This window comes from Arachis hypogaea, chromosome 11 (genome assembly GCF_003086295.3).
Source record: "Arachis hypogaea cultivar Tifrunner chromosome 11, arahy.Tifrunner.gnm2.J5K5, whole genome shotgun sequence".
Classification (NCBI taxonomy): Eukaryota; Viridiplantae; Streptophyta; class Magnoliopsida; order Fabales; family Fabaceae; genus Arachis; species Arachis hypogaea.
Genome location: NC_092046.1, coordinates 76,165,321 through 76,237,409, shown reverse-complemented (window position 1 = coordinate 76,237,409; position 72,089 = coordinate 76,165,321). Strand labels below are relative to the sequence as shown.

Sequence of the window (72,089 nt, the reverse complement as noted above, 5' to 3'; positions counted from 1 at the left end):
TTATTGGCGGCCATTTCTGAGATCCGGAATGTCTAAACCTTGTCTGTGGTATTCTGAGTAGGATCTGGGAAGGGATGACTGTGACGAGCTTCAAACTCGCGATTGTGGGGCGTGTGACAGACGCAAAAGGATCAATGGATCCTATTCCGACATGATCGAGAACCGACAGATGATTAGTCGTGCGGTGACAGCGTATTTGGAACGTTTTCACTGAGAGGACGGGAAGTAGCCATTGACAACGGTGATGCCCAACATAAAGCTTGCCATGGAAAGGAGTATGAATGATTGGAAGAAGGCAATAGGAAATCAGAGGTTCAGGAGGAACAAAGCATCTTCATACGCTTATCTGAAATTCCAACCAAAGAATTACATAAGTATCTCTATCTTTATTTTATGTTTTATTCATCTTTTAATTATCAATTCTTCATCATCATCTGAATTCACCTGACTGAGATTTACAAGGTGACCATAGCTTGCTTCAAGCCGACAGTCTCCATGGGATCGACCCTTACTAACGTAAGGTTTATTACTTGGACGACCCAGTGCACTTGCTAGTTAGTTGTGCAAAATTGTGATAAAGTGTGATTCATGTTTAAGAGCTCCAAGTCCTTTGGCGCCATTGTTGATGATCACAATTTCGCGCACCACATACACTACATGCTAATTAAATCTTTCTTTTCTCAAATGTATATGAAGCACCCTTTTATTATTGATTACTTAAGACATAAAAATAAAAGACTCATGTGCACGGGTTGCCTCCCATGAAGTGCTTGTTTATTGTCCTTAGCTTGACAATGCAGCTTCCTTGCTCATGCTAACCATAGTACAGTCTCTTCTTTGCTCCAGGGGCCACCAAGATAAAGTTTTACCCTATGCCCATTGACTGTGAAGGTCTCTTTTGAATTCTCATCAAGTAATTCTACATAACCATGAGGTGATACTTTTGTGATGGTGTATGGACCAGTCTATCTAGATCTCAGCTTCCCAGGGAAGATCTTCAGTCTCGAGTTGAATAGCAACACCTTTTGGCCTGGTTCGAATGTTCTTGGCGAGATTCTCTTGTCGTGCCACCTTTTTACTCTTTCCTTGTATATTCTGGCATTCTCATATGCCTCCAGTCTGAATTCTTCCAATTCATTGAGTTGTAGTAACCTCTTTTCTCCTGCTGCTTGAGCATCTAAATTCAAGAGTTTGGTGGCCCAAAAGGCCTTGTGTTCAAGCTCAACAGGCAGATGGCATGCTTTCCCATATACTAGCTGAAATGGAGATTTCCCTAAGGGTGTTTTGAATGCTGTCCTGTATGCCTAAAGTGCATCATCCAACTTCCTTACCCAATCTTTTCTTGTTGCTCCCACAGTTTTCTCCAGGATTCTCTTTAGCTCTCTATTGGCAAGTTCAGCTTGTCCATTTGTCTGGGGGTGATAAGGTGTTGCCACTTTATGTGTTACTCCATATTTATGGAGGAGAGAGTTCAATTGCTTGTTGCAGAAGTGGCTTCCCCCATCGCTTACAAGTCCTTTCGCCACTCCAAATCTGGTGAAGATGTTTCTCTTTAGGAATTTGCAGTACAACATTCGTGTCACATGTAGTGGTGGCTATTGCTTCCACCCATTTGGAAACATATTCCACTGCTACTAGGATATATTTGAATGAGTAGGATGGAGGAAAAGGTCCCATGAAGTCTATTCCCCACAAATCAAAGAGTTCCACCTCCAAGATGAACTTCTGGGGCATCTCATTCTTCCTTGTCAAGCCTCCTGCTCTTTGGCACTCATTGCAGTGGTTCACAAAATTCCTAGCATCCTTAAAGATAGAAGACCAGTAGAATCCACTTTGAAGCACCTTTGCTGCAGTTCTTTCAGCTCCAAAGTGGCCACCATAGCTTGAGTTGTGACAATGCCATAGTATATCCTTTATCTCACCCTCGGGTACACATCTTCTTATCATCCCATCTGGGCACCTTTTGAATAGAAATGGTTCATCCCAAAAGAATAACTTAGCCTCATGTAACAGCTTCTTAACTTGTTGCTTTGTATACTCTTGTGGGATGCTCCTTCCTGCTTTGTAGTTGGCCATGTCTGCGAACCAAGGAGTGTGTTGAATTTGCAAGAGGTACTCATCTGGAAAGTCTTCATTTACTGATTGAAAAGTGTCTTGACATGCATCTTGTGGCAGCCTTGATAGATGGTCAGCAACTTGATTTTCACTACCCTTTCTGTCCTTTATCTCAATGTCAAACTCTTGTAGGAGTAATACCCATCTGATTAGCCTTGGTTTGGCATCCTGTTTTGACATAAGATACTTAAGAGCAGCATGGTCAGTGTAGACTAAAGTTTTAGATCCAATCAAATATTGCCTAAACTTATCAAAAGTATATACCACAGCTAGTAACTCATTCTCTGTTGTGGTGTAATTTCTTTGAGCTTCATTCAATACCTTACTTGCATAGTAGATAACATGAAGCTTCTTTTCCTTCCTCTGCCCCAACACAGCACCAATTGCAAGGTCACTTGCATCACACATGAGTTCAAAAGGCAGTCCCCAGCTTGGGGGTGTGATGATTGGTGCTGTGGTGAGCTTAGCTTTTAGAGTCTCAAAGGCATGTTTACACTCATCATCAAAGGAAAAAAAGTTGCTTACCACCAGCAAATCGCTTAGTGGTTTTGCTATTTTAGAAAAATCTTTGATGAATCGTCTATAGAATCCAGCATGGCCCAAAAAACTTCTAACAGCTTTTACATTTGTTGGCAGTGGGAGTTTTTCTATAATCTCTACTTTTGCCTTGTCTACTTCTATACCCTCTCTTGAAATTTTGTGACCAAGATAGGGTACCATAAAATGACATTTCTCCCAGTTCAAAACCAAATTGGTTTCTTGGCACCTTTTCAAGACTAGGGTAAGATGATGCAAGCAAGCATTGAAAGAATCACCAAAAACGGAGAAGTCATCCATAAAGACTTCAATAAATTTTTCTACCATGTCTGAGAAGATTGATAGCATGCATCTCTGAAAGGTAGCTGGGGCATTACACAATCCGAATGGCATTCTCCTGTACGCAAAAACTCTAAAAGGGCAGGTGAAGGAGGTCTTCTCTTGATCCATGGGGTCAACCACTATTTGATTATACCCAGAATATCCATCAAGAAAACAGTAATAAGCATGGCCAGCCAGCCTTTCCAGCATCTGTTCAATGAAAGGGAGAGGGAAATGATCCTTTCGTGTGGCATCATTCAGCCTTCTATAATCAATGCACATCCTCCATCCTGTCACTGTTCTTGTTAGAATAAGCTCATTCTTCTCATTGACAATGATAGTCATCCCACCTTTCTTGGGTACTACTTACACTGGGCTAACCCATGGACTATCAGAGATAGGTAAATGATCCCAGCTTTACATAGCTTCAGCACTTCTTTTTGAACAACCTCCTTCATTGTGGGATTTAGTCTTCTTTGAGGTTGTACCACTGCTTTAGAATTTTTCTCCAAGAGTATTTTGTGCATGCATATGGCAGGGCTTATGCCCTTCAAGTCATCAATGGTCCACCCCAATGCATCTTTGTGAGCTTTCAATACCTCAAGAAGTTTTTCTTCTTCCTCTGCATTCAATGTAGAGTTGATGATCACTGGGAAGTTGTCCTTTTCACCAAGGAATGCATATTTAAGATGAGGGGGTAATGGTTTCAACTCTTGTTGTGGCGCCTCTTCTTTCTTGGCTTCACTTGGTTCCTCTGGTGCTTCCAATTTGTTCTCTTCTTGTTCTTAGATGTCCTGGACTTCCTCCTATTTCACTTGATGGTTTGTTTCAAATACTTCTTCAACCAAAGAATCCACCACATCAACCCTCATGCAACTCTCTTTCTCAACGGGGTACTACATTGCTTTGAAGACATTTATGGTCATTTTCTCATCATGTACTCTAAAGATCATCTCTCCCTTTTTCACATCAATGATTGTTCTAGCTGTGGCCAAAAAGGGTCTACCAAGGATAACTGAGTTGTTCCCTTCTTCATCCATATCTAGGACCACAAAATTGGCTGGGAATATAAAATTTCCCACTTTTACTAAGAGGTTCTCAACTACACCATTTGGTATTTTGATAGATCTGTCAGCAAGCTGGAGTGACATCCTTGTGGGTTTCAGCTCTTCTATCATCATTTTCTTCATCATGGTAAGAGGCATTGAGTTAATGCTTGCTCCCAGGTCACAGAGTGATTTATCAATGGCTATGCTCCCAATCGTGCAAGGTATGAGGAAGCTGCCTGGATCTTTAAGTTTTGGTGGCAGCCCCTTTTGGATGATGGCGCTGCACTCTTGAGTGAGAATCACTGTTTCTTTCTCTTGCCAACTTCTCTTCTTGGTGATTAATTCTTTAAGAAACTTTGCATATAATGGCATTTGTTCTAAAGCTTCTGCCAATGGAATGTTGATTTCAAGTTTCTTAAAGATTTCCAAGAACCTTGGAAATTGTTGGTCCTTCGATCCTTTGTGTATCCTGGTTGGGTATGGAAGCTTGGGTACATAGGCTTTCACTTCTTCATTCTTGTTCTCCTGTTGTGGCTTCACATTCTCCTTGTTATTGTGGTGGCTGTCTTGAGTGGGTATCTTACTTTGTGGCTTTTCATCTTCTTTGCCTTTTTGAGGTGTTGATGCCTTTTCTTCATTTTGCTTGTCTACTGTGTCTTGCTCCTTGAGTTTTGTTGCTTCCTTGTTAGAACTTTCTCTGATTACTTTGCCACTTTTCAACTGCAGAGCTTTACATTCTTCCCTTGGGTTGGGTATTGTATCACTTGGGAGGACGTTGGTCGGCCATTCAGCTTGTTTGGCCAATTGTCCCACTTGCTGTTCAAGGTTCTTCATGGTAGCTTCATATCCCTCTTGCCCTTTGATCAAGGTTTGAGTGGACTGAGCAATTGTTTGTAGGGCTGCCTCAAGACTTGAAATCCTATTTTCATGATGGTCAATTGGTGATATGATGGGGGCTGATTGTTATTGCTGGAAATTGTTTGAAGGGCTGGTGTGGTAATTTTGTGGGTTGGATGTTGGTGTGGGAAAGTTATTTTGATGAGTTTGTTGATTGTTGTGGGGTGGTTGATATGTGTTTTGTGGTTTCTTGTATTGGTTAGTGTTGTTAGATGAGTGATTTTGGCTGTGTGTGTTGCGGGAGTGGTTGGAGTTGTTGTTCTTCTGCCAATGGTTTTGATTATCACCCCATCTCAGGTTGGGGTGATTCCTCCAGGATGAGTTGTATGTGTCACCATGGAAGTCATTTTGAGAAGAATTTGAGGCATTTTGCATATATTGAACCTGTTCTTGTTGCTGCTCAACATTGCTCGCTTCATTTTGACTCCATTCAATTGAAGGTTGATTTGTTGTGCTCACTGAAGCTAGTTGGAGGCCATCTATTCTCTTAGCCATCATTTCCATTTGTTTCTGGATTTGTTGGTGCATCAACTTGTTCTGTGCCAAGATCGTGTCCACTCCTTCTAGTTCCAACATACCCTTCTTTTGAATGGGTTGGCGCTGCCTCTGATGAGCATAGAAGTATTGGTTATTTGCTACCATGTCTATGAGATTCTGGGCTTCCTCGGCTATCTTCATCAATTGTAGCGAGCCTCCTGCAGAGTAATCCAGGGAATCTTGAGACTTTAGAGTTAACCCTTCATAGAAATTTTGAATTCTATCCCATTCACTGAACATCTCAGGTGGACATTTTCTAATCAGAGTTTTGTATCTTTCCCATGCCTCATACAATGATTCCCCATCCATTTGAGTGAATGTTTGCACCTCTGTCTTCAACCTGATGATCCTTTGAGGTGGATAGAACTTAGATAGGAATTTATTCACCAAATCATCCCAAGTGTTAATGCTTTCTTTGGGAAATGTCTCCAGCCATTGAGATGCCTTGTCCCTCAAAGAAAATGAGAACAACAGCAGCTTGTAAATATCTGGATGCACACTATTTGTCTTGACAGTTTCACATATTCTTAGGAAGACAGATAGGTGTTGATTTGGATCCTCAAGGGGACCTCCTCCATAGGAATAATTATTTTGCACCAGAGTGATAAGCTGAGGCTTCAATTCAAAGTTATTTGCATGAACATTGGGAGTGAGTATACTGCTCCCACAGTGTCTTGGATTGGGGAAAGTGTAAGAGGCTAGAACTCTCCTTGGATGTGGGCCGTTATTGTTGGCACCTCCCTCAGGAGGATTATGCAGATTGCCCTCCATGGCTTGATCCTCTCCTTCTGAATCCTCTTTACCAATTACCCCTTTTCCTCTTGCTTTTCTTCTTAACCTTCGGAGGGTTCTCTCGTCCTCAGGATCAAATGAAGTGGATACTCCTCTCCTTGCCTCTGACATAAAACACACGCAAATCAATCAACACAAATAAAGCACTCTATTGCTAGAGTGAAGTAAAAGTTAGTGAAACAAAAAATCAAACAGTTAGTGGGCTTTAATAAAGAAAAGAAAAATGCTTAATCTAAACTACCATTCACTTAATCATTGTTAATCTTTGCCTATCCCCGGCAACGGCGCCAAAAACTTGATAAGCAAAAATTTGAATATTAACGCGCACCCGGCAAGTATACCGGGTCGTATCAAGTAATAAAACTCACGAAGAGTGAGGTCGATCCCATGGAGATTGGTAGATTAAGAAACTTTAGTTAAATGGTAAATTTAGTCAAGCAAACATTTTTTGATTCCTGAGATTTGAACACTTGAAAGAGATTGCAAGGACTTAAATGACAAGAAATTTAAAGAACTAAAATAAGAGAAGCAAATTAAATGACTAAAAGTAAATGACGGAAACTTAAATTTCAAGAAACTTAAATGACATTAAAGATAAATTGCAAGAAAGTAAAGATTGCAGAATTTTAAAGAGCAGAAGAGTAAATAGCAAGAAATAGAGAAACAGAATGTAAATGGTAAGAATGATAAATTGCAAGAATGTAGAAGGGAATTGGGTAGTGGGTATTCAAAGAACTAAAGAACAAAAGAGATGAGAATTAATGATGGAGAGATCATTAGGGATCAGAGATGTAAATTGTCATGAATTGATGTTACTCAATTCCTTCTCAATCATGGGTATAGATCCATGGCGGATTGTGAATAATTGGATCCTAATCTCTTGGCAATTCAATTTCTCTTCAACACAATCAATTTCCACTCTCGTGATCTAATTGGTCATGAGAAGAGGTGAAGTTCAATTTCTAATCCAAGGCCACACAACTTCCAGAATCTCAACTAAGGGAGGTTACATCTCACATACCAACCCAAAGTGTATTGATCGAAGAAATCATGAAAGGATGACTCTAAACTGAGTTACATGGCTCCTTTCTCAAGTTCACCATATAATTCATGTAGATTCAACCCTTCTCTCGAATGTAGTTGAATCTTTGACGAACAAGAGTTTCCTCTCGGATGAACCACTTGAATTGAGAAGGAAAAGAAGAATTATCAACCCATTCAAATAAACAGAGCTCCTCCCCCTAATGAAGGTGGGGTTTAATGAATCATAGCTCTAAACTCAACAATAAATGCAAAGATCAAAATTAAACTAAGTGTAGAGAAGAATAAAGAAGAAGAAGAAGAAGTATTCCTTTAAAACTAAAATTCAAAGTTGCCAAAAAAAAAACAAAATAGAAGACGGGTGAGATGTAGTAAAAATGCTAGTGTAATAGTAAAAGTGTCTAAAAGTAAAAGTCCCTTAAATTAAAAACTCCTTGTCTATTTAAACTACTCCTAAAACTCATTTGGAGATCTTCAATTGGGTTAGCAATGTGGGCTTTATCCTTGTTGAATATTGGCTCAATGTAGGAAGTGTTGCCAAACAGAGGAAACAGAGCTCATTCTTCTCACTTCTGACCCAATGGTCTGGCGTTACTGGCAAACACGCTAGCTTTATGCACATTGGCAACGTGCCCAAGAACTTCTTAGGCTAGGAACTTGGTGCTTGGGCGTTGCCAGCCCAAGTTGTTGCCAAACACTTGGACTTTTCTGCCTTTTTGAACTCAGTTTTGATGTCCAAAGTTGCCTCTGGTTTGAGCTTCAATTTTTTTGCTCCACTATATACTATGATATATGGTTGAAAAGCTCTTGATGTCTACTTTCCAACGCAACTAGAAGCACCTCAATTGGATCTTTGTAGCTCAAGTTATGTTCCATTGAGGAGAGTAAGGTCAGGCTGCCTGGCGTTGTTACCCAAGTTGTTGGCAAAACACGCCAGCAACAACGCCTATCCTTCTTCTCTGGTGGCTTCCTGGCGTTGTTGCTCAAGTTGTTGGCAAAACACGCCAGCAACAATGTCCATCCTTCTTCTTTGGTGGCTTTCTGGCGTTGTTGCCCAAGTTATTGGCAAAACACGCCAGGAACAACGTGCATCCTTCTTCCTTGGTGGCTTTCTGGCGTTGTTGCCCAAGTTATTGGCAAAACACGCCAGGAACAACGTGCATCCTTCTTCCTTGGTGGCTTCCTGGCGTTGTTGCCCAAGTTATTGGCAAAACACGCCAGGAACAACGCCCAAGCCTCTTCTTTGGTGGCTTCCTGGCGTTGTTGCCCAAGTTATTGGCAAAGCACGCCAGGAACAATGCCCAAGCCTTCTTCTCCCTGGCAGCTTGATTTGTTGGTTGTTGTTGCTGGAGTTGTTGCTGAACACACAGCCAACAACGCCTCTTCTTCCTCCTTGTTGCGCACACGTTTTGGCATTGCCAATTTGGTTTCCAAATCACCAACATGCTTGTTCCTCCTTGCTCCATCACCTACCATAAACCAAAGAATTTTCCTCAAAGTTTTGCCATCTTATGCAATAATTTTCAAGGGAATCATTCACATCAACTTATATATAAACTCCTTGAGTCATTTGCATGAATTATGCCAAATTTCAGTTAGTTCTTGGTTCATGGATGCATGGAGGAAAAAACTCACAAAATTTCCCATTTATTTCAAAGAAAGTGAATGAAACTAAGCTAAAACTAACTAAACTAACTAGTTAAAATGGTAAATATGCGAATGCATCACAACACCAAACTTAAAATGTTGCTTGTCCTCAAGCAAGAGATAAAAAGATTTGATAACAGACTTTAAGATGCAAAAATATCTTAACAGAAAGGAACTTCTTTCAAGAACTCTATCATCCTAAATTGTGTAGTCATTTGTTCAATGCAAATGATCAAAGCTAATTCACTTCTTTATCAAAATGCTTGCTTTAGTGCTAACTAGCTTTATTAGACTCCTTTTTCACACCTTAGCACATGATCCTTAAAAAATTTTGCTTTTCTTTTCAGTTTTCTTTGCTTCAATTGAGCTAAAAATCTTGTCTTAAGGCAGCTCTTTAGCATAAGCTTTCAATCAACAATCCCAAACCAGTTGGTTTAAGTTGTTAAGTGTTGAAACACTCTTAAAGATTTACTAGCTCAAGCCTCTCTCCTTAACACATTCAATCACATGCATATAACTTTGAGATTTTATTTGGATAGTGGTGTCCAGCACCTCTTTGGATTGCTGAATGTTCTGTTATGGAGCTACTCTTGAACGGGGGTTTTCAATCGATAATCCCGAGTTAGTTAACTCAAGTTATCAGGTGATGAAGCACCCCTCGGATTTACTAGCCCAAGTATATCCCCTAACATCAATCACCACAGACACATATCCAAATTTGGTCATTGATGCCTAGCTTTTCATTTTTTTTTTTTAGTCTTGTAACCTTCGACCAACTAGTCTTGTATAAGCAGGCATTTCTTGATTTCTTGAGCCTTGATTTATTTACAAGGAAGGCATGTATACTAGCACTTTTTATAGGATAACTTTATTCTTTCTAGGCTATATTTCTCTCTGTTCTTGTTCAAATCTCATCTTTTATTCAATTATCAAACAAAAGGACTTAGGACAAACATACATTTCAAACATGATGTAAGTATGAAAATGCATAACATAAACATGAAAATGCATAAAAGAGAAATCTTAGAAGGTATATCAGGTCTCAGACATACATCTTCTTTATTTATTGTAATACTAAAAGAAACTTCACCACCTTTAAGCTTTGGGTTCCTTTCCTTTGCCTTTTGGATCTTGCCTTTTCTTGCTTCTTATTTCTCCTTGTTGTTTTGTTGTTTATCCCTCTTCCATCTTTCTCCATATCCCTGAGCTCACCATCTTATCTTTTAGCCTTTCAATGTTGAACTTCACTCTTGAGATTTCTTGTTCTTCCAACACTTTGTGTGCTTCATTGAAGGTTTGGATTTTTGAGTTGAGCACTGGGAGTGTTCCACAAATGTAGCTGAGTTTTTCTTGAGTGTACATATCATACTCAATTCTATCTCTATGTCTAGCCTCTTTGAACATTCTGTTTTTATTGAATTCTCTGTAAAGCTTGTCTTGTCTGTCATCCATTTTTTGAAGAAGCTCCCTTTGTTGAGCTTGCTCTTTCCTCAACTAAAACTGTTCTTGTATTACTTTATTCATGGATCTTTCATATTCAGCAGTTGAGTTGTTGATGGCTTCATACATCTTGGTATATTGCTCTTGTTGTAGTTCTATCATGTGCGTTTGATATTCCCTCTGCTAATCCATCCATTGAGCTTAGGTTCCTCTTTATTGATCCATCAATTGCCAAAGATCCCTTTGTTGTTGAGCTTGTTCATCTTGGCTTCTTTGAATTTGTGAGTATTGCCCAGAGATTCCTTCTAATGCGGCTTGGAGTTGGTTCACGCTCAATGCACTTGGTTCTTCTCTATCTTCTTGTTGTTCCCTTTCTTCTTGCTCCTCCCTTTGTCTTGCTTCTTTCCTTCTCTTTCTTCTTGCTAAAGGTTGCCTCTCTAATTAGACCGTGGTGACATACTCCATCAATCTTTTGGTGATAGGCTTCCCAGGGGAGATTATTTCTGTGTCATCAAATTCTTTAAGTGGTACTCCAGCCTCTTCACACAAACGCAAGATAGTGCTAGGATATCCTAGCCAGCTGTCTTTTTGAACACCTTCAGCTATGTTAATAATGTTCTTGGCTATGGTTTCTCCCACATCTATCTCTCCTCCTTTCATTATGCAGTTGATCATTATAGCTCTGTTTAGTGTCACCTCTGAGTTGTTTGAGGTGCAGATTAATGATCTTCTCACTATGTCATGCCATCCTTTTGCTTGAGGTATGAGATCACTCCTTCGGAGTTTGAGTGGTTGTTTGTGTGAGTCCAACACCCAGTCCGTGCCCACTTTGCATAGATCACTTAAAACGTCTACACATTTTGGGTCATATTGAACCCTCTCTTCATAGCTAGGTTGCTTAAACCGTTTTGGCTTGGTTTTTAGCACTCTATTGATGGTGTCTGGGCCAAAGGGTACTACCACCCCTCGTACATAACTCAAGTATGGTTCTTCCTCATCATCTTTCTTTATGACATTGGCATAAAACTCATGGATGAGGAGCACACTTATAACTTGGGGTTGATCACAGAGAAGCTCCCATCCCATTTTTCTAACCACTTCTTGTATGTCAGGGTATTCTTCATCTTCTAGCTTAAAAGGCACCTCCGGAACAATGTCTCTACTTATCATCCAATTAAAGATTTGTTCATGGTTTTTGGATTTGAACATTATTAACAAAATATCAAATAGTTAGTGGGCTGTAATAAGGAAAAGAAAAATGCTTAATCTAAACTACCATTCACTTAATCATTGTTAATCTTTGCCTATCCCCGGCAACGGCGCCAAAAACTTGATAAGCGAAAATTTGAATATTAACGCGCAATCGGCAAGTATACCGGGTCGTATCAAGTAATAAAACTCACGAAGAGTGAGGTCGATCCCACGGAGATTGGTAGATTAAGCAACTTTAGTTAAATGGTAAATTTAGTCAAGAAAACATTGTTTTGATTCCTGAGATTTGAACACTTGAAAGAGATTGCAAGGAATTAAATGACAAGAAATTTAAAGAACTAAAATAAGGAAAGCAAATTAAATGACTAAAAGTAAATGACGGAAACTTAAATTTCAAGAAACTTAAATGACATTAAAGATAAATTGCAAGAAAGTAAAGATTGCAGAATTTTAAAGAGCAGAAGAGTAAATAGCAAGAAATAGAGAAACAGAATGTAAATGGTAAGAATGATAAATTGCAAGAATGTAGAAGGGAATTGGGTAGTGGGTATTCAAAGAACTAAAGAACAAAAGAGATGAGAATTAATGATGGAGAGATCATTAGGGATCAGAGATGTAAATTGTCATGAATTGATGTTACTCAATTCCTTCTCAATCATGGGTATAGATCCATGGCAGATTGTGAATAATTGGATCCCAATCTCTTGGCAATTCAATTTCTCTTCAACACAATCAATTGCCACTCTCGTGATCTAATTGGTCATGAGAAGAGGTGAAGTTCAATTTCTAATCCAAGGCCACACAACTTCCAGAATCTCAACTAAGGGAGGTTACATCTCACATACCAACCCAAAGTGTATTGATCGAAGAAATCATGAAAGGATGACTCTAAACTTAGTTACATGGCTCCTTTCTCAAGTTCACCATATAATTCATGTAGATTCAACCCTTCTCTCGAATGTAGTTGAATCTTTGACGAACAAGAGTTTCCTCTTGGATGAACCACTTGAATTGAGAAGGAAAAGAAGAATTATCAACCCATTCAAATAAACAGAGCTCCTCCCCCTAATGAAGGTGGGCTTTAGTGAATCATAGCTCTAAACTCAACAATAAATGCAAAGATCAAAATTAAACTAAGTGTAGAGAAGAATAAAGAAGAAGAAGAAGAAGTATTCCTTTAAAACTGAAATTCAAAGTTGCCAAAAAAAATAAAATAGAAGACGGGTGAGATGTAGTAAAAATGCTAGTGTAATAGTAAAAGTGTCTAAAAGTAAAAGTCCCTTAAAGTACGAACTCCTTCTCTATTTATACTACTCCTAAAACTCATTTGGAGATCTTCAATTGGGTTAGCAATGTGGGCTTTATCCTTGTTGAATATTGGCTCAATGTAGGAAGTGTTGCCAAACAGAGGAAACAGAGCTCATTCTTCTCGCTTCTGGCCCAATGGTCTGGCGTTACTGGCAAACACGCCAGCTTTATACACGTTGGCAACGTGCCCAAGAACTTCCTGGGCTAGGAACTTGGTGCTTGGGCATTGCCAGCCCAAGTTGTTGCCAAACACTTGGCCCTTTCTGCCTTTTTGAACTTAGTTTTGATGCCCAAAGTTGCCTCTGGTTTGAGCTTTAATTTGTTTGCTCCACTATAGACTATGATATATGGTTAGAAAGCTCTTGATGTCTACTTTCCAACGCAACTTGAAGCACATCAATTGGATCTCTGTAGCTCAAGTTATGTTCCATTGAAGAGGGCAAGGTCAGGCTACCTGGCATTGTTGCCCAAGTTGTTGGCAAAACACGCCAGCAACAACGCCTATCCTTCTTCTCTGGTGGCTTCCTGGTGTTGTTGCTCAAGTTGTTGGCAAAACACGCCAGCAACAATGCCCATCCTTCTTCTTTGGTGGCTTTCTGGCGTTGCTGCCCAAGTTATTGGCAAAACACGCCAAGAACAACGTGCATCCTTATTCCTTGGTGGCTTCCTGGCGTTGTTGCCCAAGTTATTGGCAAAACACGCCAGGAACAACGTGCATCCTTCTTCCATGGTGGCTTCCTGGCGTTGTTGCCCAAGTTATTGGCAAAACACGCCAGGAACAACACCCAAGCCTCTTCTTTGGTGGCTTCCTGGCGTTGTTGCCCAAGTTATTGGCAAAGCACGCCAGGAACAACGCCCAAGCCTTCTTCTCCCTGGCTGCTTGATTTGTTGGGCGTTGTTGCTGGAGTTGTTGCTGAACACGTATCCAACAACGCCCCTTCTTCCTCCTTGCTGCGCACATGTTTTGGCGTTGCCAATTTGGTTTCCAAGTCACCAACGTGCTTGTTCCTCCTTGCTCCATCACCTACCATAAACCAAAGAATTATCCTCAAAGTTTTGCCATCTTATGCAATAATTTTCAAGGGAATCATTCACATCAACTTATATATAAACTCTTTGAGTCATTTGCTTGAATTATGCCAAATTTCACTTAGTTCTTGGTTCATGGATGCATGGAGGAAAAAACTCACAAAATTGCCCATTTATTTCAAAGAAAGTGAATGAAACTATGCTAAAACTAACTAAACTAACTAGTTAAAATGGTAAATATACGAATGCATCAAGGGGGTAATAATTCTAACACTAGTTCACATCTAGGTATGGGAGGCCACTTCGAGGGAGGGTCACACGCAAGAAATTCTTGGCAACAAGGACCCTATGATTCCAATGTTTATCAACCTCTCACTCCAAGTGGAACACCCCATCATTACAATTTTTCCCATCCATATGCTCATGCCCCATACCCTCTATATGAGACACAACCATTGTACTCTCAAGCCCCTTTACCATTCCCACCACCAGCTTTTTCTCAACCAACCTACCCATCGCCATATATGGGACAACCTTGCTTCCATCACCATCCCACTCCCATCAACCTCTCTCACGAGGAGCATAACTTTCAAGCCCTCATCCAAGAACAGCGAGAATTTCAAAGAAAACAAGATGATTGCATGGTAACTCTTGCCGAAGTCTTGTCCCATCTGACACCTCCTCATTCCACCCCTAGCAACCTTGCTCCTCCACAACTTGGGATGCCTAGTGATCCACACTTACCACCTCCATCAATTCTAAAGTCTAGCATTGATGCTATAACCCCACAAGGAGGTAAGCCACTCGAAGAGATAAACTTTCAGCCCACTCTACCTATGGAAGAATCCATTGATGAGGGTGAGAACCTTATTGAGAATGGAAGAGAGGATAAGCTCAAGATAGGTAACCACCATGAGCCCAAAAAAGGTCTTATTGATGAAGAAAGCTCAAAAGAGGGAGAACTTGAGGATAAAGAAGATGAAATTACTTCACAAGTTCCCATGACCGAGAGGGTAAGCTACCACTCCAAGAAGCAAGGGAAGATTTGAAACCGCTTCCACCCCCATTATGTTAAATATGCATTCCTTGACAAGGAGCGCAAATTCCCAGTGATAGTGGCAACCGATCTTTCCAACAAGAGGAGCAACAACTCCTTGAGGTTATCTAGAAGTATAAGAAAGCGATTAGATGGAGCCTAAGTGACATTGTGGGAATAAGCCCTCAAGTGTGCCTTCATCGAATTTTCTTGGAGGAAGGTGCTAAGCCGGTCTGGCAACCGCAAAGACGGCTAAACTCTACAATCTTTGATGTAGTCAAGAAGAAAGTAACTTGCCTCTTGGAAGCGGACATCATCTATCCCATTTCAGACAGCAAGTTGGTAAGTCCGGTCCAAGTAGTGCCGAAGAAATCCAGAGTAACCATGGTAAAAACAGAAAGTGGAGAGCTCGTTGCAACCTGGATTCAAAATACTTGGCGAGTGTACATAGATTACCACTGGCTGAATCAAGCAACGTGGAAAGACCATTACCCGTTGCCATTCATAGACCAAATGTTGGATCGCTTGGCAGGTAAATCCCATTATTACTTTTTAGATGGATATACGGGGTACTTCCAGATTCATATAGCTCTTGAGGATCAGGAGAAAACCACTTTAACTTGCCTCTTTAGAACGTTTGCATATAAGAGAATGCCGTTTGGCTTATGCAATGCACCGACAACATTCCAAAGGTGCATGACAAGTGTTTTCTCAGATCTTTTGGAGAATTGCATGGAAATTTTCATGGATGATTTTAGTGTTTATGGTAGCTCCTTTGATGCATGTTTAGAGAACTTAGCTCGGGTACTAGAACGATGCACCAATACTAACCTTGTATTGAACTTTGAAAAATGCCACTTTATGATGAAACAGGGTATAGTGTTAGGTCATATTGTATCTAAAGACAGAATTTTCGTAAACCTGGCTAAGATCGATGTCATTTCAAGTTTACCTTACCCCTCCTCGGTGAGGGAGATTCGTTCCTTTCTTGGCCACGCAGGTTTTTACCGCCGGTTCATCAAGAATTTCAGCCAAGTCGCCTTACCCTTTTTCCACTTACTTCAAAAGGATGTGGAATTCAATTTTGATAAGGATTACAAAAAGGCTTTTGACATTTTGAAGGAAGCATTGATCACAGCTCCTATTGTGCGAGGCCCAAATTGGGATCAACCTTTCGAGATCATGTGCGATGCATCGAATCACGCCATAGTTTCCGCGCTAGCACAGCGTGATGGTAAAGCTCCTTAAACTATAGCCTATGCTTCAAAGACCTTAGATTCGGCCCAGTCAAATTACACTACTACCAAAAAAGAGCTCTTAGCTATTGTTTTTGCGCTAGATAAGTTTTGACCCTATTTTCTAGGCTCTAAGGTAGTGGTGTATTCGGACCATGCCACCTTGAAATATTTGCTAAAGAAGAAAGAGTCAAAGCCTAGGCTCATTATGTGGATATTACTCTTGCAAGAATTTGACTTGGAGATCAAAGATAGAAATGGGTCCCAAAATTTGGTAGCGGACTATTTGAGTCGGCTTGAACATTTAGCTTCGGATCCCACTCCTATCAATGACTTATTTCCCTTCGATATCTTGCAAGCAATAACCCAAAGTACCCCTTGGTTTGCCCCGATTGCTAATTACTTGGTCGCCCGTATTTTTCCCCCACAATTTTCAAGGCATCAAAAAGATAAATTGAGAAGCGATGCTAAATATTATCTTTGAGATGATCCACATCTGTGGAGGTGTGGAGCTGACCAAGTGATTAGAAAGTGTGTACTGGAATATGAGTTTCAATCTATCCTTCAATTTTGCCACTCATCTGAGAGTGGGGGTCATTTCGGTCCACAGAGAACAGCAAGGAAGGTTTTAGACTGTGGATTCTGGTGGCCTACTTTATTTAGGGATGTCAACCAATTTTGCAAATCTTGTCATCAATGCCAGAAATCTGGAAATACCTCACAGAGGGATGAGATGCCCTAACAACCGATGATTTTTTGTGAGATTTTTTATGGTTGGGGCATATATTTCATGGGGCCACTTCCAAATCCCAATGGGTTTGTTTATATCCTGTTAGCAATGGATTACGTCTCTAAATGGGTGAAAGGAACTCCTACCCGTTGTGATGACGCCAATACCGTTGCTTCTTTCTTGAGAAATAACATTATTTGTAGATTTGGGTCACCACGAGCAATTGTGAGTGGTGCACGAAATTGTGATTCCTGGGCGAAATTGTCACTTGAACAATCCCTGGTGATGGCTCCAAAAACTTGGTGCTCTAATCTTAATTCATAATTTGTCACAACTTCGATACAACTAACCAGCAAGTGCATTGGGTCGTCCAAGTAATAAAACATTACGTGAGTAAGGGTCGATCCCACGGAGATTGTTGGTATGAAGCAAGCTATGGTCACCTTATAAATCTCAGTCAGGCGGATATCAAATAGTTATGGAGTTTTTGAAAATAAATAATAAATAAATAGAAAATAAAGATAGAAATACTTATGTAATTCATTGGTGAGAATTTCAGATAAGCGTATAGAGATGCCTTCGTTCTTCTGAACTTCTGCTTTCCTGCTGTCTTCATCCAATCAGTCCTACTCCTTTCCATGACAAACTTTATGTAAGGGCATCACCGTTGTCAATGGCTACATCCCATCCTCTTGTGAAAAAGGTCCAAATGCTCTATCACAGCCCGGCTAATCATCTGAGGTTCTCGATCATACTGGAATAGGGTTCACCCTCCTTTTGCATCTGTCACTACGCCCAGCACTCGCGAGTTTGAAGTTCGTCACAGTCATTCAATCCCTGAATCCTACTCGGAATACCACAGACAAGGTTTAGACTATCCGAATTCTCATGAATGCTGCCATCAATCTAGCTTATACCACGAAGATTCTGATTAAGAGATCCAAGAGATAATCATCCAATCTAAGGTGGAACGGAAGTGGTTGTCAGGCACGCGTTCGTGGGGGAATGATGATGATTGTCACATTTATCACATTCATATTGGAGTACGAATGAATATCTTAGAAGTGGAATAAGTTGAATTGAATAAAAAATAGTAGTACTTTGCATTAATTTATGAGGAACAGCAAAGCTCCACACCTTAATCTATGGAGTGTAGAAAACTCTACCGTTGAAAATACATAAGTGATGAAGGTTCAGGCATGGCTGAGAGGCCAGCCCCCAAACGTGATCAATATGACCTAAAGATGAACTTAAAATCATAAGATGTCTAAAAGACTAATAAAAAGTTCTATTTATACTAAACTAGTTACTAGGTTTTACAGAAATAAGTAATTGATGCATAAATCCACTTCCGAGGCCCACTTGGTGTGTGCTTGGGCTGAGCTTGAAGTTTACACGTGCAGAGGCTTCTTCTGAAGTGGAACACCAAGTTGTAACGTGTTTTTGGTGTTCAACTCTGGTACGTGACGTGTTTCTGGCGTTTAACTCCAGACTGCAGCATAGAACTGGTCAACGCCCTTTTGCGTCATCTAAACTCAGCCAAAGTATGGACTATTATATATTTCTGGAAAGCCCTAGATGTCTACTTTCCAATGCAATTAGAAGCGCACCATTTTGAGTTCTGTAGCTCCAGAAAATCCACTTTGAGTGCAGGGAGGTTAGAATCCAATAGCATCAGCAGTCCTTCTTCAACCTCTGAATCTGATTTTTGCTCAAGTCCCTCAATTTCAGCCAGAAAATACCTGAAATCACAGAAAAACACACAAACTCATAGTAAAGTCCAGAAATGTGAATTTAACATAAAAACTAAAGAAAACATCCCTAAAAGTAACTAGATTCTACTAAAAACATACTAAAAATAATGCTAAAAAGCGTATAAATTATCCGCTCATCACAACACCAAACTTAAATTGTTGCTTGTCCCCAAGCAACTGAAAATCAAATAGGATAAAAAGAAGAGAATATACTATAAATTCCAAACTATCAATGAAACATAGCTCCAATCAGATGAGCGGGACTTGTAGCTTTTTGCCTCTTGAATAGTTTTGGCATCTCACTTTATCCATTGAGGTTCAGAATGATTGGCATCTATAGGAACTCAGATTTCAGATAGTATTATTGATTCTCCTAGCTCAGTATGTTGATTCTTGAACACAGCTACTTTATGAGTCTTGGCCGTGGCCCTAAGCATTTTGTTTTCCAGTATTACCACCGGATACATAAATGCCACAGACACATAATTGGGTGAACCTTTTCAGATTGTGACTCAGCTTTGCTAAAGTCCCCAATTAGAGGTGTCCAGGGTTCTTAAGCACACTCTGTTTTTGCTTTGGACCTTGACTTTAACCGCTCAGTTTCAAGTTTTCACTTGACACCTTCACGCCACAAGCACATGGTTAGGGACAGCTTGGTTTAGCCGCTTAGGCCAGGATTTTATTCCTTTAGGCCCTCCTATCCACTGATGCTCAAAGTCTTGGGATCCTTTTTCTTTACCCATGCCTTTTGGTTTTAAGGGTTACTAGCTTTTTGCTCTTGCCTCTTGATTTTAAGAGCTTTAGCTTTTTCTGCTTGCTTTTGCTCTCTTTTTTTTCGCTATTTTTTTTTCTTTTTTTTTTTCTGCAAGCTTTGTTCTTTGCTGCTTTTTCTTGCTTCAAGAATCATTTTTATGATTTTTCAGATTATCAAATAACATGTCTCCTTGTCATCATTCTTTCAAGAGCCAACATATTTAACATTCTAAAACGACTACTTCAAAAGACATATGCACTGTTCAAGCATTCATTCAGAAAACAAAAAGTATTGTCACCACATCAATATAATTAAACTAAGTTCAAGGATAAATTCAAAATTCATGTACTTCTTGTTCTTTTGAATTAAAACATTTTTATTTAAGAGAGGTGATGGATTCATAGGACATTCATAACTTTAAGACAAAGTTACTAAATACTAATGATCATATAATAAGACACAAACATGGATAAGCACTTAACATAAAGAAAACGAAAAACAGAAGATTTAAGAACAAGGAATGAGTCCACCTTAGTGATGGTGGCGCTTCCTTCTTGAGGAACCAATGATGTCCTTGAGCTCTTCTATGTCTCTTCCTTGTCTTTGTTGCTCCTCCCTCATTGCTTTTTGATCTTCTCTAATTTCATGAAGGATGATGGAGTGCTCTTGATGTTCCACCCTTAATTTTCCCATGTTGGAAATTAATTCTCCTAGGGAGGTGTTGATTTGCTCCCAAAAATTCTGTGGAGGAAAGTGCATCCCTTGAGGTATCTCAGGGATTTCTTGATGGTGAGCTTCCTCATGCGTTTCTTGAGCTCCACAAGTGGGCTCTCTTGTTTACTCCATCCTTTTCTTAGTGATGGGCTTCTCTTCCTCAATGGGAATGTCTCCTTCTATGAAAGCTCCAGCTAAGTAACATAGATGGCAAATAAGATGAGGGAAAGCTAGCCTTGCCAAGGGGGAGGGCTTTTTGGCTATTTTGTAGAGTTTAAGGGAGATGACTTCATGAACTTCTACTTCCTCTCCAATCATGATGCTATGGATCATGATGGCCCGATCCACAGTAACTTCAGATCGGTTGCTAGTGGGGATGATGGAGCGTTGGATGAACTCCAACCAACCTCTAGCTACAGACTTAAGGTCCAGTCTTCTAAGTTGAACCGGTTTGCCTTTTGAGTCAATCTTCCATTGAGCTCCTTCCACACATATGTCCATGAGGACTTGGTCCAACCTTTGATCAAAGTTGACCCTTCTAGTGTAGGGGCGTGCATCTCCTTGCATCATAGGCAAGTTGAACGCCAACCTCACATTTTCCGGACTAAAATCTAAGTATTTCCCCCGAACCATTGTAATATAATTCTTTGGATTCGGGTTCTTACTTTGATCATGGTTCTTAGTGATCCATGCATTGGCATAGAACTCTTGAACCATTAGGATGCCGACTTGTTGGATGGGGTTTGTTAGAACTTCCCAACCTCTTCTTTGGATTTCATGTCGGATCTCCAGATACTCATTTCTCTTGAGCTTGAAAGGGACCTCGGGGATCACCTTCTTCTTGGCCACAACATCATAGAAGTGGTCTTGATGAGCTTTGGAGATGAATCTTTCCATCTCCCATGACTCGGAGGTGGAAGCTTTTGTCTTCTCTTTCCCTTTTCTAGAGGATTCTCCGGTCTTGGGTGCCATCAATGGTAATGAAAAAACAAAAAGCTTATGCTTTTACCACACCAAACTTAGAATATTGCTCACCCTCGAGCAAGAGAAGAAAGAATAGATGAAGAAGAAGAAGAAATGGAGAAGAGGGAGGGAGAGGTGTATTCGGCCAAGAAGGGGAAGAGAGGGTTGTGTTGTGTGAAAATGAAGAAGAATGGGGGGCTTTATATAGTGGAGGCAGAGGGGTGGGGTTCGGCCATTTGGGATGGGTTTGGGTGGGAAATTGATTTTGAATTTTGAAGGTAGGTGGAGTTTATGAGGTAGGTTTATGGGGAAGAGTGGATGGATGTGAGCGGTGAAGAGGTAATAGGGAAGAGAGATTGAGTTGATTGGTGAAGGATTTTGGGAAAGGGTGTTTATTGGGAAGAGAGGATGAATGAGAAGAGGGAAGAGAATGAGTGGTGGTAGGTGAGGATCCTGTGGGGTCCACAGATCCTGAGATGATCCTGTGAGGTCCACAGATCTTGAGGTGTCAAGGATTTACATCCCTGCACCAATTAGGCATGTAAAATGCCTTTGCATGCAATTCTGGCGTTTAAACGCCGAATTGATGCTTGTTTTGGGCGTTCAGCGCCCAGATGCAGCATGTTTCTGGCGTTGAACGCCAGCCAGATGCTTGTTTCTGGCGTTCAGCGCCAGCTCTTCCTCAGTGTGCATTTCTGGCGTCTGAACGCCAGGATGCTGCTTGTTTCTAGCGTTCAACGCCAGATCTATGCTCTGTTCTGGCGTTGAACGCCAGACAGATGCTCCTTACTGGCGTTTAAATGCCAGTAAGATCCTCCTCCAGGGTGTGATTTTTCTTCTGCTGTTTTTTTATTCTGTTTTCAATTTTTATGTTTATTTTGTGACTCCACATGATCATGAACCTAATAAAACATGAAAGAACAATAAAAATAAAATTAGATAAATAAAAATTGGGTTGCCTCCCAACAAGCGCTTCTTTAATGTCAATAGCTTGACAGTGGGCTCTCATGGAGCCTCACAGATGTTCAGAGCATTGTTGAGACTTCCCAACACCAAACTTAGAGTTTGGATATGGGAGTTCAACACCAAACTTAGAGTTTGACTGTGGGGTCTCTGGTTGACTCTGTAGTGAGAGAAGCTTTTCATGCTTCCTCTCCATGGTTGTAGAGAGAGATCCTTGAGTTTTAAATACAAGGTTGTCCTCATTTAGTTGAAGGATCAATTCTCCTCTGTCCACATCAATCACAGCTCTTACTGTGGCTAGGAAGGGTCTTCCAAGGATGATGGATTCATCCTCATCCTTCCCAGTATCTAGGATTATGAAATCAGCAGGGATGTAAAGGCCTTCAACCTTTACTAACATGTCCTCTACTTGTCCATAAGCCTCTTTTCTTGAGTTGTCTGCCATCTCTAGTGAGATTTTAGCAGCTTGTACCTCAAATATTCCCAGCTTCTCCATTACAGAGAGTGGCATGAGGTTTATCCCTGACCCAAGGTCACATAGAGCCTTCTCAAAGGTTATGGTGCCTATGGTACAAGGTATTAGGAACTTTCTAGGATCCTGTTTCTTCTGAGGCAATCTCAGTTGATCCAATGCATTTAGTTCATTGGTGAACAGGGGAGGTTCATCTCCCCAGGTTTCATTACCAAATAAATTGGCATTCAGCTTCATGATTGCACCAAGGTACTTGGCAACTTGCTCTTCAGTAACATCCTCATTCTCTTCAGAAGAAGAATACTCATCAGAGCTCATGAATGGCATAAGGAGGTTCAATGGAATCTCTATGGTCTCTAGATGAGTCTCAGATTCCTTTGGTTCCTTAGAGGGAAACTCCTTGTTGATCACAAGACGTCCCAGGAGGTCTTCCTCCTTGGAATTCACGTCCTCCCCTTCCTCCTTGGATTCGGCCATGATGGTTATATCAATGGCCTTGCACTCTCTCTTTGGATTTTCTTCTGTATTGCTTGGGAGAGTGCTAGGAGGGGTTTCAGTGACCTTCTTACTCAGCTGGCCTACTTGTGCCTCCAAATTTCTAATGGAGGACCTTGTTTCATTCATGAAACTCACAGTGACCTTAGATAGATCAGAGACTAAATTTGCTAAGCTAGATGGATTCTGCTCAGAATTCTCTGTCTGTTGCTGAGTGGATGATGGAAAAGGCTTGCTATTGCTAAACCTGTTTCTTCTACCATTATTAAAGCCTTGTTGAGGCTTTTGTTGATCCTTCCATGAGAAATTTGGGTGATTTCTCCATGAGGGATTATAGGTGTTTCCATATGGTTCACCCATGTAATTCACCTCTGCTATTGCAGGGTTTTTAGGATTATAAGCTTCTTCTTCAGAAGATGCCTCTTGAGTACTGTTAGATGCAGCTTGCATTCTATTCAGACTCTGAGAAATCATATTGACTTGCTGAGTCAATATTTTATTCTGGGCCAATATGGCATTCAAAGTATCAATTTCAAGAACTTCCTTCTTCTGAGGCGTCCCATTACTCACAGGATTCCTCTCAGAAGTGTACATGAACTGGTTGTTAGCAACCATGTCAATGAGTTCTTGAGCTTCTGCAGGCATTTTCTTTAGGTGAATGGATCCACCTGCAGAAGTATCCAATGACATCTTAGCTAATTCAGACAGACCATCATAGAATATATCCAGGATGGTCCATTCTAAAAGCATGTCAGAAGGACACTTTTTGGTCAGTTGCTTGTATCTCTCCCAAGCTTCATAGAGGGATTCACCTTCTTTCTGTCTGAAGGTTTGAACATCCACTCTAAGCTTGCTCAGCTTTTGAGGAGAAAAGAACTTGGCTAAGAAAGCCGTGACCAGCTTATCCCAAGAGTTCAGGCTATCTTTGGGTTGAGAGTCCAACCACACTCTAGCTCTGTCTCTTACAGCAAAAGGGAAAAGCATGAGCCTGTAGACTTCAGGGTCTACTCCATTAGTCTTAACAGTATCACAGATCTGCAAGAATTCAGTTAAGAACTGAAAGGGATCTTCAGATGGAAGTCCATAAAACTTGCAGTTTTGTTGCATCAGAGAAACTAATTGAGGTTTAAGCTCAAAATTGTTTGCTCCAATGGTAGGGATGGAGATGCTTCTTCCATGTAAATTGGAATTAGGTACAGTAAAGTCACCAAGCATGCTCCTTGCATTATTATTATTTTCGGCTGCCATCTCCTTTTCCTGTTCAAAAATTTCTGTAAGGTTATATCTGGATTGTTGTATTTTAGCTTCTCTTAGTTTCCTCTTCAGAGTCCTTTCAGGTTCAGGGTCTGCTTCAACAAGAATGTTCTTGTCCTTGCTCCTGCTCATATGAAAAAGAGGGAACAGAAAAATAATAATAATAGGGATCCTTTTTACCCAGGTATAGAGGTTCCCCTGTGTGAGTAGAAGAAGAAAAGAATGTAATGTAAAGAAGGGAAGAAGAGAAAATTCGAACACAGATGGAAGAGGGGGTTCGAATTTAGGTGAGATGAAGTGTTAGTAGATGAATAAATAAATAGAAGGAGATAAGAGAGAAAGAGGATTTTCGAAAATAAAATTTTGAAAAAGGGTTAGTGATTTTCGAAAATTAGGAATGAAATCAAATTAAAATTAAAAATTGAAACAATTAGTTAATTAAAAAGAATTTTTGAAAAAGAGGGAAGAGATTTTCGAAAATTAGAGAGAGAGAGTTAGTTAGGTAGTTTTGAAAAAGATAAGAAACAAACAAAAAGTCAATTAGTTAGTTGAAAAAGATTTGAAAATCAATTTTGAAAAGATAAGAAGATAAGAAGTTAGAAAAGATATTTTAAAATCAAATTTTTGAAAAAGATATGATATGAAAAGATATGATGGAAAGATATGATTTGGAAAAGATAAGATAAAAGATAAAAGATATTTTTGAAAAGATATGATTGAAATTAGTTTTGAAAAGGATTTGATTTTTAAAATCAAAATTAATGACTTGACTCACAAGAAATCATAAGATATGATTATAGAACTTAAAGTTTGAATCTTTCTTAACAAGTAAGTAACAAACTTGAAATTTTTGAATCAAAACATTAATTTTTGGTGATATTTTCGAAAATTATGAAATAAAGATAAGAAAAATATTTTGAAAATATTTTGAAAAAGGTTTTTGAAATTTTTGAAAATAAAAAAATGGAAAAGATATGATTTTTGAAAAAGATTTTAAAAAGATATTTTTTATTTTTGAATTTTTTTATGAAGAAAGAGAAAAACATGAAAAAGACTCATAATATAGAAATTATGAATCAAAACACACAATGCATGCAAGAACACTATGAATGTCAAGATGAACACCAAGAACACTTTGAATGTCAAGATGAACACCAAGAACTTATTTTTGAAAATTTTTGATGCAGAGAAAACATGCGAGACACCAAACTTAGAAATCTTTAATACTTGGACTCTAACAAACGAAAAATGCATATGAAAAACAACAAAAGACACAAAACAAGAAAACATCAAGATCAAACAAGAAGATTTACCAAGAACAACTTGAAGATCATGAAGAACACTATGAATGCATGAATTTTTGAAAAATGCATAAATTTTTAGAAAAATGCAATTGACACCAAACTTAAAAATTGACACAAGACTCAAACAAGAAACAAAAAATTATTTTTGATTTTATGATTTTCAAATTTTTTTTTGGTATTTTTCGAAAATTATTTGAAAAAGAGAAAATAAGGATTCCAAAATTTTTAATATAAATTCCAGGAATCTTGTATTTTTAGTCTAAAGCTTCAGTCCAGGAATTAGACATGGCTCACTAGCCAGCCAGGCTTTCATTGAAAGTTCCGGTCCAAAACACTAGACATGGCCAATGGCCAGCAAAGCTTCAGCATGTATCTCAAGCAAACAGTAGCAGGTGGATCAGGAACAGCTAGCTTGCTCTTGTGATGATGGTTTGGAAGCCTCAGTCCAAAAGAATTTAGACATGGCTTTACAGCCAGCCAGGCTTCAACATGCTTCATGAAACACTAGAATTCATTCTTAAAAATTTTGAAATAATTTTCGAAAACAAAGGGAAAATTTTTTTTTTTGAAAGATTTTTGAAATTTTTTTTTTTTGAAAATAAAACAAAAAAAAATTACCTAATCTGAGCAACAAGATGAACCGTCAGTTGTCCAAACTCAAAACAATCCCCGGCAACGGCGCCAAAAACTTGGTGCACGAAATTGTGATCCCTGGGCGAAATTGTCACTCGAACAATCCCTGGTGATGGCTCCAAAAACTTGGTACTCTAATCTTAATTCATAATTTGTCACAACTTCGATACAACTAACCAGCAAGTGCACTGGGTCGTCCAAGTAATAAAACCTTACATGAGTAAGGGTCGATCCCACGGAGATTGTTGGTATGAAGCAAGCTATGGTCACCTTGTAAATCTCAGTCAGGCGGATATCAAATAGTTATGGAGTTTTTGAAAATAAATAATAAATAAATAGAAAATAAAGATAGAAATACTTATGTAATTCATTGGTGAGAATTTCAGATAAGCGTATAGAGATGCCTTTGTTCTTCTGAACTTCTGCTTTCCTGCTGTCTTCATCCAATCAGTCCTACTCCTTTCCATGGTAAACTTTATGTAAGGGCATCACCGTTGTCAATGGCTACATCCCATCCTCTTGTGAAAAAGGTCCAAATGCTCTGTCACAGCATGGCTAATCATCTGAGGTTCTCGATCATATTGGAATAGGGTTCACCCTCCTTTTGCGTCTGTCACTATGCCCAGCACTCGCGAGTTTGAAGTTTGTCACAGTCATTCAATCCCTGAATCCTACTCGGAATACCACAGACAAGGTTTAGACTTTCCAGATTCTCATGAATGCCGCCATCATTCTAGCTTATACCACAAAGATTCTGATTAAGAGATCCAAGAGATAATCATCCAATCTAAGGTGGAACGGAAGTGGTTGTCAGGCACGCGTTTGTGGGGGAATGATGATGATTGTCACGTTCATCACATTCATGTTGGAGTATGAATGAATATCTTAGAAGCGGAATAAGTTGAATTGAATAAAAAACCGTAGTACTTTGCATTAATTCATGAGGAACAACAGAGCTCCACACCTTAATCTATGGAGTGTAGAAAACTCTACCGTTGAAAATACATAAGTGATGAAGGTTCAGGCATGGCCCAGAGGCCAGCCCCAAATGTGATCAATATGATCTAAAGATGAACTAAAAATCATAAGATGTCTAAAAGACTAGTAAAAAGTTCTATTTATACTAAACTAGTTACTAGGGTTTGCAGAAATAAGTAATTGATGCATAAATCCACTTCCGGGGCCCACTTGGTGTGTGATTGGGATGAGCTTGAAGTTTACACGTGTAGAGGCTTCTTCTGGAGTGGAACGCCAAGTTGTAACGTGTTTTTGGCGTTCAACTATGGTACGTGACGTGTTTCTGGCGTTTAACTCCAGACTGCAGCGTAGAACTGGTGTTCAACGCCCTTTTGCATCGTCTAAACTCGGCCAAAGTATGGACTATTATATATTTCTGGAAAGCCCTGGATGTCTACTTTCCGATTCAATTGGAAACGCTCCATTTTGAGTTCTGTAGCTCCAGAAAATCCACTTTGAGTGCAGGGAGGTCAGAATCCAACAGCATCAGCAGTCCTTCTTCAACCTCTGAATCTGATTTTTGCTCAAGTCCCTGAATTTCAGCCAGAAAATACCTGAAATCATAGAAAAACACACAAACTCATAGTAAAGTCTAGAAATGTGAATTTAACATAAAAACTAATGAAAACATCCCTAAAAATAACTAGATTCTACTAAAAACATACTAAAAACAATGCCAAAAAGCGTATAAATTATCCGCTCATCAGTGAGCGACCAAGGAACTCATATTTGCAACAGGAAAATTGAGGTGTTGATGAAAAAGTATGGGGTCATCCACAAAGTCTCCACAGCCTATCATCCTCAAACTAATGGGCAAGCAGAAGTGTCCAACAGGGAGTTCAAGTGGATCTTGGAGAAAGGGGTTAACCCACAGCAGAAGGATTGGAGTTCCAGATTGGGAGATGCACTATGGGCATATAGGACCGCTTACAAAACCCCAATCGGAATGAGTCCCTTTCGTATTATTTTTGGGAAGCCTTGTCATCTTCCTGTTGAAATCAAACATAGAGCCTATTGGGCGGTGAAGAATTGCAATCCGGATTTGAAGGGAGCAAGGATGGAACATAAGCTCCAATTGGAGGAATTAGAGTGTCTTAGGATAGAAGCATATGAGAATTCCCAGTTTTACAAGGAGAAAGCCAAGACATTCCATGACCAAAATATTAGGAGTAAAAGTTTTAAGATAGGTGATGAAGTGCTTGTGTACAATTCGAGGTTGCAATTGATGCCCGGGAAGTTGAGATCTAGATGGGATGGTCCATTCAAGGTGGTGGATGTCAAGCCTTATGGAGTGGTGGAAGTGATTCCCCCTATCAATGGGATCAAGTTTAAAATCAATGGTCATAGGGTGAAACTCTATCACACTCGACCTAAGAATGCCAAGGAGTTGGATATTTTCCTCCTTGGAGAAGTTTCAAGTGACCAATGAGGCCATGCATAGTCCAACTTAGGACTATAAACCAAAGTGCTTGGTGGGAGACATCCCACCATGGTAACATTGTATCAACTTTATCTTTTTGTTTATAGCTTTTTGAATTGGTTGCTTTCTTGTGGTATGATGATTGGCTTAGTTTTGATTTAGTATTTTTGAATTGAATAAGTTGAATTGCTTGTGGATCATAAATTTATGCTTGTTTGTATGATTTGGGGTTGGTATATTGCTATGCTATAGGAGGGAACCTTAGTTTTGAAAAGAAAAATTTTTGTGAAACAGGGCACCTGTGCGTGCGCACAAAATTGCATTTTCCACCATCTGTGCGAGCGCATGCCTCTATGCACCCGCACACTTGTTGCAGCACCCTCTGGTCGCAGCGCCAGCACTGCCTGTGCATGGGCGCTGCCCTGTTTTCTGAGTCCCGTGCATGCGCACCCCTCTGTGCATACGCACGTATTCCGCTTATCGCGCTTCTTGTGCGGCCACGCAGAGGTGTGTGTCCGCACACCAATTGACAACCCCTCTGGTGGGAGCGTCATCATGAGTTGTGCGTGTGAACAACCTCCCCCTATCTTTGTCCTTGTGCGTGCGCACGGAGCTGTGTGCGCACACACGAATGACTATGTACCTCAAGCAATTCCTTTAAAAAAAAGAGAGAGAAAGAGAGAGCGAGAGAAGCTTTCTGTGCGAGCGCACGCCCTTATGCACCCGCACGCGTTGTTGCAACCCCTCTGGTGGGAGCAACCGCATGCTCTGTGCGCCTGCATCCCCCTCCTTTTTGCGTTTTGTGCGTACACACACACCCCTCTATCTTGCAACCTCTGTGCGCGCGCTCCCTGCTGTGCGTCCGCACACTCTTATACAACCTCTCTGGTCGCAGTGATCGCATGCTGTGTGCGTTCGCAAGTCCTCTAATTTTTGCTTTTTGTGCGCGCACACGACTCGTTTTGGGCGTTAACAGAGCACCCTGCCCTGTTGAGCAGCAGTTTCATTTTCTTCTTCTTCTCACTACTATTGCTCTCTCTCAACCTCTGCCTAGCTCTATGTGACCCTGCCGCCGGCCACCGCCGCCTTCAAGCCGCCACCACCTCTCTCTCATACCCTCTCTCTCTTACTTCTCTTTTCTTTTCCTTCTTTCTTTCCTTTCTCTCTTCTCTCTTCACCACCGGTGATTTTTTTTCTCCTCCGATGTTTTTCCGGCGAACCCAACCGCCGCAAGTCGCAGTGGCTATAAGAAGTGCCATTGTTTCTTCCTCATTTCTCGCTTGTTTCAACCTTCAATTTTCAGGTTGTTATTTTTCCTTTTCCTTTTTTGTTGATTTTTGCAATTGTCATGATTTTCTTTTCATATTGCTTAGATTAACTTTATTGCTTCCTCTGATCCTTTGTGTATTGCAAGTGTTGATATTTGATTATGGGTTGATTATGATTGCATTTGAGCATTAATTATGATAAGCTTGCACATTGCATACCACATGTTTGATGAAATGCCTCTATGAACACTTTGTTTAATTCATATGACATGGCCATCATATGTGTTCAATTTATCTCTTGTTAGGCATATTGTATGAATTGTGCAACTTCAATTATGACTTTGATGGTAGTTAAGTGAATTCACCAATGCATTTCCTTGTTTGTTGATGTGCGCTCTCGGTTACAAATGCATTGTGTTGTGTGAAACTCAATTATCATTATTCATCTCTGAATTTGGATTCGGTAATCACTTTACAAATGTTCAACTTTAGATGATGTCTTGATCAAACATCTTTTGGCCTCAACTTAAGAACATTGCACATGTACTTACCACTTCTTGAGGATGAGCAATTGACACTTCACTTTGAGTGAATGGTTATTGTTGTTGTACACTCTTTTGCTGATGAAATTTCTTGCCAACAACCTCAATGACTATTACATTCAAAGCGTGTTAATGAATCAATTGGTGCGAGCTTGAACTTGCTTTTATGTCCATGCTTTAGCCTTGCAACTTAAGCACTTATTTGAGAAGCAGTGAGATTTGACCGATAAACAGTGTGGTTGCCGTGGTATCTCGCCGGTGTGTGTTCCAACTGCGCGCATCATTGGAATATACACACTGTGTTTTTGTAAATCACACTATTTTAAAAGCTTCTTTTAACCTTGTTAGTGCTTCCTCAGTGATTTTATATTATTGTTGCCCTATGATCTCGAAAATCTTTTATTTTATTTTCAGGATGCGAAAGAAGGGTAAGGCCCCGGTTACTTCGCCGGTTGTGCAAACTACCGATCGCTCTCCTGATATTTGGTGGAATCGCCAAGGTGATAAACCGAGTATCTTGGTTAACCAAAGATCCGACTCTCAATACGAGGCTATTGAGAAGTGCACAATCCATTGGAAGCGGACATTGAAGGTTCCAAGCCAGTACAAGGCGACTATTCATCAAAGAATTGCCTCGCTTCATTGGGGATTTCTCGAGCGAGAACCCATTGAAGTAAATAAAACTATGGTGCGGGAATTCTATGCGAACTACCAAGCTTGGGAACCGAAGTCAGTATTCCTCTGGGAAAGGATGTTGGATACGTCCAATCAAGCTCTAGAAGCTATTCTGAGCATCCCCCACATTCTGCTTGAGAAAGATGATTATTTCAAGATAAAAGTGGATGTATCCAAAGGAAGAATATCTCTGGCTCCCATTCTTGAGAGAATAGGCTGTCTTGATGCATCTTGGGAGTATAGCAAAGGGAGAAATTTTGTTCCCACTAGTATTGCATACTCTGATTTGAATGTCGAAGCTCGTATATGGCATCAGATTGTGGCGGACTACATCATCCCGAGCACCCACACTACCCATGTCAGATTTAGAACTGCTTTGTTACTTTGGGCTATTATGGAAGGGAAGCATATAGCCATTGTACCTTTGTTGCACAAATCAATTTGGAAATTGGTTGAGAAGAAAAATATCAACATTCTATTTCCGTCGATGGTGATGCGCTTAGCAAACACAGTGGGGGTAGAGAGGCAACCAATGGACATCATGTTCGAGTTTCTAAGAGGCAACAAGTTCATTCTGAGGGGAGAATTGGATGGATCATCAGAGAAGACACCCTCGAAGAGGAAGGCACCCGTAGCACCACCGTCAAGTCTACCAACTTCATCGACTCCTTTACCGATTCTCCGGTCTCTTCCGGATTTATTTCGAGACATCTTGCACGATATCCACCGCATGGAGCAATTGGAGCACAAGCGTTTTGAGTGGATAGCGGCAAAGCTAGAAGGAAGAGACCCCCGGCCCAACTTTTGAGGCTTCATCCAAGCTAGTTGGGGAGGAGCGTGATGAAGGTGACCAACCCATTCCCGATACCACCAGTTGAAAGTGGCCCCGAAATTCTCATTCTCCCGGATCCTAAGCAAGCACGGAGGACCGTGCACAAACTAAGTGTGGGAGAGGATCAATGACTTTGTGGGGGTAAAAAAATTTCTTTTCACAAAACACTTTGCAATACTCTTTTAGTTCTTTTTACTCAATTTTAGTAGATTTATCTTTATTGCATTTTAATTGGTTTGTCTTTATATATCCCTTTAGTGTTCATAGTTATATGGTAGTTAATGTTTGCATGTTGCATGATAGAATGAATAAGTTTGGTGAAACACCAAGTAATTTTCATGAAATCTTTCTTAGGGCATACCATCAGTTGAATTGAAGAAAAATTTTATGTTTTCCAACTTGCTTGAAGTATTCTGTTTGTGGAACATAGAAAAGAGCTAGGACAACATACCTTGTAAGATTTGAGCTTTGATAGATGGTTGCATTTTTCAACCATAATGTTTGTTCTGGTGTGATTTTACTCCCTTTTGATTGTGATCATTGATTTGCATGATTCTTTATATCCTGTATTTGTTGTTTGGATGCATTTAGCATGATTGAGGCCATCTTTGATGTTGAACTCACCAACCTATATGGCCAACCCTTGTACTCACCATTGTGAACCCCTATTGAGCCTGTAATTCCCTTTTGTTCTGATTTTAGCACATTATTTCCCCTTAAGCAAAAAACCATTGATGTCCTTGAATTACTCTTTGATTAGCTTGGGTGGATTACTGTGTATATTCTAAGTGTGGGGGAGAATTATTGGGAAGCATTAGCGATAAAGACATGGAACTCATTGTGAAAAATTGGCAATTGAAAAATACTCATGTGTTCTTTGTTTTAGGTTATATGCATCTCTTGTGCTAACAAAGAAAAGAAATTAAAAAAAAAACTTTTGCATAATAGAATGTGAAATAAAAAGTTAAAATAAAGGATGCATATGTCCATGTTTTGAAAAGAAAGTGCATGAGTAAGGTGAGATAGGAGAAAAATTGGGTAGCTAGGTTGCATTGTTATGGGTATATAGGTAATATAGGATTAGGTGGACACTTAAGCTAATCAAAGAACTAATTCTTTAAGTCCACTTAACCATATTTATCCTACCTAAACCCTGGCCCCATTACAACCCTCCAAAGACCTCATGATATGTGTCTTTCATGCATCAAATACTAGTTGATTGTTAGATGAAGTGAAAATCTTTGAAAAGCATGATAAAAGGAGAATTGAGTGACTAAGCCCTAAACCCTGAGCGAATTGAGTGAATACACATCCGGTGAGGGGTTCGATCGCTCAATTCTATGTTCTTGCATCTCATGTTGTATCTTCTTGCAAGTTGTTTGTTGATTAGTTTTGGAAAGCTCAATTCAATTCCTTGGACATTGGTTTTAGTGCATAAACTCTTTGCATTTGCCCCAAAGCGTTCTTGTGATGGATTGAAATTTCATGGTTTTTTTTACCAACTCTTTGCATAGTACATATTGGTAGTAACCTTTAGGATAGTTGCATGCATTTAGGTAGTACATAGAATAAATCGTTTTTCTTTCATCTATCTCCTTTGAGTGTGTTTAGCATGAGGACATGCTAGTGTTTAAGTGTAGGGGAATTGATGAATCCATATTTGATGATGATTTTTGGTTGAAATTGAATGCATTTCATCATATAAACTTGCACTTATTCTACTAAATAGCATGCATTTGAACTTCCTCCTAATTTGTGCTTGATTATGAAAACATGTTCTTTTGTGCCTAATTTGATTAATTTTATTCCATTTACCTTCTATTCGATGCCTTGATGTTATTTGTGAGTGATTTCAGAGGTATAAGGCAGGAATGGCTTGGAGAGAATGGAAGAAGAGCATTCAAAGTGGAGGAAGCATGGAGAATCAAAGGAGAAGAGCTCAGCCTAGTATGCGTACGCACAGACCTGCGTGTGTACGCACAGCCATCGGATCAGAGCCATGCGTGCACGTAAGCCGCATCGTGCGCGTCGTGCATCCATTCAAGCATCGCCTAGTGTGCGTGCGCACAACCTCCCGTGTGTATGCACGGGTAGAGATTTTTGGCAGAGTGTGCGTGCGCACACGTTTGTGCGTCCGCACAGGTGGCCGCACATGCCTTCATTAAAATCTCACGTGACTCGTGATTTTGGTGGTTTTGAGGCCCATTTCTGAAGCCATTTAGCTCATAAGGAAGGGAAAATGAAGAGAAGATCATAGCATAACATTAGGGTAACTTAGGAGTAGTAGTAGATAGCTTTAGTATAGTTTTTCTTTAAGTTTTTCATCATCTCTACTAGGGTTTATACTAGGGTTTTTACATTCAAGTGCCATTTCTATTTTGATCTTGGATTTTGCTAATTTCCATTGTAAGTATCTGTTTGTTACTACTCTTTATAGTTATATTGTTCTTACTCTTTCTTATATTTCAAGTTATAGTTCAATTTACTTCTCTTTTGCAATTTCTATTTCTTATTGATAAATTTGATTATTGATGATTGTTACATGCTTTCTTGAGTCTTTATTGTTGATTGAGGTCATTTGTTGCTTTTGGTTTCAAGCTTTGCCTCATTTTTCCCATGTTTAGAGTTCTTGCCCACCAAGTGTTCGACAAAACGTCAATTATGATTTTGGGCTAGTTTTCTATTTCTTGGCTTGGGAAAAGTGAGCAATTGGGTTCCTAGAGTTGGAATGCCCAACATTTAGTGTCAATTTTTTGGATTGTTAATTGCACTTGTTCCCACTAATGCTAGGTTGTTGCTAAGGCAATTAGCAAGCAATTTAGGATTTGTGGGTTAAGAACACTTATGCTCCTTTAACTTACTCTCCAATGTGAGGGTTAATCAAGTGATATTGATCCATTCTAGTTGTCATAGTTGTGGTTCCAACAAGGAAAGGACCCTTAGCTCACTCCAAGCCAAGATACCTTTTATGCTTCAATTCCTTCGTACATATTTACATTAGTTCCTTTTACACTTTACTTGTCTATATTGCATAGTTACTTTGTTAATTCCTTTATTAGTTCATTTATTACAATTTTGCATGTTCTTTTATTGCTTTATATGTTTATCCCTTTTATTGAAAACCCCATGATCCTCACAACCAAGATTGCACACTCATTGGTCTCAAGTGTCCTTGGGAGACGACCCGGGAATTGAAACTCCTGGAATTGAATTGGTTTTAAATTGTGACATTGTTTGAATTCAAACTTTGACTGTGAGCATTATCCGTTGGCTTGGACTATACTTGCAACGGAACTCAATTTGTGAAAAATTCGAAGCTGACGGTTTGCACTACGTCATTGACCCTCTGTCGTAATATGTGACCGGGCACTTTAACTCTCCCAGTTCTCCCATGGGCAATCCCATATATATATAAATTTGAGTTTGGGGTGTCTCCCTCATGTATAAAGTTTATCTTGGGATTTTTTCTCTCCCATGGATGAGCTTGGGATTATTTCCATGGATATCGCTAAGCTTGGGGATGCGCGTACAGAGGGACTGTCCACGGTTAGCTACCAGGACATGTCGGGTTGGCTATATAATTGACAGATAATATCATCAGCCACAGGACAGGCATACATCATATGCATTTGAATGTTTTGCTTTAGTGTGCATTTGTTTTGGATTTGCCTAACTGTTTTGACATGTTTAGCTGCTACTTGTTTACTTGCAGTATTTGAATTCTATCTGTACTTTCTTTGTTTGGCTTGTTTGTGTATGTATTTGATAGACCCCTCATACGGCGGAGGAGTGATGAAGGTTGTTCCACCGGTATTTAGGAAGTTTGTAGGAGATTAAGGTGAAGAATTTGCTTAGAGGTAGGAATCCCGTAGTTAGGGTACCAACCCTTCTGGTTTAGAATTAATTCTAAGTTTAATTTCTGAGTGTCGAAGTTCTTGGAATGCCTCTGGCTTTCCCATGACCTTTTATATTAACTATGCAGACACATTTACTATACTGAGAACCCCCGGTTCTCATTCCATGCATATTTCTGCTATTTTTTAGATACAGGTCGAGAGGCACCTCACTGAGAATTTTGGAGGCCTTCAGGAAGTAAAGAACTATATGTTGGGCTTAGAATTTTGTTTCTACTTGTATATTTTACATTTTGTCCCTCTTATAAGATGTTATGGAGAAACAGGTGTTCACTTTATGGTTTGAGTACATATTTTGGGTTGTGTTTGTGTGTGTGTGTGTGTGTGTGTGTGTGTGTGTGTATACATACATACTTTAGCCAGTTTTAGCTTCGCAGATCGAGTCTGGAACTTGATATCTGTATTTTTAGAACTCTGATCTGTATATATGTTTTAGCTTTCTTACGATCTTGCTTATCCAGTTATGCTTATTCTTACGAGAATGATGCGACTTCAGTTTTGATTTTGTTTAGCTTCTTCTTCAAGGCTCCTAGTTACTATTCTTTCAACTATATATATATATATACACATTTTCTTTTCTGCTTTACGACTTAAGCATAAGGCTCTGTTTGGTAGGGTGTTACATTATGGTATTAGAGCAGTTCGTTCCTATAGAGCCTAAGGGATGGACTGATTATGCTTCTGGGCATGCTCTGGGTGTGTGTATATGCTAATTAGGATATCTAACTTATATATGTGACATATTTGTTCATGAGCATGCATTTGAGACTTTGAAGCACTAGGCTTGAGATATTGAGATTGATCACCTTGATATCACTTGTTTAGTGTGAACAGGAACCAAATGACGACTTATGGACACAGACGCAGTCGAGGCAGAGGCCGTAATGGTAATGTGAAGCCTAAAACAATTGCGAATAATCCCGTAAATTTCATGAATGCTCTGGAAAATATGGCAGCTGCTATGCAGGCAACAGCTGAGGTCCTTGGTCAGCAGATTAACAACGAAAATGGGGGTAACGGCAGAAATGGGCCGATGACCTTTATGAAGATAAACTCACGGATTTTTCGAGGAATAACAAATCCTACAGAGGCTGATAATTAGTTTCAGGCGATGGAATGAGCTTTGTAAGCATAGCAAGTGCCTGAGGACTAGTGTGTTGAGTTCGCCACTTATCAGTTGGGAGGTGAAACTCAGCATTGGTGGCAGGGAACCTGACGCCTGCTGCAATGACCTAACACTACAATACCCTGAAATGCTTTTCAATCTAAGTTTTATAAGAAATATTTTCCCAATTTAGTTAGACAGCCAAGGAGCTCGAGTTACTATAGTTGAAGCAGGGTCCTATGTCAGTGGCAGAGTACACCAATCAATTTGAAGAATTGTGTCAATTTTCTAGGATCTGTCAGCGTGTTTCGAGGGAATTAAAAGAGTAGAAGTGCATCAAGTACGAAGGTGGACTTCAGAGTGACATTTTAAGTACAGTAGGCTCAATGGAGATCAGAACTTTCTCTGAACTGGTAAACAAAAGCTGAGTTACTGAGGATTGTGCAAAAAAGGTCACGTCAAACAAGGGCGATCACTAAGCTTTTGTTAGGAGAGATCAAGGGAGAAATTTGGCGTCGAGAGGTCTAAATTTCAAGCGAGGTGGCTATGTTCCACAACAACCTCAAGGTTAGAATAACTTCTCAAGATTCAATAATAACAACAATTAGGGAAGAGGCAAAGGAAAGCAAGCTCAGATTCCACCGAATGACTTGACTTGTAGGAGGTGTGGCAGATACCACCCGAATACTCTATGCAGAGCTAGCTTGGGTATATGCTACTACTATGGAGGAACCGGGCATTTGTCATGGAATTATCCAGAAAAGAAGAGTCAGGAAGTTGGGAGAGCTCAATAGCAGGGATGCATGTTCACCATGACAGCGAACGGTGCTGACAGACTAGACACTCTGATCAGAGATAATCGTGAACTAGTAACTGCATTGATTTAACTGCCTTGCATAACATGAGATCATAGTATTCATTCATAGCACATGGTTGAGTTGTGGGATCCGTGATTTTTCCAAATGAATTAGCAGTTGATGATATTTGATTATTGAGATAAAGCGATTTTTTGTTAACGTAGAGGAGTGGCTAGGTTCTTGGAGGTTAACAGATTAGAGTAACGTAGCGAAAGTGGATTGAACTAATTCGAGCATTCAATTTAAGATATATCTAAAGGATCAGGAGTGCTAATAATTGTACAGATTTGTTATTAGAAATCAATGACGGTGAAATGCTGTGGGGAGGAATGACAAGGGTTTATCTTTTAACTGTTAAATGGTTAAGTAGCGGGTGAAGTGTTGATTGAATCCTTACTATGAGGAGTTTCCTAGAATGTTTTCTGAGGATGTTCCAGAATTTCTACCGCAAGGAGAAATGGAATTTGTAATAAACTTAGGATTAAGTTAGAATCGGCAGACTTAGGATCTTATTGAAGGGAGTACTGGATGAGAAATCTATTCGACCAAGTGTTTCCCTTTGGGGAGTGCCAATTATGTCAGGGAGAAGAGAAAAGACGACAACAGGAGGCTTTATGCGAGAAAGAAAATACCAACGAATCTCCGCGACTCAATCTAGTCTTTCTTTTGTAACTTGCGTTAGAGTTTATCTCAAATTTCTTCTTGAAAAAAAAAAGAAAAAAATTGATCATTCTCCCGATTCTACCCCTTATAGGCATGTATCCATATATGAATTTGTCCCTTTCGAGATGAGCCTAAGCTTGTTTTGATACAACCAAGCGATCCTTGAATCTTTGAAAAAATTGCATTCGAAATGCCTTCCTTCCTGAACCTGTGTCCCTTAAAATCGACCGAGACTTAATTGATTTGATATGCCTTGTTCTTTCTATCATAGATTCTTGACTTAGATTCCTTTTTGGAGGTGCACTTTAAATTCTCTTTCTGGTGCATTCCATTGTTTCTCTACGACTTTGTTTAATCGTAATATAAGATATCCTTTCTAACTCTTGCAACTATCGTGAAATTTGTTTGTTTTTCTTTGAGCTTTGTACCCTCTGAAATCACTTGGAGCTTATTTTTTGGCTCTGCATACAATTTTTAGATGTAACCACTAAGATATTAGTTCCTTAGAGCAAGACTTTTGAATACAGAAATAAGTAAGTGACATCAAGAGGAGTTTTGGAGCTTTAATTCTTGCCGACTGTATTGCCTGTGATAAAGTTGATGCGCTAGGATGCACCGTTTATTTGGATGTCTAAATGCGAAAAATTTTTTGAACCTTGAGAAAAGAGAGTAACTTCAGTGCCAGTATTTGTGACATCCGAACCTAATGAACTATTCGGAAATTCTGCGATGCACTATCGAAGGCCTTAGGATGTGAGCGGATGCAACATCATGATGTGGTGCAGGAAAACTCCAAGTATTGATTGAAAGATTTGACGTTGTTGGGTAATCGTGAATCAAGTGACCAAGTCCACTTACTTTCCGCCTATCAGAGCGAACTATTCATCGAAGAAATTAACGAAACTATACATCGGAAAAATAGTAAGGTTGCATGGTCCGTTAATCGCCTTTGTGTTTAAATGAACCCAGAGGATTAAGCATCGTAGGTCCCGAATTTGATAGCCGAGACAACAGAGAAAAGATTATGCAAATTTGAGTTAAGATTCTAACTGCGCAAAGCCAACAGAAGAGTTACACGAATAAGAGTGGAAAAAACATGGATAGTTTGAAGGAGAAAGTTACGCATTCTTAAAAGTTACTTCAACAGACTAGAATCGGTGAGCAATCAAAACTAAGGGATTAAGACCGAGATGTATTAAACCGTTTGAAGTATTAAAATGGATTAGGGGCGGGTGACATATCAAATAGTTTTACCCTGTATCTCTTGAACCCGCACAACTTACTCTACATTCCACAGCCCCAGTAGTATACTCCTGAGGTAAACCATGTTTTAGAACATGAGTTTGTTCAATCAGAAAGGGGATTTGACGTTTCACATAATTCCAGTTAGAATTAACGATACCATTATTAAGCGACTACGTGGAAGAGTAGTGTCGTTAGTAAAGATTTCTTGGAGTCGAGCTAATATTGACAAACACACCTAGGAACTTGAAATCCAAAATGAGAAGAGACTAACTACACCTATCTTCAGATAATTGAATCTGAATTTTGGGGACAAAATTCTTAATTAGGTGGTAGGATGTAAATCCCACAAAATTAATAAATAATTAGTTAATAAATTAATTATTATTCAAATAAATTAGGAAATTAATTTTTTATAGTTTAGGGAAGTAGAAATATTTAAAATATGAATTTTGACACTAATTTTAAAGAATTTGACCCAAAACCAGGCCAACAGGTTATACCGATTCGACCGGGCCCGTATTGGGCCCAAAGCCCAACCAATGTAATGCCCATCAGCCACTCTTTTCCCCCATTCTTCAAGGAACCCACTGAGAACAGAGAAAAGGAATAGAACCCTAAATCCCAAATTTAATCACAACTTCAATCTACCATATCTCTCAATTCGGAGCTCCGATTGAGGAGCCGTTTGTGGCCACACGTTCGTCTCGTCGAGCTCATCAATTTTATCTTCAAAAAGTGCTAAGAATATTAGAATTCTGTTCCCATTTCTCACTTCCTTAAATTTTTTCAAATTTGGGTTAGTATATTGGGAGATTTTGTGATTTTAATGGTTTAGGGTACTCAAGCATTGGAGAATTGTTGGGTTTTATTCCAGTCATCAATGGATAAGGTAAGAAAACTCTAAACTCTTATGGTTTGTCCAATTATGTGAACCCTAGTTTTAATTTGGTGAATTTTATGGAATTAAATTGAATTTATGTTGAATTGGAGATTGAATCGTTGAATTGAAGAGCTTGAAATCAAGCTTTGGTGGCTGGTTCAACTTGGAGACATAAGAGCAAATGGGTTTTTGAGGTATTTTTGGCTTAGGGAGGAATCGGCCAACGTATGGTTTTGGTTTCTCATAGTTAATGTTTAATGTTACGTGAAAATTTAGGCTAGTTGACTGTAGGATAAGTTGAACTATGTGAATTGTTGATGATTAGTGATCTTTGATGGAAAATATTGTATATATTGCATGAATTGTATGTTGATATGCTGTGGTATATGAATTGTGTATGAGGATTGAGTGAGTTATATGTGTGGTAATATGAAATGATGATAATTGTTAAGGATGATGAGGATTGGTGATAATTATAAATGGTGATTTGTGAATTAAATTGAGTAATTAGGTGTGGAATGAGTGAGGAAGGATGGACAGGTGATTGGTATTTATTTTGGTTATAATTGAATTGATTTTTGGATTGAGAAATTTGAAAAGTTAGAGATTGATCAACTTTGGCGGGACATAACATGACTTTCAGTCCCCCAAATTTTGTAAAACTTATTTTAAATGAAAATTTGGTTCGTGAAGTTTATAACTTTTGAAGAACGGACTAAAGATAATTTTTAACGAAAAAGTTATACGTGATCGAAGTTGGGTGTGTAAAACTGATTTTTTGGAACTTAGCAGTTTTTTTGCAAATTTTGTTAGGCATGTGTACGCAGACCCTAGGCTCTGCTTAGACGTCCCGCATACGTGGACATGTGCATGTGTACGCAGAATGGGCAAAATTACAGGCCCGCGTACGCGGGCAGGACCACGCAACGCGGGGATGATTCCCTGCCCAAGGGGCTTTGAAGAACTGAAGATTGATGGTTTAGAGGTTATAGAAACTCTCGTTGTAAGTATAGTTACTAAACCAAGCAATCAACCTTTCTTACAAAAGTTTTGGTTGTCACAAGTAACAAACCCCTTAAAATTGATAACCGAGTATTTAAACCTCGGGTCGTCTTCTCAAGGAATTGCAGGGAGGTGTTCTTATTATTGGTTATGAGTTTTGTAAATTGGGGTTTTGGAAGTAAGGTGGGAATATGTTATATGACAAGTAAAATAAAATAATAATAATAAAATAGACTCTTGGCAAGGTATGAGAAATTGGAAGTCCAGATTTAGTTATCCTTATCAACAATAATGAAAGTTGAATCTTAATTCCACTTAGTTAACCTTTGCTATAACAAGGGAAGGTCAAGTGACTAATTAGTTAGATCTTTGAATCCTAGTTAATTCCTAAGAAAAGATTGGGATTATTGAAGATCAATTCAATTAGCAAGGATAACAATTATCAATTATGCTGTTGAATTGGATAACTCCTGAGTTACTCATTTCTTAACCAAGACCAAAAGGGAAAATATCTAAATTAAATTAAAAGCATTCATATAAATAAAGCAAAGCAAAATTAAGTCTGAAAATACCTCGAATTGCATTCACAAAAGAACTTAAATCTGACATACAAATTAAATTGGAGAAATAAATAAAAAAAGAACATTGAATCTGGGATCGAGAGTCACTCCTAAAACTAAGAGAAGTCCTAAATCCTAATCCTAAGAGAGAGGAGAGAACCTCTCTCTCTAAAAACTACATCTACTCCTAAAATTGTGAATGTGAAAGCCTCTCTATGAATGGATGTAATCCCCCACTTTATAGCCTCTAATCTGTGTTTTCTGGGCCGCGAACTGGGTCGAAAACAGCCCGGAAATCGCTGGAGAAGAATTCAAACACGCTGATTTCCGTCATTGCGATGCGGCCGCATGGAGCACGCGGTCGTGTCGCCTAGCATCAAGGAAACTATGGAATATTATATATCAAATCGAAGCCCGGGACGTTAGCTTTCCAACGCAACTGAAACTGCATCATTTGAACCTCTATAGCTAAAGTTATAGCCGTTTGAGTGCAACGAGGTCAGGCTGGACAGCTTAGCAATTTCTCCAACTTCTTGTATTCCTTCCATTTTTGTATGCTTCCTTTCCATCCTCTGAGCCATTCCTGTCCTGTAATCTCTGAAATCATTTAACACACATATCAAGGCATCTAATGGTAATAAGAGAGGATTAATAATAAGCAAATATAAGATCAAAGAAGCATGTTTTCAATCATAGCACAAAATCAGGAAGGAAATATAAAACCATGCAAATATTATGAATAAGTGGGTAAAGAGTTGATGAAATTCACTCAATTGAGCACAAGATAAACCATAAAATAGTGGTTTATCAACCTCCCCACACTTAAACACTAGCATGTCCTCATGCTAAGCTCAAGAGAAGCTATAAAGATGAAGAGGAATGGTAGAAAGTATGAAATGCAACCTATCTATATGAATGCAACTACATGCAAAATGTTTCTACCTACTTGGTTAAAAATAAATAAATTCTCTAAGACAAATATAAATCAGATTCCACTAATTCAAATCATATAAAATAAGGCACAAGTAAACTTGTAAGAAGATAGCTCATGAAAGCAGGGAACATAGAATTTAGCACTGAACCCTTACTGGTAGTGTATATCACTCTAACTCTCAAGTGTCTAGGGTCAATCACTCTACTCTTCTCTAATCATGCTTTCTAAACTTTGTTCTTCACCTAACCAATCAACAATATTTAATATACCAATGCAAACATCATGAGGTCTTTTCAAGGTTGTAATGGGGCTAAGGTAAGGGTAAGGGTATATGTATATGGCTAAGTGAGCTTTATAAATTGAATCTTTAATTAACCTAAGCTTTCACCTAACATACATATACTCTATATAACTCTAGAATCATGCCTAGCTACCCATAATTCCCACTTTTGTATGATTCCCATACTCATGTACCAAATTTTTCTTTTTAATTTATCACATGTGCATTGATTTTTTTATTAACTTAACATTGGGGTAATTTTGTCTCCTTATTTATTTATTTATATTATATTTTTTTTTTCTTTTTCTCTCTTTTTTTTTAACTGAATCATAAAAGCAAACATAACTTATCAATGCACATGGATTCTCCATTATTTTTCTATTTTGGTTTTTTTCATGAGTAGGTTCTCAAATTCCCAATATTCAAATAAATTATAAACATGACACATTCCCTTATTAACCTAAGTTCCCACAATTTTCCCACACTTAGTTGATGCACAATCCCTATCTTAAGCTAACCAAAGATTCAATTGGGATATTTAATTATTTTTCTGCTTTAAGGCTAGCGATGTGGTAAAATACAGATCAAGAGGGGGTTAAAAGGCTCAAAGTGGCTGACAAGGGTGAATTAAAGGGTAGGCTTATTTGGGATAAGTGAGATAAAATCAAATAATGGCCTCAATCATATGCAAGCATGTAAATACACTAAATTATGGACATATAGGTTGGAACAAAATATAGATTACAATCATAGAGAAGGGAACACACAGGAATAAAATATTTATGGTTAAATAATGTAACCATGTAAATAAGCTCAAAATCTCACAGGTCGTGTGTTCTTTGGCTCAAAAACCATGTTCCAAATACAACTTCCAAACAAGTTTTACATAAAAATTTTGATTTTAAATTAGTGAAATTTTTTTCAAAAATAAGATCTTAAAAAGAAACTTATTATTTTAACCAAGCAGTAACTAAATGTATAAAATCAAATAAACATGCAATTAAACATGCAAATGCAACAACTTATTTAATAAAGAAAATTTAAACATTGGTGTTGATAAGAAAATACTAACCCATGGAGATCGGTATCGACCTCCCCACACTTAAAGGTTGCACCGTCCTCGGTGCATGCTAAGATGTACAAGTGGACGGGCTGTTCCAACTGATGCTTTTCTTCAAGGATTGTACAGATGGACTTGTTTGTCTCCCCTTTTAAGCGTCTTCCGGTTCTCTTCCTGGTGGCCATCCTGAAAGAAAAAGGGAAGAAAGGTAACCCAATAATAGAGATAAGAAAATAAATGAAGTATGGTTGGGTTAATGCCAAATGATAAGGGTCTCATTTATATGGAAGCTTCAACATGTACGTGAGAAAACAAATAAAAGCACATGGCAATTCAAGAGTGCAAAAATTTGCAACAATAAGGAAGAGAGTGTGGGTAAGGAGAGGTAATGTAAATTCATGTCAATGCAAAAAGTAATACATGTATAAAAGATTGGCATTGATATAAATAATATAACCTATCCAGAATAAAACAAGTCACTAAGCACCCAAAAATAATTCAAGGGAAGATGCAACAGTTAAATATGAAAATTTTAACACCAAAGGAAAAATAATTAATTTAGAAAAGAAAGCAAAAATATGCACAAAATTGAGATGCAATGAATGAAATATGCAAATAAATTAAGTAAAATAAAATGGAGGTGAAAGAAAATAAGAAAGGAAGAAGAAAGAAATAAGAAAAGATAAGAAAAATAAGGATTAGAGAAGAAAAGATAGGAGAATTGGCTGATTTGGATATTCTGTGCGCCGCTTGTGATGCGGACGCGTGAGTGACGCGGTCGCGTGGTGCGCAAGAAGGTCAGGTGACGCGGACGCGTGGGTCACGCAATCGCGTGGCCTGTTTTGTGCGATTGGTGCGAGTGCAGCCTCACGGTCGCACAACTCTCTGTTCGAAACTCTTTTTGCCAAAATTCTGGGTGACGCGATCACGTGGTCGACGCGATCGCGTGAGTGGCCTTTCTTTTAAAAATGACGCAGACGCGTGGGGCACGCATTCGCGTGGTAGGGCTTGGGCTTCCAGCACGAGTCCAGTCCAACTCCAGCTCAACTTTCGGCCAGGCACCTGGTTGACGTCGATTTTCAGGTCACGCGGTCGCGTGGGTGACGCGGTCGCGTGGGAGGCATGTTTCTCATGTGACGCGGACGCGTCAGCGACGCGGTCGCGTGGATCAATTTGTGCCATTAGCGCGCCTCCAGCCACGCTTTCGCGTGACTCTCTGTTCAACCTTATTTTCTTCCAAATGCACATACGATGCGGACACGTCGGCGATGCTGTCGCGTCAGCGACGCTGTCGCGTCGCGTGCGAAAATCCTTTTTTTTTATAATCTGAAAAATGAAGAATGCAGTGTTAATATGAATGTGATGCAAACTTCCAGGTTCAATATTATAAAATAAAATAAAACTAGAAAACAAATAAAACTAAATAAAATTGAAAAAGGAACAATCATACCATGGTGGGTTGTCTCCCACCTAGCACTTTTAGTTAAAGTCCTTAAGTTGGACATTTGATGAGCTTCCTGTTATGGTGGCTTATGCTTGAACTCATCCAGGAATCTCCACCAATGTTTATGATTCCAGTAACCTCCGGGGTCCCAAACTAGGCGCAGAAAGCCTTCAAGTAAGTTAAAGCAAGTGACCAGGCCCCAAGAGTGGTGATTGATAGAATGGATTCCGGGGTCCCAGACCTTGCCTTTGCACCCGTCTTTTGGTTGAGCAATATTGTTCCCTCCGGGTGGCAAGCAGTCTGAATTCTCACGTAAGCGGCCAAACAACTTCCTAGACCCATTCAGTTGAGCTTTACACCAACCTTTGCATTTAAACTTTGAGCACACAACCATGTGGAACCTTGCTTGACAAATCTTATCACTGGCCATCTTCCTCTTACTCTTAATGCCACAAAGAGCTCTAAGTTGACCATCCGTCTCTAGTAGCCTATATTCAAGTGGGATTAGAAAGCTATAGGATATGAATTTTACCCACTTGAATGTTGTGAAGGATGATGGCAACTTAGGGGGAGGGGTTTCCAACAACTTTGGCAAGGTAATTTCAAGCTCCACTCCCTTGTGCTCTTCTTTGACATCTTCTACCTCTTGATCAACCTCTACAAAATCTTCAACCATGATCTGCCTTGGAGGTTGTACGCTCTTCTCAACATCAACATCAAACACCGTGGAAGGAGGCTCTGTGACTGGACTTTCCAATAGAGGTACAACATCTCTTAAGTTCGCAACCACTTCTTCCTTTTTAATAATTGCTGCTTTGTCCAGTTGTTTAAGTATAAAATCGTACTCATCCTCGATGTTTTTCTTTTTATGACAACTCCTTTCAACTATTCTTTCATCTTCAAGGGTCTCTCCTACCCTTACCCATAGGGCCTCCTCTAGCTCTTTATGAAGTATGGATTCGCGAAGATGATTCCTTCTTTCCTATTCCATATCAATAGCATAATTGAGATCATCTTGCTCTTGGATTGATGGATGTGGGTGCTCTTCCATGGATGGTGGTGATGGGATGGAGAGATTATTCTGTGGTTGACAAGGAAGTGCACTAGAGCTTGAGGGTTGATTGTTGAAGGTATTCGGTGGTCTGATTTAGGTAAAGAGAGCTTGTATAGTAGAGTTTAGATCGGCAAGTGCTTTCTCCATGGAGGTTTGAGGTAGATAGGAGGGTTCATTTGGTTCATAAGGTGGTTGGTATGGTGGATGAGGGTTAAGGTTAGGGTCATATGGAGGTGAGTGGTGGAAAAGGGCTTGTGAGTATGGTGGTCCCAAGTTGTGTTGAGGAGGTTCATAGGCATATGATGGTGGTTGTTGATAGTCCATTGGAGGTGGTTGTTGCCATGAGGGTTGATTAAATCCTTATGGCTCCTCCCATCTTTAATTGTTCCAACCTTGATGCCTGTTCTCATTGTAATTTCTTTTTTCTGCAACATAATTGTAACCAGACTCATAGCCAAAGGGGTGAGAGTTCATAGTAGCAATTAAAAATGAAAATAAAAATAAATTTAATTTAAAGGTTATTTAAATTTTGAATTTGAAAATTAAATTTTGAAATTTGAAATTTTGAAATTTGAATTTTGAAATTTGAATTTTAAATTTTTGAAATTTGAAAATTTTTAAATTTAAATTTTGAAAATTTTTAAATTTGAATTTTGAAATTTGATTTTTGAAATAAGATAAGATAAGAATAAAATTTTAAAAATAAAAATCTGAAAATATTTTTTTTCCAAAAAAAAATTAATAAAAAATATTTTTGAATTTAATGTGGAAAGAGAAAAACAATAAAATGACACCAAATTTCAAATTTTTAGATCAAAACAAAGAAAACTACTAAGAACAGCTTGAAGGTCAAGATGAACGCGAAGAACAACTTGAAGATCAAGATGAATACTAAGAACAAATTTTTGAAAATTTTTTTTTAATAACTAAATAAAAACCAATAACCTCTTAATTTACGAAAAAGCAAAAATAAAAACAAAAATAAAAACAAATAAACAAGTAAAAAGCAAATATTTACAATAACCAATAATAAGGCACACGTTTGCAATTCCCCGGCAACGGCGCCATTTTGAAAGAACTGAAGATTGATGGTTTAGAGGTTATAGAAACTCTCGTTGTAAGTATAGTTACTAAACCAAGCAATCAACCTTTCTTACAAAAGTTTTGGTTGTCACAAGTAACAAACCCCTTAAAATTGATAACCGAGTATTTAAACCTCGGGTCGTCTTCTCAAGGAATTGTAGGGAGGTGTTCTTATTATTGGTTATGAGTTTTATAAATTGGGGTTTTGGAAGTAAGGTGGGAATATGTTATATGACAAGTAAAATAAAATAATAATAATAAAATAGACTCTTGGCAAGGTATGAGAAATTGGAAGTCCAGATTTAGTTATCCTTATCAACAATAATGAAAGTTGAATCTTAATTCCACTTAGTTAACCTTTGCTATAACAAGGAAAGGTCAAGTGACTAATTAGTTAGATCTTTGAATCCTAGTTAATTCCTAAGAAAAGATTGGGATTATTGAAGATCAATTTAATTAGCAAGGATAACAATTATCAATTATGCTGTTGAATTGGATAACTCCTGAGTTACTGATTTCTTAACCAAGACCAAAAGGAAAAATATCTAAATTAAATTAAAAGCATTCATATAAATAAAGCAAAGTAAAATTAAGTCTGAAAATACCTCGAATTGCATCCATAAAAGAACTTAAATCTTACATACAAATTAAATTGGAGAAATAAATAAAAAGAACATTGAACCTGAGATCGAGAGTCACTCCTAAAACTAAGAGAAGTCCTAAATCCTAATCCTAAGAGAGAGGAGAGAACCTCTCTCTAAAAACTACATCTACTCCTAAAATTGTGAATGTGAAAGCCTCTCTATGAATGGATGCAATCCCCCACTTTATAGCGTTAGAGAAACTATAACATATTATATATCAAATCGAAGCCCCGAACGTTAGCTTTCCAACGCAACTAAAACCGCGTCATCTGGATCTCTGTAGCTAAAGTTATAGCCATTTGAGTGCGAAGAGGTCAGGCTGGACAGCTTAGCAATTTCTCCAACTTCTTGTATTCCTTCCATTTTTGCATGCTTCCTTTCCATCCTCTGAGCCATTCCTGCCCTGTAATCTCTGAAATCACTTAACACACATATCAAATCATCTAATGGTAATAAGAGAGGATTAATAATAAGCAAATATAAGATCAAAGAAGCATGTTTTCAATCATAGCACAAAATCAGGAAGGAAATATAAAACCATGCAAATATTATGAATAAGTGGGTAAAGAGTTGATGAAATCCACTCAATTGAGTACAAGATAAATCATAAAATAGTGGTTTATCAGGCTTGCATACACAAAACAAGGATCGCATACGCGAGATGGGAAATTTACATTTCCACGTACGCGAAACATGGCATGCGTACGTGGAACCCCTGTTTTCTGAAAATGATGTTTTCAAGTTTTAAACCATCCCTTTAGCTTTCCAAACCTCTTTAACACCTGTTTAGGGTCCGTTAGCAAGTCTTTAAGACTTAGAGCAAGGGTGAGCCTGTTGAATAAGTTAGGCAGGGAATTGAGCAAGAAGTTGAGAAGTGAGTGGTTGAATTTTTAATACAACGAAGTGATGAATGATACTTGATATGTGATTAATAATGATGACAATGGTAACGATGAAATTGAGATGAAATGAGGTATGAATTGATGATGATAATGACATTAATAAACGGTAAATTAAAAAGTTTACTTGGCATATATAATTAAGACAAATTTTTCACTTTCTATCGTAAGATGTAATCGAGCACTTTATCTCCTCACACACACACAGAGACAGACAGATAGGGATATTGGAATTTTGTCTCCCCCATGGATGAGCTTGGGATTATTCTCATGGATATTGTTAAGCTTGGGGATGTGCGTACAGAGGGACTATCCATGGTTAGCTTCTAGGACATGTCGAGTTAGCTATATAACCGACAGATGATATCATCAGCAATAGGATAGGGATACATCATATGCATTTGAATGTTTTACTTGAGTGTGTATTTGTTTTGGATTTGCCTAACTATTTTGCCATATTTAGCTACTACTTATTTACTTGCAGTATCTAAATTCTATATGTGCTTTCTTTGTTTGGCTTGTTTGTGTATGTATCTAATAGACCCTGCATATGGCGGAGGAGTGATGAGGATTGTTCCACCGGTGTTTAGGAGGTTTGAAGAAGATTAAGACGAAGAATTAGCTTAAAGGTAGGAATCCCGTAGTTAGAGTACCAACCCTTCTAGTTTAGAATTAATTCTAAGTTTAATTTCTGAATGTTGAAGTTCTTGGAATGCCTCTGGTTTTTTCAGGACCTTTTATATTAACTATACGGGCACCTTTACCATACTGAGAATGTCCGGTTCTCATTCTATACATATTTCTCTGCTATTTTTCATATGCAGGTTGAGAGGCATCTCTAAGGATTTTAGAGGCCTTCGGGAAGCGAAGAATTATATGTTGGGCTTAGCATTTTATTTCTGCTTGTATATTTATGTATAAAGTTGTTCTCCACCTTATATATTTTATATTTTGTCCCTCTTAGAGGATGATATGGAAAAATAGGTGTTTACTTTGTGGTTTGAGTACATATTATATATATATATATATATATATATATATATATATATATATATATATATATATGTTTTAGCTTTCTTACGATCTTGCTTATCCATTTACACTTATCCTTACGAGAGTGATATGACTTCAGTTTCGATTTTGTTTAGCTTCTTCTTCAAGGCTCCTAGTTACTATTCTTTTCAACTATATATGTGTACGTTTTCTTCTTTAGATGTCGTAATACCTCGTCACCTCTGCTTTACGACTTAAGGGTAAGGCTCTAGGTGGTAGGGTGTTACAAACTCTACCTGCGGGTTGAGACTTTTATATAAACTCAACCCTACCCTACCCACGAGTTAAGAATATCCCAACCCTAACCCTATCCATTCTTAACTCGCGGGTGTCTGACCTTACCCGTGGGTTACTAAAAAGATACAACATTATTATATAACTTGATAATAATTTAAAATAGAACTAGCTTTTATATAAAAAAAAATGTGTTATTCAATTAATGATCTTGTCTTAGTGGCTAAAGATCATTTACATTTAGTGAAAGATCTTTGGTTCAACTTACACTTGAAACATATTTTTTAATTTTTATATAAGTATATAACATATACATATATAGGGTGCGAGTTCGTTGGGTATGGTTGAGGCTCAACCCGCACCCTACCCGACCCGCACAAGAACCCTACCCGCACCCTACCCTATCCGCTGCAGATCGGGTTGGTAACCCTACTCGACCGGATTGGGTCGGGTTGGATGCTCGCGCATAGGGTGCATGTTGTCACCCCTAGTTTTGTTCATGTTTTTTAAAAAAAAGTTAGAGTTTAGTTGCTATAATGTTGCACAAAATAATCTTAAAGCTGTTTGTGCTACTACAGTTAGTAATTATGCGAAGAAAAAGTATATTTTTTTACTTGAGAATATTTTTCTAAGTTTATTTGGTGTCAATATCTTAGGAGATTAGGTATATAAATAATGACCTTCATAATTCAATAACCTCTTAAATTTAGTTGTTATTATTATGGTGTCTACATCATCTCAATCTAAATATCATATATTAATAATTAAATAATTTTATTTCTATAACATTTTAATGTTAATAAATAAATTTATATTTAGTATATATTTTGTTATTTTTGTATTCTTTATTTATTATATATTTTTTAATAATATTTTATTTTTTTATTAACAAAAATATTATAAGAAGATGACTTTTAAAAAATATTAAAAATATTTGAAGAGACTATTTTAAAATTTTTAAAAATTTTTAGGGACTGTCTTGAAAGTTTTTAAATTTTTTAAAATTATTTTATACTTTAATATGAAAATTAATTTATCCAAAATGCACCTATAAATACTTAACAACTACATATAAGAGTTAATATTCTACATCAGTTAAAACCTGAATAACTAACGAAAGAAATTATATTATCTAACAAAAATAAAAATTAAAAACTTTTTTATATATTTTAAAATTTAAAAAATTAAAATATGTAATTTTAAAAACTTCAATACTGATTTGGATAATTACTTCACCTTCAAACCTAGGAAATTAAAATAATTCACGTGTATATCAAGAGGGCTGATAAACTCTAAAGCGAGCATTAAATAATCATGCACGAAACTGCAATACTCGTTGCTCAATAGCATGATGTTCAATAATTGTCTCTCTCCCCACTAAAATGTTTCGTCTGGTGTGCCATAGAGTAGTGCTCCTAAGAGTAATAGAGTAGACGTTAATGTTTATCTATAGTTTATATTTCCTTCATCCTATTGATAAATCCATTAATTTGTGTTTTCCTCTCCCATTATATATTTTAGTTAATAGAATTAATACTCAAAGTGATCTTTAACCATCGAATTTTAATATTATTTTTAAATTTAAAATTGCCTTAAATTTGTTCTTAAACTTAACTATGGTCGTTCTTAAAATACTTTTCGATGACGAAATGATGATGCAGTTGGATAAAAACTACGCTAAAAACCATATTAGATTGGTAAAACATCATCGTTTCATATTTTGCGTCCAAATAAAACATAAGCAACATCATTTAGGAGATTTTGAGGGATTTTAAACCCTAACAAACGTTGTTTATTCTATATGAGCACTAAAAATAAAATAGCGAAATTCCATCATCGAATAATATCTCAGAAACAATAGCTGTTAAGTTCAGAAATAAATTTGGAAGAATTTTAAATTTAAAGACGATATTGAGACTCGACTGAAATCACTTTAAATATTAACTCGTAGTTTGTAATAAGTTTCTCGACATATATAAATAACATTTTTCTTTTATAGCAATGCATTTGGTTTATCTTATTTTATCTTATTTTCTCTTTGTGACTTTTCCCCCTCAATATTATTAGCCTTTCCAATTTATTTATATATAAAGGACAGAGGCACCCTTTGTGGGCTACCTCTCATGATTGTTCCTAAGTTGGTGATGTTAATCTCCAAGGATCCATACACCGTTGAGAAGCACATAGAGCAAGCCTCAATGAACAGTAGGCATCACTCTATCATGGGTGTCATTCTCATTGGAAACAAATTAATCTAATGCGTTATGCGTGACTAAATCCTAAAGGAAATGTCATAATGGAAAGTAGGCTACGATATACCAATATTTTAAACTTTTGTAAAAGAGGAACAGGAATGTACATCAATATGATTTTGTTATTTTGTTTTATTTTATTGTATTTTTCTTTTCAACATTGAATGTTTATGATTCAGTTGAGAAATGTGATATGTTGAGTTCTGTTGAATCAATTACACACTGATTGAAAAAATTAAACCCATCATGGTTCTTTTTGCTTTCTATGAATACATTTTTCTAACAAATCACATGTCACATTTTTATGACCTAATTTTAGTTAAGGTGATAATTTATAAGAAAATTTTAAAGTGTACCGGTGTACTAATATTTTGGTAATTTTTAACCGTTGATCTTAATTATAAAAAATATATATAATATATGTAATTAAGATCAACGGTTGAAATTTACTGAAACACCGGTGTATTGATATACTTAAAAACTTTCCTAACTTATATGTAATTATATTCATATGAATTTAATAATAAATAATTATTAAATAATAATTTAGTTAAACATATTAAATTATTTAATAAATTTTAATTATTAAATTTACATGAAAACAATTATATTTAAGTTTTTTTTTTCGAATTAAACATTTTAATTTTGTGTTCTATTCAAAAAAAAAAACTTTTAAATATACTAATACATTAGTGTTTTAGTAATTTTTAATTATTAATCTTAATTATAAAATTAAGATTAACGGTTAAAATTTACTGAAATATATGCGTCCATTTAAAAGTTCTTTAAAAGAATATGGTGTATTATGTACATCAGATAAATGGGCCTGTTCCGTTGAGCAATGTTTTAGCCCGGCCCAACCAATCCGATCCATATGCATGAAAATACCAAACAGACAGGATCAAAAAAACTAAAAAAGGTTAAACGAAAAAAAGAATAAAAAAGAAAAAAGGGAATAAAAAAAAAAGTTAAGTTCCCTCGCAAAGTTCCCGCGCACTGAACCTAAATTGCCGATTAGCCGCTGAGTTTCCCTCTTCAGTCTTCACTCCGTTCTCACTTCCCCAAAATCCCCACCCCCCGCCGAAAAAAAAAACACTAGAAGAAAAGAAAAAAAGGTGATGGTGGCCGTTTTACCGTTGGAAACTGCCATGAACGCTCGCGACGCTACTCTTTTCGCCACCGCAACCCTCTTTGGCGCCGTTACCTCTGCACTTGCTTTCCGCTTCTTCTACCGCTCCCGAAACCATCCCCAAACCCAAAACGGAACCGTTTCCAATCACCGCCATTCACGTGGTGACCCTTACGATCCTTCCAAGCGCAAGCAGTTAGTCAGTCTATCAAATTTGACTTTATTGTTGCTGTTCACTACAATTATGCTAATCCCTTTTTTAAAAAAATTGAATTGAAGGTACTTGTCGTGGGATGATTATTTCATGGCGATTGCGTTTTTGTCTGCTGAAAGATCCAAGGACCCTAACAGGCAGGTCAAATATGATGTTTCATTTTGCATGTTGCATTTTCTCTCATAATTTTCTTTAGATTGGGAGTTGATTCTGAAGAATTCAAGGCTTGTGTTGGTGTTGTTATTTGTAGGTAGGGGCATGCTTGGTGAGTCAGGATGACATAATTCTTGGTAAGCTTTTTAACTTCATTGGCTCAAACCATCAAACACCTTGTGCACATTCCATATTACTCTAATATTCAGGGACTACGAATTGCATAAATTATATGGAACGAACTTTAATTATTATTAGTAAATTGTTTTAATCATAATTACTACTTTATTACATTTTTTCTCCTTAACTTTATTGTGTTAGGCATTGGCTATAATGGATTCCCAAGAGGTTGTTCCGATGACAAGCTACCATGGGCAAAGGTTAGTATTTAAGGGAATAACTTGGGCAATTTGTTGTTTTTAAATTTTAACCATGTTAGGCGTACACCAAAATCAGCTACCAAAATTAGCCAACCGATAAAATACACATTGGAATACAAAATTTCATTAAAAATGAGTTACATAGTGGCTAGTTTTGGTAGCTGAAAATTTGCCACCCAGGTAGAATACACATTGGAATACAAAATACACATTAAAAATGAGTTAAACTATGCATGTATTTGTATACAAATACATAGTGGTTGATTTTGGTAGCTGATTTTGGTATGCAAATAGCATTTTTGTTAAACTTTTTCTTTGAATTTTAAACCATTTTTATCTAATTTGGAAATCTGTTATGTTTTAGAAATCCAGGAGTGGGAATCCTTTAGAGACAAAATACCCGTAAGTTTTTTGCTTTCAGATATTCTCTCTCTCAAGACCATTAATAATAATCATGTATTGGTTAAAGGGTAGCCTACAGTAATATTTCCTAAGGTCGGGAAATATTACACACTACACTTCTCCAACTGAAAAAAGTTTGTACTAAGTTTTAGTGAGATTTGAACTTTTGAAGTGTATATGACATTGGGTATCCTTGAATTTTATATAATGTAATATTGACCTCTTTTGTAAACATGAGACCGACCTTACAAATCAAGTGGTGTTGTGTGTACTATTATCTAATTGTAGGGATATCAGTGTAATTTTCCTTTAGTTGAAAACTAATGCCTTAACTCTTGTCTGCAGTTTAATGATTTTGTTGCTACAGTTATTATATTTAAGATCCTATTGATGATGCTTTGTGCCTATTTTAGCTATGTTTGTCATGCGGAAGTAAATGCTATTCTTAACACAAATCACGCCTCTGCTGCTGGACAAGTAAGTTCAACTGCATTCTCTACTTACCTCTTGTGAATTGAAAATATTGCAGCTTCTGGTGGTCGATATCTTTATTTATTTATATATTTATAAATTCCACTTGGACTACGCCATTCACACACGTTGTGCATATCACTACATAGGGCAGACAAATGCCTTTTCGTATGGTCTGCTAAGCGATTTGTCTTTTCTCTATTTTAATGCATGCAGCGGCTTTATGTGACCATGTTTCCCTGCAATGAATGTGCCAAGATCATAATCCAGGTTGGTGACATTGTGGATTATTGATTTGATGAAACATTGTGCATTCAATTTTTTTTCTCCATTTTAGGCTTTCATCAGTATGCAGATATAGTGCTTTGCCTTATTGTTTCTAAACTAGATTAAATCATATCTTAGTGTAGAAATTGTAATAAGAAATGAGCTCAGTCTAAACATATTATCATATTAAAAAAATGATAAATTACAATTTGTTGTTGCAGTCAGGAGTTTCTGAAGTGGTTTATTTTGTGGAGAAGTTAGAAAGTTCTGATATTGCATATACTGCTTCTCACAAGCTACTATCATTGGCTGGTGTTAAGGTATAAACACCCCCTTTTACAAATATGGAATTTAGGATTCATTTGGCTTGTGAGGGTTAATCAACGATAATGTGAATTCTTATTTGCAGGTCAGGAAACATCAACCACTTATGAACGAAATTCATCTTAAGTTTGAGGAACGCTAGGTTTCGAAGATTGACACAAATTTAAGGTGGTCTTAGTATCTTCTGAGTTACTGGGTAATGGCTATCAAATTTGGAATACTAAGTTGCATTATATAGTATATTTAGGGAAAGTTCATGGGATGATGAACAAGCTAGGAAACCAACATACACAACGGTGTTGTTAAAAAAAATGTATTTTACTGTAAAACGTGCCAAATTTGGCCAAAAAATTTTAATATGGAATGTTTTTGTAGTTATATCCCAAAATGGGATTGTATGGTGTTGTGCCTAGGTATGGAATTTGAATCTTCTCGTACTCTGTAGTGAGTGACAAGTATTTTTTTCAATGCCTTAAGAATCTTGTGCTGCTTCTTACTCGAGAAGCTTCCCAAATCCGAAAGCAATTTATCATCCTTGTCCCAACCAAGAACACTCCAATCAACCTCCTTGCTCTTCTTCCTGGAATCCTTATTCGGAGAGCACCAGAAACACCCCGCTCTTCGAGGTGGCAAAGGAGAAGGTGAAGACGCTAAACAAGAATTCTTCACTTTCACTTTGTTCTTGTTATTATTATTGTTACCCTTTTTCGTTGGTTTGAACATTGAAGACAATAAACTCTCTTCAGACTCATTGGAAGAACCAGAACTAGATGAAACGAAGCCAAATTTGAATTTTGACTTCAACCCATTTCTCTCATACGAAGAATCGAAAGGTGAAGAGACACGCCCCTGTTGATTTTCCAGCAGTAGCGCGGTGGGTGGTGATCGGAAAAGACTTGAGCTTGCAGAAGCGAGATTCGAGGTAGGAGGGGAGAATGGGAGAGGTCTGCGTGTGATTGTTGGAGGTGAGTAAGTTAATGTGAGGGAAGAGAAAGGTTTTTATAGATTTTAATTAGGTTTACTTAATCAATTTTAAATTTTTTAAATTTTGAATTTAAAAAATTTAAAATTAATTATTAATATAAATTAATATAATTTTATTTAGTTTTTGGTTAGTAACCTCTTGGTTTTATATACTTTTTCTATTTTTTTGGTTCTACGTATGAAATAAATGGTAATATATTACATTTTATTTTTTAAAATAAAATTTAAAATTTAAAAAATTTAAAATTTTTTATATATTAAAAAAGCATCTCGCATTAGGCGAGAATAATTTTTTATATATATATATATATATATTTTTTTTTAAATTCTGAAATTGGATCTCGCAAAGAGGGAGAGAATCTAAATTGTTTTTTCTTTAATTAAAAACACAATTTGAAAGTTGCGAGACAGTAGAAGAAATAATTTTTTATTAGTAAAACAAATTGTGAATGAGTTCTTAATGGAATGGCAAGGTCAACTAGAAGTCTAGAATACCATTTATAAGAATGGGGAATGACTGATGACTGTGTTCCAAAATATGGGTATCAATAGTATTTCTGTCAATTTCTGTCAACTTTTATTTATAATTATATTTAATGAAAATATCTAATAAAAATGTCTTTTTTATGATTATATTTAATAAAAATATCTTTATAAATATATTTTTTAAATGTGTCTTTTTATATATGTGTTTAAAATATAATAATTAATTATTGATAATAATAAGTTAAATAATATGTTAGTACCCTATATTTTTCCTGATATGAATAATATGAACGGGACAATTTAATTAATGTGATTTGGTAGTATATAGTAGTATTATTATTTATCTCTATTAATCTGTTAAATTTGTTTCTATTATATTAGATTAATATAAAAATTATTTTATTTAATTGACTCTATACAAAATTATTGTGTTTAATTAAGTTGATCTTAAAATTATTCTATTAAATTCAATTATTTCATTATAATTATTTTTAAGTTAAGATATTATCAAGTAATTAATATATAGATAATTTCTAGATCTCAAGTCTCAATAATTATTTTATAGAAATAAATGTTGAGCTACTTTTTATATATTTTACTTGAATTTAAGATATTTATTTTAGTGTTTGATAACAAAAAGCTAATCTAGTTACTTTAATTTTATCTATTTTTTAATTCAATTTTTTATACCTAATAATTAATTAAATAAATTTTTATAAAATATCGATGATTAATTTTAAATTGGATTTGTGTTTTTTTTTTTTTTAAATTAGAAAGGATATGTTTCTCAGTTGATGTTTTTCACTTTTTTATTTTAAAGTTAACTTTGATTTTAACAATTATAGTTAAACTTAAAAGTACTCTTTGCTATAGGGATATTATAAAAAAGAGTCAATTTTTAATTATATGAAAGATGCATTTTTGTAATGAATATTTAATAGCTTATATAGAGAAAAAAATTATGCTCTTTTTAAATATAAAATTAATAAAATGAGAAAATAATATTTTAATATAATTTAAATTGTCCTATATTTTTTAATATGTAAAACAAAAAATGAATAAATTTTCAATAATATTTTATTGTTTTAGATTATTAAGTTCTTTTTAATGGGTATATTAGGTAAATAATTTGAAAAGCAATTATATTTTATAATAAAATTTTTTATTGTAATACATATACTTACCTCCATACCGTTAAAAATTTCTAGATCCTTGGAAATTCACATATATTAAGTCAAGTTGGATGCTAATATTAGAATTTGGAATCACAGTAAACGGACACGTTAAAAAATGAAAACCCAACGTGCTCCCTCCATTTTATTCCCCGGTTCAACTAGGTATCCTTTAAAAATCGTACAATATTCAGCCTTTTATTACAATAATTAAAAAAATTAAAACAAACACAATTAAAAATTATGAATAGATTTATTGTCTTTTTAAAATTAAATACACATTCAAAATACAATCTAAAAAAACTGAAATTTAAAATTTAAATTTTAAATTTTTGTTTCAGATTTAATATATTTAATTATTAATATATTATAATTTAAATACATATCTAAAAATCAAATTATTCAAAATTCAAAATTTTGATTTTAAAAATATAAAATAAACCTTAAACTATCAAATTATTAATTAAACTCGTACAAAACACTCAAAGAAGTAGAGAAGTAGATGTGTTACAATTATTTTTTAATGTTTAAATTTAGATTTTAGATTTATGATTTTGGATGTGTTTCAAAAATATTTTCTGTATAACTTCATAATTTTAGATGTGTTACAATTATTTTTTAATGTTTAAATTTAGATTTTAGATTTATGTTTTTATATTTTCTGTATAACTTCATAATTTTAGATGTGTTATAATTATTTTTTAATGTTTAAATTTAAATTTTAGATTTATGATTTTGGATGTGTTTTAAAAATATTTTTTGTATAACTTAATATTTTAGATGTGTTACAATTGAAAAAGAAACTACAATTGAAAATATTTTAGTTTATGTATATAATTATATTCGACCATTCATAATTGTATTATTAATATTTATATTGTATTATTAAAGTTGACTGATTTTAGATGTGTTTTAAAAATATTTTGTATAAAATATCATACTATCAGATGTATTATAATCAAAAAATAACAACACAATTTTAAATTAATTGTTGATTATATACTTTATTTGCACAACTTTATTAATAAAATTAAATAAGATCAACCTTGTTCCAATTAAATCAGCAGAGTGTTTTTATGTTTAAATTAAAATATAATTAAAAATGTTGAACATGATATTTCTTAACAAATTACATAAACACATGTGTGGAAAATAATGATACCTTTCACCAATGCAAAATGAGAGAGTGCTTCAGCTAGAAAGTGGTGATGGTCTTCACCAATGAAGACGAGATGGAGAATTCAGCTGGCAGCGTCCTTTTTGGTTTGGCACTAATGCGTGTGAATATCCCGTAGAATAAGGAATTTAAAAAACTGTATCTGTTACGTGAAGTTACGAAAGTAAAGCAAAGTCACCGTAACTACCAATGAAGTGGGTGGGTTTTAAAATTTAAATTTAAATTAAAATCTAATTATAGATATGTATCTACAAAATAGGAATATATTACACTAAAAAAATAATTAAATATTATTTAAATCTGATTAAAGGCTGATTAAAGACTGATTAATATGAAAACCCAACGTGCTCCCTCCATTTTATTCCCTTCAATAAATGCAACGTAACCCCGCGCTAAGCAGCATCTCTTCACCAACGACATGACAATGTCAACAATTTGCATCCTGCGAAATACTGTACCACATACCTGTGTATCCAACTACTGTCCTACAAATTTGCGCATCACCAAAAATAAACCAATATAAAAATTAATTCATGCCTACACTTCTGAATTAGTAACCCAAAAACAGCAAAGTAATGATTAATGAACAATAACAATAAGTCGGGAGAAATGATAGGGTCAGTAACTTTTGTGTTTTCTAACCATCAATTGGCCATCAATAGTATTTTTAATGGTGTGAGATTACATCTAATGATAGAAAATCACTCATTTTTCCTTTGATGGTTAAGTGCTGGCCACAAAACACAAAAATTACTGGCCCTTAGACTTTCTCTTAATCCAGTGTTATCATAGCACTTTCTTTTTAGTCATCATCATAGCACGTTTGATTTTATATTTTTGACCATATAAAATTGGGAATTTTTTGTTTTGAGTAAAAATTGTAACTAAATATTTGAAGGAAGTGTGCATTGTACATATTCATTTTTTTTTTAGTTTTTTTATATGAAAAAACACAATTTTCGTTTTTTTTTTTTATTGAAAAAGACCTTAAAAAATTAGAACACTGAATTTATTTTGGGGGAGAAAGCAAAACGCACTCTTTCTTTTTGGGTCATGAAACAAAATGCACTTTGGATTGAATGATTGAAAGGAGTAGAAGATCCTCAAAGGAGTCATCCAACTTGTCCAAACTCACTAGTTTCTTTTTGGACTTTTTAACTTGAGCATTTTACTTTAGGGTCGTTTTATGGTACAGATGCAATTTTGTACAGATATACAGATGCTCTGAATCGTAATTTGGTTAATGGACACATGATTTGCAAATAGTAGTAATGTGTCGGATTTGGTCGCTGCATGTGGTTGTAATAAACGGAGCCGAGTCATTATTGTCCCGTAACGGTATATGTGTAAATTGGATTCCGTTAAAAGGACCTGAGTATATGAATTTGGGCCTCGCAAGATTTTTTAATATGGGAACTTCAACCAATATTGCTAACTGTTCCTGCCTGGTTGTGGCCGAGCTATATGTCTCCTTGGAGGGTTGAACGTTCGACCTTATTGGAAAACTTCAATATGCCTCGACCACCAAGTGAAACAAGGGGGGGGGGGGAGCACCTGCAAAAAGCACTCCGACGCTCAAGTCAGCTAAAGAGAATTATTTGAAGAGTTATTTTAGCTTAGAACGATGATCTACCTTTTCAATTTCAGCTGTTTCCTTTATAACTCGGAGATGATGGCCGTTTATTGACCGTTTCTGTGTAACCGATCATAGTGGTTTAATGCCATAAAGTCGGCAAAGTTAATGTGCCGATTAAAAAGGGATTCGCCGAGCTATAATTCGTAACCGACGTATAACGGTTGTATCACAGCCCCCAAGCTTAGCCTGTGTTTTAAATGAGGCAGGTTGAGCTTTTGAAATTAAATGGCCGAATTATAGCTCGGCGCAGGGATGGAGCCCCCAGTTCAACTTGACTCATTTCTTTGTAACGTCAATTAATATTAGTTAAAATAGTAACTGCTATGATGGTATAAATGAATGTCAACAGTTTTCAATGCAAGGCTCAAGTTCCTAAGTAGGCTTGGAACCGTTGGAAGTGGGTCTTGGATTGATGGCCATGATTACAGCTTGGAATTGAAAGGGTTTCATTAAATGAATGGGAAAAGGAAATTTTCTTTTCAGGTTGCGCTTATCGTGGTAATACAGCTTGCAGTTTACACTTCATCTTCCTTCAAAAACAATGAGTAGAAGAGGTAAGTAACTGCATTTTCTTATTTGCTTCCTTCCTAATTTCTGTAAAGAAAAATGAGTGACAAAAAGGTGAAAGCTTTTCCTAAAGTAGAGGATGATGATTTGTATGAATGGGTAGATGATGATGTGAAGATAAGGGCTTCTCTGTTCTTTGACAGAGAGAGTTTCGAGGGTCTGAATATGTCTAAGATGGTCAGACCTGGTTTTCATATTGAGTTGTTGCCATGCAACCGTACGGATCGAATTTTTCATAGAAGTGAAGGTTTTGAAAACTTTTATATGTATAGCTGTGTGCTTGAGGAACTATCTGTAAAACTTCCTTTTACTAAGTTTGAATGCAATTTGTTAACCCAAATGAATTGCGCACCTTCTCAAGTTCATCCTAACGGATGGGCATTCATTAAATGTTTTCAAATCCTAATGGAGTTTTTGGAAATTAAACCTGATTTGGAACTGTTTTTCTCCCTGTTTCAAGCAAAGGGTGTATGGAAAGGTCTCTGGATTAACTTGAATAGTACTCCTGGATTTTCTGTTTTCAAACTATATAAATCTTCTTTCAAAGATTTTAAGGAAATGTTCTTCAAGGTAAAGCCAGTAGATGAAGAATTTCCATTCTATTTAGATGAACATCTTGGGGAGAAGTTTCCCCTATACTGGTGTTGTCAACCCAATCATATCCTAGGGCCTGAACTAATAACACCTCGGAATGAATGTATTATAAGTTTTTTGATGGAAATGGTTGACCGAGGTGGTTTAGTATCTGTGTCGGATTTGCTTCCTTGGGAAGAGGATAAAGCATCTGTTGTGCAATACCTTGGTGAGGCACTGTTTGCGCTACCTAAGTTGGGTTTGCTTATATTGTTTAATTGTTCTCAATGAGGTTGTGTTTCTTTTGTAGGGGGGAGGTTTCCTGGAGTTTCGGCTTCGAGCATGAGGGCCCGGTTTAAAATGAAAAATTTTGAAGGGTCTTCTTCAAACGCCGAGAAGGTAGAGGGTGAGGTTGAGGTTAACCAACCGGCACAGAAGAAAAAGGGTATTGTTTTTAAGAAGAGAAAATCTGAGGTGATTAATCTGGAGGAAGGGGAAAAAGCGGTACCGTTGAGTGAGTTATCGAATTTTACTGTTAAACAAGAAAAGCTGCATTCTTTCGAAGAAGAGGGTGATGGCTCGTCTGTGTGGGATAAAAAGTTCCCTTTCAATGTCTTGGCAGATGAGATTGTTCAATCTGCTCCCGACGTTGCTCGCATTGAGGAAGTTGGGGATGTTGGGATAGATCAATTCATGCAGGTCGGTTTTGTTTCATGTAATGATATATGTATATATTTTTTGAAAACTTCCAACTGATTTTCTGGTATTGGGCAGGTTCTAGGTTTTCGACTAGTTAGCATCGGGCGAAGTCAGGAAAAAAGGCATAAGATGATGCTGGGTAATAATTTAGAAATAACTGAGCTAAAGGAGCAATTGAAGTCAAAGGAAATTGTTCTTACCGAGCTTAAAGAAGAGCTGTCAGTTTCAAAAGAAAAGCTGAAACTTGTGAAAGAGGATCATGAAAGGGCAGTAGAGTCTCTAGGAAAAAAGGTAAACGAACTGTCTACAATGAGCGACCAGATCATTGAGGTTACAGCAAAATTGAAACATATGGAGTCTAATCATGAAGCTGAGATCCTTGATGCTTTTGCCGAGGGTTTTGAACGTGCCGTTATTCAAGCGAAGTTCTTACATCCTGAAGAGGATTTTGCCGCTTTGGATCCGAGCAAGGTGGTTCGGGATGGTCAGTTGGTTGATGATGAAGAAGTTGTGGAGGAAGAGGGTAATAATAATTTAGCCGATTAAGAAATGTTTGAAGTAATTAGTTTTATATTTTGTGATGTGTTGAGAGATGCTAATACTCTCATGAACACTATGTGCTTTGATTAAAGTGTGTATGGCCCCTTTAATGACTGTTATTTTGTTTGCTGACAATATATTTGAATGGTTTATTGTCATAAATTTTGCTTAGCTGATATCGTCATATGGGGTTTGATCATTATTAGGTGCTGAAAGATTGTCAGCTATTGATTTTGCGCACTTGAGTCTAATGCGACTTTTGTGTTGATAAGATACCGTTTGTGAATGGATAAGTATGTAACATAAGATTATCATAAACAAAGTAAGTCGTAACAAGAAGATAAATATTGTTCTGACGCAGTACCTTTACATCTTGAATTTGGTAAGCTAGCCTCGTTAAAACCTCCTTGAGCAAAACCTAACTTTTAGGAAAAATCTCAAGGTAGGAAAAAGAGTGCCAGCATTCTGCATTGCTAACTATAGTATTGTTTCAAGGATTGAATATTCCAAGTGTTAGGTAGTACCGTGCTATCTAATTGTTCCAATCGATATGCTCCTTTTCCGAGCACTTGGTGAACACGGTAGGGGCCTTCCCATGTCGCTGCGAGTTTTCCATGAGTGGGTGGCCTTCGTGCTGCTTCGGTTTTCCTCAATACTAAGTCTCCGACGTGGAAGGATCTTGGCCTCACCCTTTTATTGTGGCGCTGACCTATTCGCTGCTGTAAGGCTTTGTGGCGCACAGCCGCTACGGCTCGCACTTCCTCTAGTAAATCGAGCTCGGCTCGTCGAGCATGGTCATAATCCTCGGCTTGTGTTCTTAAGGAGCTTTGTGATATCTCAATAGGTATCATCGCTTCCGATCCGTATACCAAACGAAATGGTGTTTCTTTAGTTGCGGAGTGTGTTGATGTATTATAACCCCACAAAATCTCTGGGACAAGCTCGGCCCATAGTCCTTTAGCGTCGTCGAGCTTTTTCCTTAAAGCTTGAAGGAGGACCTTGTTTGCAGCTTCAGCCTGACCATTGGATTGAGGATGTTCTACTGAGGAGAAATGCTGCTTTATCTTTAAATTCTGTAAAAAAGTCTTAAAATTATGGTCGGTAAACTGGCGACCATTATCAGTTAAGATGTGACGAGGTATACCAAATCTGCAAATTATGTTTTTCCAGACAAATGATATTATTTGAGCCGATGTAATTTTAGCAAGTGGCTGAGCCTCAATCCATTTAGAAAAATAGTCAATTGCAACAATTAAATATTTTACCTGTCTTGGAGCTGTAGGGAAAGGTCCTAAAATATCCATCCCCCATTGATTAAATGGCCAGCTTACCGTTGAGTGATGCAAATCCTCGGCAGGGATGTTAATAATCGGGGCATGTTTTTGGCAATGGTCGCACATTCGGACCTTTTGCTGACTGTCCTTCCATATGGTCGGCCAGTAAAAACCGGCACGAAGAATCTTTTGTGCTAGGCTCCTTGCCCCTGAATGCATTCCGCAAATACCTTCATGTACCTCAGCTAAGGCCAGGTCGGCCTCTGACCTGTCTAAGCATTTTAACAATGGTCGAGAATAGCCTCGCCTATACAATTTGTTATTCAGTAATGTAAAGAAAGATGCCTGTCTTTTGAACGTTTTTAGGTTCTGGAGGCCTTTTGGAAGCTCTCCACTTCTAAGATACTGAATATATGGGTCTTGCCAACTATCTTCATCGTCTATATGATAGATATTAATTATATTTATGCTCGGCTCATGAAGGGTGGATTGTAAAAGTGAGGCAGTGTGTGACTGAGTGGTAGCTAGTTTGGATAATATGTCGGCCCTGTGATTTTGATCTCTCGCTATATGGTTAATTTCAATTTTTGAAAAACGATGCATGAGGTCTTTGACAATTGCTAAATATTTTGATAAAATTGGGTCTTTAGTTTGAAAACTCTGTTTTACTTGTTGAACAACTAAAAGAGAATCGCAATAAACTTGCAAATTGTCAATATGTAGTTCAATTGCTAACCTGAGCCCGGCGACTAGGGCTTCATACTCGGCTTGATTGTTGCTAGCCTTGAATGAGAATCGAAGAGAATGTTCAATAACAACTCCTTCAGTGTTTTCCAAAAGTATTCCTGCTCCAGACCCATGAGGGTTTGAAGCCCCATCAACAAATAATGTCCAGTCTGCAGTATTCGTATCCGAGCTTGATCCTGTGAATTCGGCCACGAAATCTGCTAAGTACTGTGACTTGATAGATCCTCGTGGTTGATAATGGATGTCAAACTCGGAGAGTTCAATGGACCATTTTATCAACCGTCCTGCAAGTTCGGGCTTGGCGAGTATTTGTCGCAATGGTTGAGAAGTTCTAACATTGATAGTGTGGCTCTGAAAATATGGGCGTAGTCGTCTTGCCGAAAAAACTAGTGCATAGGCGAGCTTCTCTAATCTCGGATAGCGAAGCTCGGCATTCTGCAATGATTTACTCACGAAATACACTGGCCGTTGAGCACTCTTAGTTTCTGCAACAAGGACGGAACTAATTGCCATATCAGTAACTGACAAATATAAATATAACGGCTCGCCAACCTTGGGTTTTTGTAAAACAGGGGGTTCAGAAAGAAATTGCTTTAGACTGTTAAAGGCCATTTCACAGTTTTCATCCCATTGGAAAGTCGTATTTTTCTTTAAACATTGGAAAAAGCTGAAGGACTTGGATGCTAAACATGGTAGGAATCTGGATAGTGCTGCTAACCGCCCTGTTAATCGCTGAACCTCCTTGATGTTTGTGGGACTATTCATATCAAGGATTGCTTGACACTTCTCAGGATTAGCCTCAATTCCTCGGCTAGTAAGGATGAAGCCGAGGAATTTTCCTCCTCGAACACCAAAGGCACATTTCTCCGGATTGAGCCTCATGTTATAAGCTCGGATTTGGCCAAAAATTTCAGCAAGGTCTTCAATATGGGAGTGGCCGACCTTCGTCTTGGCGACCATGTCGTCAACATATACTTCAATGTTCCGACCTATTTGTTGTTCGAAGACTTTGTTCATCAGTCTTTGGTATGTTGCACCTGCATTCTTTAAGCCAAAAGGCATGACATTATAGCAATAATTACCATATTCAGTAATGAAGGCTGTTTTTTCTTGGTCTGATGGATGCATAAGGATCTGGTTATAACCAGAGTATGCATCCATGAAACTCAAGGTACCATAACCACAAGAGTTATCAACTAAAGTATCAATAGACGGCAAAGGGTAGGCGTCTTTAGGACATGCTTTATTAAGATCTGTAAAGTCGACGCACATGCGCCATTTACCGTTATTTTTCTTTACCATGACGACGTTGGCCAGCCAAGTTGTAAACCTGATTTCTCGGATGAAATTTGCATCAATGAGCTTTTTGGCTTCGGTCATAGATGCGAGCCTCTTCTCATTTCCAAGATTTCGTTTTTTCTGGGATATTGGTCGGGCGGCCGGGCTTAATGCCAATTTATGAGTAATGACAGATGGGTCAATGCCTGGCATGTCTCCAGATGTCCAAGCAAATAGATCAGTGTTTTCCCGCAAAAAATGGACGAGCTTTTCCCTTTCCTTGTCTTTTATGGAGGATCCTATGAAAGTAAACTTTGTCGGGTCATCTGTTAATATAAGCTTTGTTAGCTCCTCGTTTGGTGATGGACGATCTTGAAAATCGGCTCTGGGATCAAGCTCGGCCAGCGTTGGCTGTTCGGCACTGATGGAGTTTACACGCCGCTCGCAACTTCTCTTGATAGGCTTTAGGCTTGTATTATAACAATATCGAGCTTCTTGTAGGTCTCCATGGACTGTGGCGACAATATTATCCTGCACAGGGAACTTGACACACAGATGAACAGTGGATACAATTGCAGCAAATCTGTTTAAAAAAGGTCTTCCTAAGATAAGGTTGTAGGGACTAAAACAGTCAACAACAAGATACTGGATATCATGTGTTTTAGATAAAGGCTGCTCACCAAGTGTGGTTTGTAACCACACTGAACCCATAACTGGAACTCGTTCTCCTGAAAATCCGACCAAGTCTCCTGCAGATGGTTGTAAAATGTTAGTACTTAGCTTCATTTTTTCAAATGTAGTAAAAAATAACACATCGGCGCTGCTGCCTGGGTCTAGCAGCACTTTCCGAACTATTAAGTCGCCCAATTGGATAGAGATGACAACGGGGTCATCCAAGTTGGTGTCCTGGCAACTAAAGTCGGTCTGGCAGAAGGTCATCTCTGGAACGTCTGGCATTGGCTGAGGATTGCTCGTGGTAGCTCCAAGTGCTAACATGGCCCTGTATGTACGTTTTCTAGCCGAACTTGTTTGTCCTCCTCCGGCATAACCGCCTGAGATGCAATTGATTATGCCTCTAGGTTGAGCAGGAGCCTTTTCTTTGTCCTTCGATGATGATGATGATGGTGGTGCAGGTGATGGATCTGAAGTCGGAATAGCTCTCTTCTGCATATGACCCGAGATGAATTTATCAAGGTGTCCCTGTCTTGCTAAGCGTTCTAACAGGTCTTTGGCGATCACACAATCGTCGGTTGTGTGACCATACTTCTGGTGGAATGTGCAGTACTTGCTTTTGTCGATGTTCTTCGGTTCAGGGTAACTGCCAGCTTTACGAGGGGGTTTAATCAATTTGGAGTTCAGAATCTCTTTAATAATATCGTCCCTCTTCGTATTAAACTGAGTATACGTCTCATAGCGGGGGGTGGGTCTGAAGTTCTTCTTACTGTCCCGAGGTCTGTCGTCGTCTTTAGTAGTCGACGACCTTTCAGCCTTGCGAGCTTGTCGAAGTTCTTCAATATCGATTTGCCCCTTCGCCTTCTCTCGAAACTCGGCTAACGTCTTTGGCTTGGATACTGCAATAGCTTCTTGAAATTTTCCTGGGCGGAGGCCGCTTTTGATGGCATGGAGATGTACTTCAGGATGAAGGTCGGGGATCCGCATGGCTATTTTTGTAAAACGGGTGATATAATCCTTCAGACTTTCTTGAGGGCCTTGCTTAACGGTCGTCAGGTAATCGGAATCATGTAAATATATTGCTGATGCCGCAAAATGATCTTCAAACTGTTTTGCTAACTCCTGGAAACGTGAAATGGAATCTACAGGCAAAGAGCAAAACCAGTCAAGTGCAGGACCATCTAAAAAGGATGGAAAACAACGACATAAAATAGGGTCAGATGCACCGTTAACGATCATGATAGATCGGAATTTTTTGATATGTTGCTTTGGATCTCCCAAACCATCATATGGAGTTAGAGTCGTTGGCAATGTAAATTGTCTAGGCAGTTGAAAGTTCATGATATCGGCCGTGAAAGGTCCTGCCGAGTTGTCAGGCTCATCCTCCTCGTCGTTGGGCGAGGTTTCATTGTTATGGGGACCTCCGCCATCATCATCTTGAGGGGTTTCCGAAACATGCGTTGGGTGGGATTGATGCTCATCATTGGTGTTTCGCCCGTGATGGGTGTCGTTGTGCTCAAGGCGGGCGTTGGCTATCTGCTGAATTTGTTGTTGCATTCTTTGATTTTCCTCCGCCATACGTTGATTTGCCTCAGCCATGCGTTGATTTGCCTGCTGAAGCTCGGTTACCATCCGAAGGAGCTCGGACGTAGAAGGGGGAGGCACATCAGCCATTAATAGATGTTAGGGTATTTTGGGGCCTAGAAAGAAAATTTTTCTATAACCTCGGCCCCACGGTGGGTGCCAAATGTTCCTGCCTGGTTGTGGCCGAGCTATATGTCTCCTTGGAGGGTTGAACGTTCGACCTTATTGGAAAACTTCAATATGCCTCGACCACCAAGTGAAACAAGGGGGGGAGCACCTGCAAAAAGCACTCCGACGCTCAAGTCAGCTAAAGAGAATTATTTGAAGAGTTATTTTAGCTTAGAACGATGATCTACCTTTTCAATTTCAGCTGTTTCCTTTATAACTCGGAGATGATGGCCGTTTATTGACCGTTTCTGTGTAACCGATCATAGTGGTTTAATGCCATAAAGTCGGCAAAGTTAATGTGCCGATTAAAAAGGGATTCGCCGAGCTATAATTCGTAACCGACGTATAACGGTTGTATCACTAACCAAGAACAAAAAAAAAAATTATTGCTAACAAGAAAAACTGGTTTTCTGGTTAGTGAATACTAAATACGGCTAATGAAGGAAAAAAGGTGAATGAATATTGAGGACCACAACTTAATTAAGTTTTTCTTTTTTAAAAAAAAATTAAAATATAAGGACTTATATATTATAAAGATGATATGTGCTTCAAATATTCGTGATATGAAGAGTTTAAGTGTTATTTAGAAGATATTCGTTTATATTTTTAGAATGTTTTAATTTAATTTGATGTATTTTGATTTTGTTTATTTAATTATTAAATTGGGCCTTATGTTTGTGGCTCAATGTTTTCTATATTTTAAACTAATAAAAGATTATAAATACCTCATCAACTAGGGTGGTCGTAGTTCAGAATGATTTAAAGGTTTGAAAATTCTTTTTTTAGTTTCGTGATGAAACCATGATGTGAACAATTAAGGTTGAAAAGTCTCTCTCTTGTTGCATCGAGGAATTGAGTAAAAGGTTGAAGATTCTCTTCGATTCAATTCTCAAACTATGGCGTTGACAAGTTAGGTTGAGGAGTCCCTTTCTTGTTGCGTTAACAAATTGGATTGAAATTAGAGTGATTCTCTTTGTATTCAATTTCAACCTATCCTTTTTTTATTTCAATTTCAATTTATCTTTTCTATTTAATTTTAATTCTTGTCTTGTTTATCCTTTTATTTCTTTATCATTTGGTATTAGAGCTTAGATGTTAGATTAATTGTTATTAATTTATATTTGTTTTTCTTTTATCATAAAAAAAGAATCCAGTGTTTGTTGCGTCTTTCTTTAAGTTCTTGTGTTCTTGTTTCCGTTTGTATTTTATTATTGTTTTGTCATTATTGTTGATTTTATTGTTTAAAAAAAAAAGCATACAGTGCAAAAAAAAAAGGAAAAAAAGAAAGAAAAATATACAAAAAGGAAAAAAATTATCTTCCTTGTAATTATTGTCCTTTTCATATACTATTTTTTCACCTATAAGATTCGAGGACGAATCTTTTTTGAAGAGGAGGAGAATGATACTTCAAATGTCCGTGATATGAAAAATTCAAGTGTTATTTAGAAGATATTCGTTTATATTTTTAGAATATTTTAATTTAATTTGATGTATTTTAATTTTGTTTATTTAATTACTAGATTGGGCCTTATGTTTGTGGACTCAGGGTTTTCTATATTTTAACCTGATAAGAGGTTATAAATACCTTATCATAAACTAGGATAGTCGTAATTCAGAATGATTTAGAGGTTTGAAAATTTTCTTTTTTGGTTTTGTGATAAAACCATGATATAAACAATTAAGGTTGAGTAGTCTCTCTCTTGTTGCATCAGGGAATTGAGTAGAAGGTTGAGGAGTCACTTTCTTATTGCGTCAAGAAATTGGGTAGAAAGTAGAGTGATTCTTTTTGTATTCAATTTCAACCTATCCTTTTTGTTTTTGTTTCAATTACAATTTATCTTTTCTATTCAATTTCAATTCTTGTTTATCCTTTTATTTCTTTATCAAAAGATCTTACAAATAAGTTATTTTGTATTTCGATTTTTATCATAGAAATACTTGTTTTAATAAATAGGAGTGATAAAATAGTTTTTGAGAAGAAAAAAATTTATTTTTTTTATTTCTTCAAAAGTTTTTAAACAATTTTTTAAAAAATTTAAAACA

At 37.3% G+C, this 72,089-nt stretch overlaps 1 protein-coding gene and 1 non-coding gene across 2 annotated transcripts; both read left to right on the top strand.

The window, feature by feature from the left end:
* Nucleotides 1-23,785: 23,785 nt before the first annotated feature.
* On the top strand, nucleotides 23,786-23,893 carry LOC112724496 (small nucleolar RNA R71). Its single transcript, XR_003163656.1, has one exon. It is a non-coding gene; the product is annotated as a small nucleolar RNA R71 (small nucleolar RNA).
* A 30,221-nt stretch (nucleotides 23,894-54,114) lies between these two features.
* On the top strand, nucleotides 54,115-56,926 carry LOC112722250 (uncharacterized). Its single transcript, XM_025773239.3, has 9 exons — nucleotides 54,115-54,473; nucleotides 54,558-54,633; nucleotides 54,743-54,782; nucleotides 54,967-55,025; nucleotides 55,390-55,427; nucleotides 55,841-55,904; nucleotides 56,115-56,168; nucleotides 56,387-56,485; nucleotides 56,575-56,926. Exons 1-9 carry the CDS (start codon nucleotides 54,268-54,270, stop codon nucleotides 56,629-56,631), a joined length of 693 nt encoding a protein of 230 aa, XP_025629024.1. The 5' UTR covers nucleotides 54,115-54,267; the 3' UTR covers nucleotides 56,632-56,926.
* The last annotated feature ends 15,163 nt before the right edge of the window (nucleotides 56,927-72,089 follow it).

Coding starts and splice junctions, on each gene's coding strand:
- LOC112722250 (XM_025773239.3), top strand. CDS start 54,268: ATGGTGGCCGTTTTACCGTTGGAAACTGCCATGAACGCTCGCGACGCT. Junction 55,026..55,389: donor ACAAGCTACCATGGGCAAAG/GTTAGTATTTAA, acceptor GTTATGTTTTAG/AAATCCAGGAGTGGGAATCC. Junction 55,428..55,840: donor CCTTTAGAGACAAAATACCC/GTAAGTTTTTTG, acceptor TGCCTATTTTAG/CTATGTTTGTCATGCGGAAG.